Genomic DNA, 65,045 nt, shown 5'->3' on the forward strand with positions numbered 1-65,045 from the left:
GCCTCATGAAGAGGAATGATGTGGACTTAAAAATCATGCCAGATATTGTCGCAGCTTGCTGCATTCTGCACAATATATGTGAGCTGCAAAAGGAAAACTTTCTTCCTGAGTGGAATGTGCTGGACCAGGAGTTGTTGGGAAACGTACATGATGCAGCAGGCTATGAGGGGGTGCATAGCGTTGCCGCAGAGCGGATAAGAGCCACAATAACTCAAAACCTTACATCAATGTTGCAGTAAGGGACACAGAGAAATATTGCTGGTTGAACAGTTTGTGTTTATTCATTTTTTGTATACTTGAAGTATAATTATAAAACATGTCAAAAAACTTTCTTGTATGTTTTCAAAACTTGACATACAGGTACAAAATGGCTTGGTAAACATTTATGAGTGCAAAAATCTAAGTGCAAAGAGAACACAAGAGGGAGGAAGATGTATGACGCAGTGATGGGGGGGGGGAAAGAAGTCATAAATTGGCAATCCTATCAGCTCCAAACTGTCCCTTCAGAAACCCTTCATACACTTAACAGTTTGGAGCTGATAGGAGGGCCTAAAGCACTATCACTGCTCCATACATCTTCCCCTCTGCTATGGCCATTCCAGTTATCACGTGGACCTAATTATTTCAGGCCTAAGAACGTTCATCCTTGAGGTAGGAAAATGTATATCTAGATATACTATATATTTAAAACAAAAAAAAAATGAGCACCCTAGTACTGCGACCTTTACTTGCAGGTACAAAATGGCTTGGTAAACATTTATGAGTGCAAAAATATAAGTGCAAAGAGAACACAAGAGGGAGGAAGATGTATGATGCAGTGATGGGGGGGGGTGAAAGAAGTCATAAATTGGCAATCCTATCAGCTCCAAACTGTCCCTTCAGAAACCCTTCATACACTTAACAGTTTGGAGCTGATAGGAGGGCCTAAAGCACTATCACTGATCCATACATCTTCCCCTCTGCTATGGCCATTCTATAGTTATCACGTGGACCTAATTATTTCAGGCCTAAGAACGTACATCCTTGAGGTAGGAAAATGTATATCTAGATATACTATATATTTAAAAAAAAAAAAAAAAGAGCACCCTAGTACTGCGACCTTTACTTGCCCTTCTATGTATATAAATAATTATATATAAAAAATGTGTACCAACTGGCCCAACTTTGGCTTCTCAACCTACATTGTGCAGAAACCTAACAACCTGAAAAGATACATACAAACATTGCTGTAGCAACAACAGGCCTAACTCAATTGCCTATAAACCCGATATTGTTCGGGTTGTGGGGTTGATGTGTTAGGATACTGAGCATGGTCATAGTTGTACTGGCCATATGCCACTTGTGTGTGGTCTTTTTGTGGTGCTTGGGTATTGGGAGGGATACGGCTAAACATACGCTCAAACAATGTCATCTGCCTCTCATGCATATCCGCTATTTGTGACATAAAAGAATCATGCATTTCTTTTTCAGATGCTAAAAAACGGGCAATTCTTGCATCTTCATGAGCATTCAAATCGCTATCCGCCTCACGTAGATGTTCCAGAATAATCGTTGTCATTGCTCTCACAGATTGTTCTGTTCTGTTTGGTTTCGGCTTCCTTTTGGGAACGTTATAGACTGTGTAGGGATAAAAAATGATTTGTTACACACTGATGATATATAAACTTTGCATAGTTTATCCAACACATGTTTGCGGCCTTCCGGCACATACACACTACCTATCCATTGCCCATTATGTTTTCAATCCTTTTTCAAAGATAGTTTAAAGGTATTGCGGTGTAATATTGTTCGAGGTTGCCATTCAAGTATCCACATATCCCACCATGTGTTAACATAAGTTTTGGTCTTACGTATGGACTACTGCAGCAACTATGACACAGCATGCTAGGATGTGTAGTACCAAAGGAGCTTGAAGTATGATAGTTTTGACACCACTACATAATGTTTGTGTATGTGCTTGTCTCTGCAAATTTAATACTTACTATTGGAGCGCAAAGTTGTGGGCTTGGGTGCCTGGGAAATCTCCGTCGACTTGGGTGCCTGTGAAGTCTCCGGCTGAGAAGCCTCTACCTCCTCATTTATGACAGCGCTGACGGAATCATCCTTCATGCTTGACTCTTCCAAACTGCAGTCTGATACGAGCAGTGGGGATGATGGTCCACATTGTGAGCTGGGGAGGCTGTGCTGTGTTTCGGCATGGTCCTCCTCTACTGACATCTGACTATTGGCACAGCTGGATGATGATAGTGCGATGGGATTAGTTAGGGCACTTTTGCCAAAGACACTGTAGCATAGCTCATAATATGGCCAATCAATACGTCCTACGCCACTTTTCTTACGATTATGGTCGTGTGTTTTCATAAATTGCTTTCGTAGTGCCTTTAATTTGTTCACCACTTGCTGCTGTGTTTTTTTTATGCCTCTGTCGGCCAGTATAAGGGATATGTTCTTGTAGACAAAGGTATCCTTTACTGTACCCGTCATCTGTCTTCTTATTTCTTCCTCTCCCCTAATATTAAGCAGCTCTCTTATCTCACTGTCTGTCCAACTATGGCTAGACATGGTTTGCTGTCCAAATACCTGCTGTGCCCAGCGTTGTAGGTAATGCTGTGATGGCTGCTTGGGCCCAGCGTCGCAGGGATTGTGGCTGTGATGGCTGCTTGTGCCCAGCGTAGGTAGGAGGCAATGTGCTGCAATGGCTACTTGTGCCCAGCGTGGCCAATGTGCTGCGATGGCTGCTTGTGCCCAGCGTGGCCAATGTGCTGCGATGGCTGCTTGTGCCCAGCGTAGGCAATGTGCTGCGATGGCTGCTTGTGGCCAGCGCCGGAGGAGCTGCTGCTGGGAAGCCTCCTCGTGGTCAGCGTCTCCCAGCGTCTTCCGGCGCGTCTCCAGCAGATGACATCATCTTCTGGTGCCCCTGAAGAACCAATTACCGGCCTCAGCGTGTTACCCGGATCTAAAACACGGGTAATGTGCATTTACACTGCGCACAGACCCGTGTCATTGCCGTGTTTTACCCTGGTAGATACCAGGGTAGAATTCCCTGGTCTCTCTACCCGTGTTTTGTGTAAAGGACACGTTCACACTGACAAAAAACCCGTGTCGGTGCGCGTCCTCGAGCAAAAACCCGGGTAGAATTTGCTAGTGGAAAAGGGGTATGATATACCTAAAAATAGTTTTCTCCCTTTACCCACTGACTGGGCCATTTTCTCTTCAGCCTGTGCTTTTGCACATCTGATTACCTTCTTAGCCTCCTTCTGTCTAACAAGATACACCTCTTTGTCCTCATTCTTCTGCGTCTGCTTAAATTTCTTAAAGGCCAACTTTTTTGCTTTCACAATACTTGCTACTTCTTTTGCAAACCACAATGGCTTTCTTTTTCTTGTGTTTTTCCTAACTCTTTTGACACAAAGTTCTGTTGCTTTTAGAATTGCCCTTTTTATTTTTTCCCACTTATCCTGCACTCCTTCCAAGTTCTTCCACTCTGCCAAAGAATCCCTTACAGAGTTTCCCATCTCTACAAAATCAGCCTTCCTAAAATCTAACACCTTTGTTTTTGTGTGCGATGAGTCAGTCTCTGTCTTTATTTTGAACTATACTGCTTGATGGTCACTGGATCCCAGATTTTCACCCACATTTATGTCAGATATTCTGTCACCATTTGTAAGTATTAAGTCTAATATTGCGTCCTTACGAGTGGGCTCCCTCACCAATTGCTGGAGGGATGCTCCTTGCAAGGAATTCAGCATGTCCCTACTTCTGGTGGAACTTGCAACAGGCAGCTCCCAGTTTACATCAGGTAGATTAAAGTCTCCCATGATTATAACCTCTCCTTTTAATGCCATTTTATTGATGTCCTGCAATAGGCTCTTGTCTAGTTCCTCTTCCTGACCTGGCGGTCTGTAGATCACCCCTATACGAAGAATCGCATTCTCCCCTGTTTCTATGGTCACCCAAAGGGCCTCCGTTTTTTCTTCAATACTTTGTATTAAGGTAGTCTTTATATATTTTTTTCACATATATTGCAACCCCTCCTCCAATTTTTCCCATTCTGTCCTTCCTAAATAAAGTATATCCTGGTATAGCTATGTCCCAGTCATGATTTTCATTGCACCATGTCTCTGTAATAGCCACAATATCCAGTTCATCCCTTGTCATTATTGCAATTAGTTCTGGGATTTTATTTCCTAAGCTCCTAGCATTTGCACACATAGCTCTTAAAGTTGTGTTTGTGCTTCTCCTGCTGCTAGCTATGTTCATCTTTCTGCCTATATCTATTCGGTTTTGATCGGCATCGATGACCTGCAATTCCCTTGTCTCCCACGTTTAGATAGCCATTTTCATTTCTCCATTTGATTATCGCCTGTCACTTAGGGGCCCATTTATCATTGTATTTACAATGCGAATATTTCTGCCCAGGATCACATTGTAAACTCGATCCTAACGGTGGGATGTATTTTTCCCCGCTCACAGGGATAGGTCTCCAAAAGGAGCCCATCCCTGCGATGTGTTCAGCCAGAAGCCGGGGGGTCTGCGCATGTGCGGTTAGGGCTGCCCCCCGGCCGACCCCACTGACCGCAATCAGGAGCCCATAGGCTACAATGGGCTATCGCTATCTCAGGATGGCGATAGTCCAGGGATGCGAATCCGGGCTGCCAGATGATACATCGGGCAACTTCACATCCCCCATAGAAACCTATGGGGGAGGCGGCCGGCGGTACAGGAGGATCGCAGCAGGGATTAGATTCTCTCCTACATTCATTCGGTGGATACTTAATATTTGCGGCTAAGATTTATATAGCATGATAAATGGGCCCCTGTTATAGTCTTAAAATTATTTTTTCCCCTTTATCTACTGACTGGGCCATTGTCTATTTAGCTTGTGCCTTTGCACATCTGATTGCCTGGCTGTATCTTGCCAGGGCATCTCCCTTAGGTCGAGATACACCCCTGTTATTTTGGGCAGCTTAGATTTCCTAAAGGCTGTATTTTTTGCTTTCACGTGAGTTGCTACCTCTTTTTGTGACCACGCCGACTTCCCTTTCCTGTTGTTTTTCCGAAAACATTTGATACAAGGTCCGTTGCCTTGAGTATTGCACTTCTTAATTATTCCAAATTAGGTTGGAAAGAACATTAGTACATGTCAATGTTTAAAGTGACAGTACCTGGTCTTAAATGTTCAATGTTTGCTCAGCTCCGGGGAAATGTCATTGCTCGATCTATAGGGGACTTGATTCTAATGGAATCTCGTCAAATTAGCTCCACCCTCTCCTCGATTGACCTGCAAATCATGGCAAATTGACACGACAGGGCGGAGCTCCGTAATATTATGCATGCTTTCTCTCTTCTGTGGGGAGAGGGTGTTCTGGGTACTCAGAAACCCTCCCTGTGTGCACCAGTGCTACTCTTTGATTAACTGTTATTGAAAAAAAAAAAAAAAGTAATTTTAACTTCATATATTTCCACCTTGGCTGACTTCCCCTAAACTGAACGCAAAACAATAGTACTGTAGGTCTGATTAATAAATGCTACAGCCAGCCAAAATGATCAGCCAATCAAAGGAGTTATAGTTCCTTGTGTCCACTGAACTGGCTAGGGGTGCCGGATGACCTCATGCATACACACACACAGAGACACACGTACACACACACATACACATACACAATGGCGATAGCGCCATTTTAGCCACACCCCCGGTGTGCAATGACGGTTTTAATGGTGGGCGGGGCTAAAACGTTGTTCGCGTCATTTGACCCGCAAACCCCCATTGCCGAAGGGGGGTCGCGGGAACCAGGCAGTTTTGTGGGAGGGCTGCCCCTCTTTCCGGGGGGCCAGGAGGGGGACCCAATTTCCGGGACCCTTCGGCCATTCTGGGAGGGTAGGCAAACCTGACATACACACACAGAGACACACACACAGAAACATACACACATATAAACACACACAGAGACACAGACACACATAGAGTGACACACATACACACACACACACATAGAACTACACACACAGACACACATAGAACGACACACAGACACATACACACACATACACACATATAAACACACACAGAGACACAGACACACATAGAGTGACACACATACACACACACACATAGAACTACACACACAGACACACATAGAACGACACACAGACACATACACACACATACACACATATAAACACACACAGAGACACAGACACACATAGAGTGACACACATACACATAGAATGACACACACAGACACACATATACATATACACACACACACACACATAGAACGACACACAGACACATACACAGATACACACACATATAGACACACAGACACACACACACAGACACATATAGAGCGACACACACACACACACACATATACACACACAGAGACACATAGAGACACACATATATACACACACAGACACACACACACACAGACACCCATAGAGCGACACACAGACACCCATAGAGCGACACACACACACACACAGACACCCATAGAGCGACACACACACAGACACACATAGAGCGACACACATATACACACACAGACACACATATACACACACAGACACACATATACACACACAGACACACACACACACACAGAATGAGGCGGGGGCACTACTCCTACACTACATTACTAATTAGACAATATATAGACGGGGTTATGGGGTTCCCACCACGTCTGGGTGACATCATTATCTAGTACTTCCCTAACATTCTAAGGGGTACATTTACTGAAGAGAGTTCTACTGAAGATGGGATGTTTCCCATAGCAACCAATCAGATTCTACTTGTTATTTATTCAGCACCTTCTAGAAGATAAAAGATGGAATTTGCTTGGTTGCCAATAGCAACATACCATCTTCAATAGAGCTCTCCTCCTCAGGCTTCAGGTCTATGCCTAGAGACACCCCAAAATCCAGCACCCCAAGTTATCACACTAGTGCAGTGGTTCCCCTACTTGTTGAATCACGGCACCCTAAAGTATCAGAATATTTTTCACGGCGCCCATAGGCCAAAAGTTGGTTACTAATTTCAGGAAAAATATAAAAAAAAGTGATTGAAATGTTCTCCTTAGGTCCAGTTGTGTGGTGAGGAACACGAGTCACTTCTGTTTCCCCCATATTCTTACCTGGAATCCAGTTGTGTGGTGAGGAACACGAGTCACTTCTGTTTCCCCCATATTCTTACCTGGAATCCAGTTGTGTGGTGAGGAACACGAGTCACTTCTGTTTCCCCCATATTCTTACCTGGAATCCAGTTGTGTGGTGAGGAACACGAGTCACTTCTGTTTCCCCCATATTCTTACCTGGAATCCAGTTGTGTGGTGAGGAACACGAGTCACTTCTGTTTCCCCCATATTCTTACCTGGAATCCAGTTGTGTGGTGAGGAACACGAGTCACTTCTGTTTCCCCCATATTCTTACCTGGAATCCAGTTGTGTGGTGAGGAACACGAGTCACTTCTGTTTCCCCATATTCTTACCTGGAAGCCCCGGCACTGATTTTGCCTATTTCATTGGCCATAAATAACTTGAATTGATTCTGGACCACCAATCTGAGGCACCCCTGCAAGTGCTCCGAGGCACCCAAGGGAGCCTAGGCGCACAGTTTGGGAACCACTGCACTAGTGGAACAAGTGTTATAGGGTGTACACACGGTCCCATGTGTCAAATCAAATCAAATGGAAAAACAACTCATTCGATTTGATCCCAATGTGTGGTCCGCGGCATCTAAACTGAATGTGTGCACCCCAATGTGTGATTCGATCCTGCTTCAGTCGGGATGGAAAAGTAAGGAAATCGCATCATGTGTACACTAATTTAGATAGAGAAGAGCAGCTACTGCAGCTGTTAGATATATAGGAGCAGCTACTGCAGGTGTTAGATATATAGGAGCAGCTACTGCAGCTGTTGGATGTATAGGAGCAGCTACTGCAGGTGTTAGATATATAGGAGCAGCTACTGCAGCTGTTAGATATATAGGAGCAGCTACTGCAGGTGTTAGATGTATAGGAGCGGCTACTGCAGGTGTTAGATGTATAGGAGCGGCTACTGCAGCTGTTAGATGTATAGGAGCGGCTACTGCAGGTGTTAGATGTATAGGAGCAGCTACTGCAGGTGTTAGATGTATAGGAGCGGCTACTGCAGGTGTTAGATGTATAGGAGCGGCTACTGCAGGTGTTAGATATATAGGAGCGGCTACTGCAGGTGTTAGATGTATAGGAGCGGCTACTGCAGGTGTTAGATGTATAGGAGCAGCTACTGCAGGTGTTAGATGTATAGGAGCAGCTACTGCAGGTGTTAGATGTATAGGAGCAGCTACTGCAGGTGTTAGATGTATAGGAGCAGCTACTGCAGGTGTTAGATGTATAGGAGCGGCTACTGCAGGTGTTAGATGTATAGGAGCGGCTACTGCAGGTGTTAGATGTATAGGAGCGGCTACTGCAGGTGTTAGATGTATAGGAGCGGCTACTGCAGGTGTTAGATGTATAGGAGCGGCTACTGCAGCTGTTAGATATATAGGAGCGGCTACTGCAGCTGTTAGATATACAGGAGCGGCTACTGCAGGTGTTAGATATATAGGAGCGGCTACTGCAGGTGTTAGATATATAGGAGCAGCTACTGCAGGTGTTAGATGTATAGGAGCGGCTACTGCAGGTGTTAGATGTATAGGAGCGGCTACTGCAGGTGTTAGATGTATAGGAGCGGCTACTGCAGCTGTTAGATATATAGGAGCGGCTACTGCAGCTGTTAGATATACAGGAGCGGCTACTGCAGCTGTTAGATATACAGGAGCGGCTACTGCAGGTGTTAGATGTATAGGAGCAGCTACTGCAGCTGTTAGATATATAGGAGCAGCTACTGCAGCTGTTAGATATATAGGAGCAGCTACTGCAGGTGTTAGATGTATAGGAGCGGCTACTGCAGGTGTTAGATGTATAGGAGCGGCTACTGCAGCTGTTAGATGTATAGGAGCGGCTACTGCAGGTGTTAGATGTATAGGAGCGGCTACTGCAGGTGTTAGATGTATAGGAGCGGCTACTGCAGGTGTTAGATGTATAGGAGCGGCTACTGCAGGTGTTAGATGTATAGGAGCGGCTACTGCAGGTGTTAGATGTATAGGAGCGGCTACTGCAGGTGTTAGATGTATAGGAGCGGCTACTGCAGGTGTTAGATGTATAGGAGCGGCTACTGCAGGTGTTAGATGTATAGGAGCGGCTACTGCAGCTGTTAGATGTATAGGAGCGGCTACTGCAGGTGTTAGATGTATAGGAGCGGCTACTGCAGCTGTTAGATGTATAGGAGCGGCTACTGCAGGTGTTAGATGTATAGGAGCGGCTACTGCAGGTGTTAGATGTATAGGAGCGGCTACTGCAGGTGTTAGATGTATAGGAGCGGCTACTGCAGGTGTTAGATGTATAGGAGCGGCTACTGCAGGTGTTAGATGTATAGGAGCGGCTACTGCAGGTGTTAGATGTATAGGAGCGGCTACTGCAGGTGTTAGATGTATAGGAGCGGCTACTGCAGGTGTTAGATGTATAGGAGCAGCTACTGCAGGTGTTAGATGTATAGGAGCAGCTACTGCAGGTGTTAGATGTATAGGAGCAGCTACTGCAGCTGTTAGATGTATAGGAGCGGCTACTGCAGGTGTTAGATGTATAGGAGCGGCTACTGCAGGTGTTAGATGTATAGGAGCGGCTACTGCAGCTGTTAGATGTATAGGAGCGGCTACTGCAGGTGTTAGATGTATAGGAGCGGCTACTGCAGGTGTTAGATGTATAGGAGCGGCTACTGCAGGTGTTAGATGTATAGGAGCGGCTACTGCAGGTGTTAGATGTATAGGAGCGGCTACTGCAGGTGTTAGATGTATAGGAGCGGCTACTGCAGGTGTTAGATGTATAGGAGCGGCTACTGCAGGTGTTAGATGTATAGGAGCGGCTACTGCAGGTGTTAGATGTATAGGAGCGGCTACTGCAGGTGTTAGATGTATAGGAGCGGCTACTGCAGGTGTTAGATGTATAGGAGCGGCTACTGCAGGTGTTAGATGTATAGGAGCGGCTACTGCAGGTGTTAGATGTATAGGAGCGGCTACTGCAGGTGTTAGATGTATAGGAGCGGCTACTGCAGCTGTTAGATGTATAGGAGCGGCTACTGCAGCTGTTAGATATATAGGAGCGGCTACTGCAGCTGTTAGATATACAGGAGCGGCTACTGCAGGTGTTAGATATACAGGAGCGGCTACTGCAGGTGTTAGATGTATAGGAGCAGCTACTGCAGGTGTTAGATGTATAGGAGCAGCTACTGCAGGTGTTAGATGTATAGGAGCGGCTACTGCAGGTGTTAGATGTATAGGAGCGGCTACTGCAGGTGTTAGATGTATAGGAGCGGCTACTGCAGCTGTTAGATATATAGGAGCGGCTACTGCAGCTGTTAGATATACAGGAGCGGCTACTGCAGCTGTTAGATATACAGGAGCGGCTACTGCAGGTGTTAGATATATAGGAGCGGCTACTGCAGCTGTTAGATATACAGGAGCGGCTACTGCAGCTGTTAGATATACAGGAGCGGCTACTGCAGCTGTTAGATGTATAGGAGCAGCTACTGCAGCTGTTAGATGTATAGGAGCAGCTACTGCAGCTGTTAGATGTATAGGAGCAGCTACTGCAGCTGTTAGACGTATAGGAGCAGCTACTGCAGCTGTTAGACGTATAGGAGCAGCTACTGCAGGTGTTAGACATATAGGAGCAGCTACTACAGGTGTTAGCGATATAGGAGCAGCTACTGCCGCTGTTAGATATATAGGAGCAGTTACTGCCGCTGTTAGATATATAGGAGCAGCTACTACCAGTGGCGTAACTACCGTGGGTGCAGGGGGTTTAGCTGCTATGGGGCCCGGCGGCTGGGGGGGCCCGGGCCCCATGGACAGCAAGCAAGGACCCCCTGCACCGTGACCGCTAATAATATTGCCAGATCAGAGCCGCCGCGTCCGCCATTAAAAGGGGCTTGGGCTAGCTGTGTAGTAAGTCAATGCATGTGTGCTGGGCTGGCCGGGGAGACGCCTGGCGGGGGAGGACGCAGCTGACCTGTACTTTGACCCGCGAGATGTAGCGGCATCATCTCACGGGTCTGCAGCAGCTGCTGGTATTGGCCCCCGGGCCCGGCCGCTTGTCCGGCTTGTAAAGGGAGAGACAGAGTCCGTGCACTTTGTGCTGTGCTGCTGCTTGCTCTGCTATTAGCCCAGCCCCCGGGCGCTGATGTTTCCGGCGCTGATGTGCTGTGGAGCCGGTGGTGTGCTGTGGAGCCGGTGCGGTGGACGGTGCGGAGACCTGGCAAAGTGAATACTCTGTGGAGAGGACACACACCATGCTGCCAGAGGTAGCGTCATCTGTCCTGGGGGGGGTGGGGGGGTTAGCGGCACCTTTACTGGGTATGGGGGGGGGTTAATTAAAAGGTACACAGTGGTTCCTATAAGTAATGGGGGTAAAGAAGCAGTTACATAATGCCATCTATAGGGGGGGTGCCTGTCCTGCTCTCTATCCTGTACTCTCTCTCCCCTCTTTCTTCCCTGCTCTCTTTCCTCCCGCACATCTTTCTCTCAGCCCAAACACACTCTCTCTCCCTCTCCCCCTCTCTCCCTCTCCCCCCTCCACCTGGCACTGTTTCTCTCCCGACACCCTCTCTCACTGTTTCTTCTGGCTCCCCTCCCCCATGGGCATTGTAGTGACAATGTGGGGGGGGGGGGGGGGCCTGTCCAAGATTTTGCTATGGGGCCCACATCATTCTAGTTACGCCTCTGGCTACTACAGGTGTTGGCGATATAGGAGCAGCTACTGCAGGTGTTAGATAGAGAAGAGCAGCTACTGCCACTGTTAGATATATAGGAGCAGCTACTGCAGGTGTTAGATATATAGGAGCAGCTACTGCAGGTGTTAGATATATAGGAGCATCTACTGCAGGTGTTAGATATATAGGCAGGGCCAGCCTTAGGCATAGGTAAACTAGGCAATTGCCTAGGGCATTTGGAATGCCTAGGGGCACCAGCAGCTTCTGCTGACTAAAATGATATGCAGCATGCCTATATTCTGTGTGTGAGTGAGGCTGTATCTGCATATGAAATAGTGTATTCATGGAAATCACTGTAACATAGCATTCTGTATGCAGGTACAGCCACAGTCGCACACAGAATATATTCATGCCACATATAATTTTAATCATCGGAAGCTCCTTGTGTGTGCTGGTCATAACAATGCAAATAAGACGAATTTTCAGCAAAAAAGGCCCCCAACGTTATCAGAACTGGCCAGGAGCTGCATGGCCTATTGAGACAAGATGTATGAGGAAACATCTGTATCCAAGCAGAGGCAGAGGTCACAGTGTTAGCGGCTGTGCGAGTGCTGTCTGCGGGTGGGTTGGTTGTGCAATAGTGTTCGGCATATGTGTAAGTGGCATTATGTGTGTCATGTATAAATGCATTAATAATGTGTGTCGTGTATAAGGTCATTAATAATGTGTGACATACAGTATGTGTAACAGGCATTATGTGTGTCATAGAAACATAGAATTTGACGGCAGATAAGAACCACTTGGCCCATCTAGTCTGCCCCTTTTTTAAACATGTTACCTCAAACCATATTTGATCCTTATTTTTTTGTAAGGATATCAATATGCCTATCCCAAGCATGTGTGTCATGTGTATAAGGGCATTAATAATGTGCAACATACTGTATGTGTAAGGGGCATTATGTGTGTCATTATGTGTATGAAGGGCATTAATAAAGGTTGGCATAATGTGTAAGGGGCATTATGGTTATAAGGACATTAATCATGTGTGTTATGTGTAAGGGGCATTACTGTGTGGCATTATCAGGGGTGCCGAGAGAAAGGGGTAGGGGGTACAAATTACCCAGACCAAAGTCTGATGGGAGGGCCCAGTGGGGACCCTGGGCCCCCTCCCCTTAAGTGACAGCAGAAGCTGCAGCTCTTCTCCTATGCCCAGCACACTCTGCTTTGTGCTGGGTTGCAGTGTGGCCATGGAGGTGCTTAAAATACAATATTTTCTCAGGATTTTTTTTCTAAGGGTATAATGTGAGGAGTAATGTATATAAGGTAAAGTGGTACTACTGTGTGATGTAATGTGAATAAGGGACACCATTGCATGATATAATGTGAATAAAGTTGCACTACTGTGTGGCATAATGTGAATTGGGGGTACTATTGTGTGGCCATGCCCCTTTCCAGCAAGACACACCCCTGTTTGGGCTGCGCACCAAATGTGTGCACTGTTTCTATTCAAAATATTGTGGGTAGGAGCACGAAAATGATGACTGCTATGATGAGGGTTGATGGTGCTGGGAAAGGGGAGCAGAGTCAGAGGCGGAACTAGTGGTGGTGCTAGGGGGCACCAGCCAAAATCTTGCCTAGGGCGTCATTTAGGCTAGGGCCGGCTCTTTATATAGGAGCAGCTACTGCAGCTGGTAGATGTATAGGAGCAGCTACTGCAGGTGTTGGATGTATAGGAGCGGCTACTGCAGCTGGTAGATGTATAGGAGCGGCTACTGCAGCTGGTAGATGTATAGGAGCAGCTACTGCAGGTGTTAGATGTATAGGAGCAGCTACTGCAGCTGTTAGATGTATAGGAGCGGCTACTGCAGCTGGTAGATGTATAGGAGCAGCTACTGCAGCTGGTAGATGTATAGGAGCAGCTACTGCAGCTGTTAGATGTATAGGAGCAGCTACTGCAGCTGGTAGATGTATAGGAGCAGCTACTGCAGGTGTTAGATGTATAGGAGCAGCTACTGCAGCTGGTAGATATGGGAATTACACCCACTTAAAACTGTTGCATGATGACTCTTTAAGATCAGCATAAAATAGAATGGATGGCATGGGAGTTGTCAATCAATCAGGCTCAAACAGTTTGGAAACCGTATTCTGCATATATTTTTTCTAATACAGTCTTTATATCTTTAATTTGCTCATCTCTCTATAAAATGTATTATACAGATCGGGAACTGTTTGCAAGAGGAAACAAAAAACCACAGATTAATCCAGCTCAATTCCTTACCATAAATCATCCATACACGAATACTTCTATCAATGATACGCCAGAGGTTTCCAACAAACATAATCCATACTCCCACTACACAATGACAAGTGGGGGGTTTGCAGTGCCAGTGGTGATTTCAAAAAAGCACAACTTACTTAAACTCGTTCGTGACGCCAGTGCCGGTTGCCCTGAGGAAGAACTGCGAAGCGTACACTGGCCACCATAGCCGTGCGGTCGCTCCCTTAGCCTTCCACATCATATGTTGTTTATTAGTCCTTCTAAGGACTCTAACAGAACACACATTGACATTATAAATACATTAATGTGCTATCCCTGTTCCCCGTCAGCGTACTGCAGATCTATCTCTGCTGAATCCAGACTTTGAAAGCTATTCAAATACGAACTATATGTCCCAGCGTGCTGACTAGAGGTGACTGCATTAGGAGCTGAGCACCTCATTAACTCTGCAGCTAACACTGTTATCCAACACTATATGCGTGGTCCTATGTTTGATATTGTCCTATGTCTGATACACATATAATCACCTGTTTAAACCTGCACGCATTGGACAATATTGGCGTATAAACCTTGTTTTATATTCAGCAGTCCTCAATAGGACCCCAATGTCTATTTGTGATATATAGCTTATTTAAACTATATGGATATGTCTCTATAGATCCACACCACTGCCTATTCTATATGTTATCCTTCAGAGACAATATGAAATACAGTCTCCATTAACGATATCATTCAACTCCGCACACACTGGGCGATATCTGCTCGCCGACATTGAAATTGCTCCTGCCCATATTGGAAGAGGAAACCACTGTAACTTATAAGCTTACCATAAATGGTGTATCTATATCACCGCGACATGCACACACAGTGATGAGCCATGGAACTACAGCTCTTGGTGTATGTATATCACCGCGACATGCACACACAGTGATGAGCCATGGAACTACAGCTCTAAACATACTGAAACATTTGTATCAATTGTTGAACATAACGATATAGTATGTGATACACGACATTCTAGCCGATATGTGGATGTGTACAGCTTACAGATAATAAAGAAGCAGCCTGACCAGTGGGGATGATTGGGGCATTTAGCAGCAGCACCTCGAACTGACTTGACTGGGAATCACATTATTTAAAGGCTGACCTGAAGATTTATTGGTATTCGCGTACAATCGATGAAGAGACCAGAATTAATTTCCCATAATACTTAGGAGCCATAAGGGCCAAGTATTATAACGGACAGACACCCTATTACTATCAAATGAAGGAATAAGTGCCCAGGGACACCGCACGTGTCTATGTTTTATGTACTTTGTTATATTTTTTAATATATAACCCTATTAAAAGGTACATTTTAAGTCTCCAAATTATTTCTTTTTGGTGCACCACATATGTGACAGACTTTCCCTACCCCTCCTCTTTCAAATGTATTCTGTCCGTGGTAGCACACCCAGCATAAAGACTCCACACTAATGATGTGATACAAGCAAGCAGAGGCCTCCCTATATGTACATCACAGTAAATTGCTGTGGTCTTGTACGTACGTATTCTGACCGTCAGTCACTCCTATGTGTCCCCTGTGTACGGACCCCAGTGTCGGTATTCTGACCGTCATCACTCCTATGTGTCCCCTCTGTACGGACCCTAGTGTCGGTATCTGACCGTCATCACTCCTATGTATCCCCTCTGTACGGGACCCCAGTGTCGGTATTCTAACCGTCATCACTCCTATGTGTCCCCTCTGTACGGACCCCAGTGTCGGTATTCTGACCGTCATCACTCCTATGTGTCCCCTCTGTACGGGACCCCAGTGTCGGTATTCTGACCGTCATCACCCCTATGTATCCCCTCTGTATGGACCCCAGTGTCGGTATTCTGACCGTCGTCACTCCTATGTGTCCCCTCTGTACGGACCCCAGTGTCGGGATTCTGACCGTCGTCACTACTATGTGTCCCCTCTGTACGGACCCCAGTGTCGGGATTCTGACCGTCGTCACTCCTATGTGTCCCCTCTGTACGGGACCCCAGTGTCGGTATTCTGACCGTCAGTCACTCCTATGTGTCCCCTCTGTACGGACCCCAGTGTCGGTATTCTGACCGTCAGTCACCCCTATGTATCCCCTCTGTACGGACCCCAGTGTCGGTATTCTGACCGTCAGTCACCCCTATGTATCCCCTCTGTACGGACCCCAGTGTCGGTATTCTGACCGTCAGTCACTCCTATGTATCCCCTCTGTACGGGACCCCAGTGTCTGTATTCTGACCGTCATCACTCCTATGTGTCCCCTCTGTACGGGACCCCAGTGTCGGTATTCTGACCGTCATCACTCCTGTGTGTCCCCTCTGTACGGACCCCAGTGTCGGTATTCTGACCGTCATCACTCCTATGTGTCCCCTCTGTACGGACCCCAGTGTCGGTATTCTGACCGTCATCACTCCTATGTGTCCCCTCTGTACGGGACCCCAGTGTCGGTATTCTGACCGTCATCACTCCTATGTGTCCCTTCTGTACTGGACCCCAGTGTCGGTATTCTGACCGTCATCACTCCTATGTATCCCCTCTGTACGGGACCCCAGTGTCGGTATTCTGACCGTCATCACTCCTATGTGTCCCCTCTGTACGGGACCCCAGTGTCGGTATTCTGACCGTCATCACTCCTATGTATCCCCTCTGTACGGACCCCAGTGTCGGTATTCTGACCGTCAGTCACTCCTATGTGTCCCCTGTGTACGGACCCCAGTGTCGGTATTCTGACCGTCGTCACTACTATGTGTCCCCTGTGTACGGACCCCAGTGTCGGTATTCTGACCGTCAGTCACTCCTATGTGTCCCCTCTGTATGGACCCCAGTGTCGGTATTCTGACCGTCGTCACTACTATGTGTCCCATCTGTACGGACCCCAGTGTCGGTATTCTGACCGTCGTCACTACTATGTGTCCCCTCTGTACGGGACCCCAGTGTCGGTATTCTGACCGTCGTCACTCCTATGTGTCCCCTCTGTACGGGACCCCAGTGTCGGTATTCTGACCGTCAGTCACTCCTATGTGTCCCCTCTGTACGGACACCAGTGTCGGTATTCTGACCGTCATCACTCCTATGTATCCCCTCTGTACGGACCCCAGTGTCGGTATTCTGACCGTCAGTCACTCCTATGTGTCCCCTGTGTACGGACCCCAGTGTCGGTATTCTGACCGTCGTCACTACTATGTGTCCCCTGTGTACGGACCCCAGTGTCGGTATTCTGACCGTCAGTCACTCCTATGTGTCCCCTCTGTATGGACCCCAGTGTCGGTATTCTGACCGTCGTCACTACTATGTGTCCCCTCTGTACGGACCCCAGTGTCGGTATTCTGACCGTCGTCACTACTATGTGTCCCCTCTGTACGGGACCCCAGTGTCGGTATTCTGACCTTCGTCACTCCTATGTGTCCCCTCTGTACGGGACCCCAGTGTCGGTATTCTGACCGTCAGTCACTCCTATGTGTCCCCTCTGTACGGACACCAGTGTCGGTATTCTGACCGTCATCACTCCTATGTGTCCCCTCTGTACGGACCCCAGTGTCGGTATTCTGACCGTCAGTCACTCCTATGTGTCCCCTCTGTACGGACCCCAGTGTCGGTATTCTGACCGTCAGTCACTCCTATGTGTCCCCTCTGTACGGACCCCAGTGTCGATATTCTGACCGTCATCACTCCTATGTATTCCCTCTGTACAGACCCCAGTGTCGGTATTCTGACCGTCATCACTCCTATGTGTCCCCTCTGTACGGACCCTAGTGTCGGTATCTGACCGTCATCACTCCTATGTATCCCCTCTGTACGGGACCCCAGTGTCGGTATTCTAACCGTCATCACTCCTATGTGTCCCCTCTGTACGGACCCCAGTGTCGGTATTCTGACCGTCATCACTCCTATGTGTCCCCTCTGTACGGGACCCCAGTGTCGGTATTCTGACCGTCGTCACTCCTATGTGTCCCCTCTGTACGGACCCTAGTGTCGGTATCTGACCGTCATCACTCCTATGTATCCCCTCTGTACGGGACCCCAGTGTCGGTATTCTAACCGTCATCACTCCTATGTGTCCCCTCTGTACGGACCCCAGTGTCGGTATTCTGACCGTCATCACTCCTATGTGTCCCCTCTGTACGGGACCCCAGTGTCGGTATTCTGACCGTCGTCACTCCTATGTGTCCCCTCTGTACGGACCCCAGTGTCGGGATTCTGACCGTCGTCACTACTATGTGTCCCCTCTGTACGGACCCCAGTGTCGGGATTCTGACCGTCGTCACTCCTATGTGTCCCCTCTGTACGGGACCCCAGTGTCGGTATTCTGACCGTCAGTCACTCCTATGTGTCCCCTCTGTACGGACCCCAGTGTCGGTATTCTGACCGTCAGTCACCCCTATGTATCCCCTCTGTACGGACCCCAGTGTCGGTATTCTGACCGTCAGTCACCCCTATGTATCCCCTCTGTACGGACCCCAGTGTCGGTATTCTGACCGTCAGTCACTCCTATGTATCCCCTCTGTACGGGACCCCAGTGTCTGTATTCTGACCGTCATCACTCCTATGTGTCCCCTCTGTACGGGACCCCAGTGTCGGTATTCTGACCGTCATCACTCCTGTGTGTCCCCTCTGTACGGACCCCAGTGTCGGTATTCTGACCGTCATCACTCCTATGTGTCCCCTCTGTACGGACCCCAGTGTCGGTATTCTGACCGTCATCACTCCTATGTGTCCCCTCTGTACGGGACCCCAGTGTCGGTATTCTGACCGTCATCACTCCTATGTGTCCCTTCTGTACTGGACCCCAGTGTCGGTATTCTGACCGTCATCACTCCTATGTATCCCCTCTGTACGGGACCCCAGTGTCGGTATTCTGACCGTCATCACTCCTATGCATCCCCTCTGTACGGACCCCAGTGTCGGTATTCTGACCGTCAGTCACTCCTATGTGTCCCCTGTGTACGGACCCCAGTGTCGGTATTCTGACCGTCGTCACTACTATGTGTCCCCTGTGTACGGACCCCAGTGTCGGTATTCTGACCGTCAGTCACTCCTATGTGTCCCCTCTGTATGGACCCCAGTGTCGGTATTCTGACCGTCGTCACTACTATGTGTCCCCTCTGTACGGACCCCAGTGTCGGTATTCTGACCGTCGTCACTACTATGTGTCCCCTCTGTACGGGACCCCAGTGTCGGTATTCTGACCGTCGTCACTCCTATGTGTCCCCTCTGTACGGGACCCCAGTGTCGGTATTCTGACCGTCAGTCACTCCTATGTGTCCCCTCTGTACGGACACCAGTGTCGGTATTCTGACCGTCATCACTCCTATGTGTCCCCTCTGTACGGACCCCAGTGTCGGTATTCTGACCGTCAGTCACTCCTATGTGTCCCCTCTGTACGGACCCCAGTGTCGGTATTCTGACCGTCAGTCACTCCTATGTGTCCCCTCTGTACGGACCCCAGTGTCGGTATTCTGACCGTCATCACTCCTATGTGTCCCCTGTGTACGGACCCCAGTGTCGGTATTCTGACCGTCATCACTCCTATGTGTCCCCTGTGTACGGACCCCAGTGTCGGTATTCTGAACGTCATTACTCCTATGTGTCCCCTCTGTACGGACCCCAGTGTCGGTATTCTGACCGTCATTACTCCTATGTGTCCCCTCTGTACGGACCCCAGTGGCGGTATTCTGACCGTCAGTCACTCCTATGTATCCCCTCTGTACGGGACCCCAGTGTCGGTATTCTGACAGTCATCACTCCTATGTGTCCCCTGTGTACGGACCCCAGTGTCGGTATTCTGACCGTCGTCACTCCTATGTGTCCCCTGTGTACGGACCCCAGTGTCGGTATTCTGACAGTCATCACTCCTATGTATCCCCTCTGTACGGACCCCAGTGTCGGTATTCTGACCATCAGTCACTCCTATGTGTCCCCTCTGTTCGGACCCCAGTGTCGGTATTCTGACCGTCAGTCACCCCTATGTGTCCCCTCTGTACGGGACCCCAGTGTCGGTATTCTGACCGTCATCACTCCTGTGTGTCCCCTCTGTACGGACCCCAGTGTCGGTATTCTGACCGTCATCACTCCTATGTGTCCCCTCTGTACGGACCCCAGTGTCGGTATTCTGACCGTCATCACTCCTATGTGTCCCCTCTGTACGGGACCCCAGTGTCGGTATTCTGACCGTCATCACTCCTATGTGTCCCTTCTGTACTGGACCCCAGTGTCGGTATTCTGACCGTCATCACTCCTATGTATCCCCTCTGTACGGGACCCCAGTGTCGGTATTCTGACCGTCATCACTCCTATGTATCCCCTCTGTACGGACCCCAGTGTCGGTATTCTGACCGTCAGTCACTCCTATGTGTCCCCTGTGTACGGACCCCAGTGTCGGTATTCTGACCGTCGTCACTACTATGTGTCCCCTGTGTACGGACCCCAGTGTCGGTATTCTGACCGTCAGTCACTCCTATGTGTCCCCTCTGTATGGACCCCAGTGTCGGTATTCTGACCGTCGTCACTACTATGTGTCCCCTCTGTACGGACCCCAGTGTCGGTATTCTGACCGTCGTCACTACTATGTGTCCCCTCTGTACGGGACCCCAGTGTCGGTATTCTGACCGTCGTCACTCCTATGTGTCCCCTCTGTACGGGACCCCAGTGTCGGTATTCTGACCGTCAGTCACTCCTATGTGTCCCCTCTGTACGGACACCAGTGTCGGTATTCTGACCGTCATCACTCCTATGTGTCCCCTCTGTACGGACCCCAGTGTCGGTATTCTGACCGTCAGTCACTCCTATGTGTCCCCTCTGTACGGACCCCAGTGTCGGTATTCTGACCGTCAGTCACTCCTATGTGTCCCCTCTGTACGGACCCCAGTGTCGGTATTCTGACCGTCATCACTCCTATGTGTCCCCTGTGTACGGACCCCAGTGTCGGTATTCTGTCCGTCATCACTCCTATGTGTCCCCTGTGTACGGACCCCAGTGTCGGTATTCTGAACGTCATTACTCCTATGTGTCCCCTCTGTACGGACCCCAGTGTCGGTATTCTGACCGTCATTACTCCTATGTGTCCCCTCTGTACGGACCCCAGTGGCGGTATTCTGACCGTCAGTCACTCCTATGTATCCCCTCTGTACGGGACCCCAGTGTCGGTATTCTGACAGTCATCACTCCTATGTGTCCCCTGTGTACGGACCCCAGTGTCGGTATTCTGACCGTCGTCACTCCTATGTGTCCCCTGTGTACGGACCCCAGTGTCGGTATTCTGACAGTCATCACTCCTATGTATCCCCTCTGTACGGACCCCAGTGTCGGTATTCTGACCATCAGTCACTCCTATGTGTCCCCTCTGTTCGGACCCCAGTGTCGGTATTCTGACCGTCAGTCACTCCTATGTGTCCCCTCTGTACGGACCCCAGTGTCGGTATTCTGACCGTCAGTCACTCCTATGTGTCCCCTCTGTACGGACCCCAGTGTCGGTATTCTGACCGTCAGTCACTCCTATGTGTCCCCTCTGTTCGGACCCCAGTGTCGGTATTCTGACCGTCAGTCACTCCTATGTATCCCCTCTGTACGGACCCCAGTGTCGGTATTCTGACCGTCGTCACTACTATGTGTCCCCTCTGTACGGGACCCCAGTGTCGGTATTCTGACCGTCGTCACTCCTATGTGTCCCCTCTGTACGGGACCCCAGTGTCGGTATTCTGACCGTCAGTCACTCCTATGTGTCCCCTCTGTACGGACCCCAGTGTCGGTATTCTGACCGTCATCACTCCTATGTGTCCCCTCTGTACGAGACCCCAGTGTCGGTATTCTGACCGTCATCACTCCTATGTGTCCCCTCTGTACGGACCCTATTGTCGGTATTCTGACCGTCAGTCACTCCTATGTGTCCCCTCTGTACAGACCCCAGTGTCGATATTCTGACCGTCATCACTCCTATGTGTCCCCTCTGTACAGACCCCAGTGTCGGTATTCTGACCGTCATCACTCCTATGTATTCCCTCTGTACGGACCCCAGTGTCGGTATTCTGACCGTCAGTCACTCCTATGTGTCCCCTCTGTACGGACCCCAGTGTCGGTATTCTGACCGTCAGTCACTCCTATGTATCCCCTCTGTACGGACCCCAGTGTCGGTATTCTGACCGTCAGTCACTCCTATGTATCCCCTCTGTACGGACCCCAGTGTCGGTATTCTGACCGTCGGTCACTCCTATGTATCCCCTCTGTACGGACCCCAGTGTCGGTATTCTGACCGTCAGTCACTCCCTGCAGGTATTCCAGCCCAGGTGTCTCTGCTCCCAGGTGCGTCCTTGGGAATAAGCAGGACAACACAGGTGAAGCAAACAGTCCTGTCACCAGTGCAGACCCCCCTCCCCCCAGCCCCTTTATAATTACTAATACGGATGTGCTGCAACTGCGGCCGAGATACCGAGAAACCTCTTAAGGTTAATATGGCAGATTTATGGCACACAGAAGTCTGTACATGTAATGGGAGCTGCCATGTGATGCGTGTTATAGGGGCCCATATACAATGGACCTCATTCTGGTTGTCACGCAGCATTGCAAAGTTACATTTTGAAGCCTGCTCACCACTTGCATTGCCGCCCCCTCCCTTTGCGAAATCACCCGCACGGCTGCGATTGGATGTTTTGCATAAACACCCATTTGCCGCCTAGGGGGCGCGGACCATCGAGTGATGTGAACACGCAAAACTAAGACACTCTTGTGTGTGTCCTGTAGGAGGACAGGGCGGGCTGCTGGCATCCGGCATATCAACCAGAATCCTGCCCACTGAGTATTGTCACTTGCCGATATATAGATATATAGATATATATAGATATATATAGATATAGTGCAGGGGAATATGCTGCGTATATCCTGGTAAGAATGTTAATGGCTTCGCAGCGGCCGGCTGACAGAAGACAGGCGCAGGGCGCGGGGATAACTCATCCCCATATCATAGCTGTTTACAGAACAGATTTTTGTGCAGAAATAGAGAGACAGGGGAAGCAGGGGGGGGGGGGGGGGACAGAGGATTGAGGGAAGCAGGAGATGGAGGAGGGGGAACAAAGGAAGCATAAGATGGGGGGGAAGCAGAGGATGGGGGGGAACAGAGGATGGGGGGAACAGAGGATGGGGGGAGCAGAGGATGTGGGGTGACAGAGGACGAGAGCAGCAGAGGAGAGGGGGGAAGCAGAGGACAGGAGGAGCAGAGGGCAGGGGGGGGGGGAGCAGAGGATGTGGGGGGGGCAGAGGACGAGGACAGGGGGGAAGCAGAGGACGATTGGAGCAGAGGACTGGGGGGAAGCAGAGGACGTGGGGAGCAGAGGTTGGGGGGGGAACAGAGGACGAAGGCAGCAGAGGACTGGGGGGAAGCAATGGATGTGGGGAGCAGAGGATGGGGGGAAGCAGAGGTTGTGGGGGGGGCAGAGGACAGGAGAAGCAGAGGGCGGGGGGGAGCAGAGGACGTGGGGAGCAGAGGACGTGGGGAGCAGAGGATGGGGGGAGCAGAGGACGAAGGCAGCAGAAGACGAGGGGGAGGCAGAGGACGTGGGGGAGGCAGAGGACGTGGGGGAGGCAGAGGACGTGGGGGAGGCAGAGGACGTGGGGGAGGCAGAGGACGTGGGGAGCAGAGGACGAGGGGAGCAGAGGATTGGGGGAGGCAGAGGACGAAGGCAGCAGAGGACTGGGGGGGAAGCAATGGACGTGGGGAGCAGAGGATGGGGGGAGCAGAGGATGGGGGGGAGCAGAGGATGGGGGGAGCAGAGGATGTGAGGAAGGCACAAGGACGAAGGCAGCAGAGGACTGGGGGGAAGCAATGGATGTGGGGAGCAGAGGATGGGGGGAGCAGAGGATGGGGGAAGCAGAGGATGTGAGGAAGGCACAAGGACGAAGGCAGCAGAGGACTGGGGGGAAGCAATGGATGTGGGGAGCAGAGGATGGGGGGAAGCAGAGGTTGTGGGGGGGGGGGGACAGAGGACGAGGGCAGAGGGCTACACTAGATTTTACCGTACCTAGAGCTATAGCACTGTACACTGGAGAAGTATGTTGGGACTTTCTGTAATAGGTCAGGAATTGATTCTATTCTAGAGATTCCGTTATCACACAGTAATTCTAATGATCTCCATTTCCTGTCTCACTTTCATCCTGAGCATCTTACAGGGAGACAGGAATGAGGATAAATTAACTTATTATACTTATTATACGCAACAGGACAAACTGGGTCTTTATTCCCTGCATTAATGCTGGGGGGGGGAGTAATAAGGCTAGGCTGTGGGTAGAAGGGAAAGGCTAGGCAGCAGGGTTAAAGCTAGGATGTGGGTGGGAAGGTTCAGCTGCAGGGGAGACTAGGGTTAGGGATAGGCTGCAGGGGGAGACTAGGGTTAGGGATAGGCTGCAGGGGGAGACTAGGGCTAGGGATAGGCTGCAGGGGGAGACTAGGACTAGGGATAGGCTGCAGGGGGAGACTAGGGTTAGGGATAGGCTGCAGGGGGAGACTAGGACTAGGGATAGGCTGCAGGGTGAGACTAGGGTTAGGGATAGGCTGCAGGGGGAGACTAGGGTTAGGGATAGGCTGCAGGGGGAGACTAGGGATAGGCTGCAGGGGGAGACTAGGGCTAGGGATAGGCTGCAGGGGGAGACTAGGGCTAGGGATAGGCTGCAGGGGGAGACTAGGGCTAGGGATAGGCTGCAGGGGGAGACTAGGGTTAGGGATAGGCTGCAGGGGGAGACTAGGGTTAGGCTGCAGGGGGAGACTAGGGTTAGGCTGCAGGGGGAGACTAGGGATAGGGATAGGCTGCAGGGGGAGACTAGGGTTAGGGATAGGCTGCAGGGGGAGACTAGGGTTAGGGATAGGCTGCAGGGGGAGACTAGGGTTAGGGATAGGCTGCAGGGGGAGACTAGGGTTAGGGATAGGCTGCAGGGGGAGACTAGGGATAGGCTGCAGGGGGAGACTAGGGTTAGGGATAGGCTGCAGGGGGAGACTAGGGTTAGGGATAGGCTGCAGGGGGAGACTAGGGTTAGGGATAGGCTGCAGGGGGAGACTAGGGTTAGGGATAGGCTGCAGGGGGAGACTAGGGTTAGGGATAGGCTGCAGGGGGAGACTAGGGATAGGCTGCAGGGGGAGACTAGGGTTAGGGATAGGCTGCAGGGGGAGACTAGGGTTAGGGATAGGCTGCAGGGGGAGACTAGGGCTAGGGATAGGCTGCAGGGGGAGACTAGGGCTAGGGATAGGCTGCAGGGGGAGACTAGGGTTAGGGATAGGCTGCAGGGGGAGACTAGGGTTAGGGATAGGCTGCAGGGGGAGACTAGGGTTAGGGATAGGCTGCAGGGGGAGACTAGGGTTAGGGATAGGCTGCAGGGGGAGACTAGGGTTAGGGATAGGCTGCAGGGGGAGACTAGGGTTAGGGATAGGCTGCAGGGGGAGACTAGGGTTAGGGATAGGCTGCAGGGGGAGACTAGGGCTAGGGATAGGCTGCAGGGGGAGACTAGGGTTAGGGATAGGCTTCAGGGGGAGACTAGGGTTAGGGATAGGCTGCAGGGGGAGACTAGGGCTAGGGATAGGCTGCAGGGGGAGACTAGGGCTAGGGATAGGCTGCAGGGGGAGACTAGGGCTAGGGCTAGGCTGCAGGGGGAGACTAGGGCTAGGCTGCAGGGGGAGACTAGGGATAGGCTGCAGGGGAGACTAGGGTTAGGGATAGGCTGCAGGGGGAGACTAGGGCTAGGGATAGGCTGCAGGGGGAGACTAGGGTTAGGGATAGGCTGCAGGGGGAGACTAGGGTTAGGGATAGGCTGCAGGGGGAGACTAGGGTTAGAGAAAGGCTGCAGGGGGAGACTAGGGTTAGGCTGCAGGGGGAGACTAGGGTTAGGGATAGGCTGCAGGGGCAGACTAGGGTTAGGGATAGGCTGCAGGGGCAGACTAGGGTTAGGGATAAGCTGCAGGGGCAGACTAGGGTTAGGGATAGGCTGCAGGGGCAGACTAGGGCTAGGGATAGGCTGCAGGGGCAGACTAGGGCTAGGGATAGGCTGCAGGGGCAGACTAGGGATAGGCTGCAGGGGGAGACTAGGGTTAGGGATAGGCTGCAGGGGGAGACTAGGGTTAGGGATAGGCTGCAGGGGGAGACTAGGGTTAGGGATAGGCTGCAGGGGGAGACTAGGGTTAGGGATAGGCTGCAGGGGGAGACTAGGGTTAGGGATAGGCTGCAGGGGGAGACTAGGGTTAGGGATAGGCTGCAGGGGGAGACTAGGGTTAGGGATAGGCTGCAGGGGGAGACTAGGGTTAGGGATAGGCTGCAGGGGGAGACTAGGGTTAGGGATAGGCTGCAGGGGGAGACTATGGTTAGGGATAGGTTTCAGGGGGAGACTAGGGTTAGGGATAGGCTCCAGGGGGAGACTAGGGTTAGGGATAGGCTCCAGGGGGAGACTAGGGTTAGGGATAGGCTGCAGGGGGAGACTAGGGTTAGGGATAGGCTGCGTATATAGCGATATAATGATGCATCTTTCAGTATATAATAAGTATGGTAACAGGTTCAGATAGGACACGACGGGCATTTTTCAGTATTTATTCTCATACAAGCCACAAATCCACTTACAGCAAATAAGGTTAGATACACTAGCAGTATTTGTGATTTCTGCCCATTTGTCAGAGAATATGAATGATAACTCACAAACTTTTCTGTCACTCATGGTTAGTGGTTGGGTGACGCCATTATTGTCACACAACTGTGTTTACTCTTTTTAACTCATAATGACAACAGAAACTTCCCAAATGATCAAATGTTTTCATACCCTGGAGATTTTGGCCTGATAAGTAACATGCACACAAGATAACACAAACAGGTTTGAATGGCTACTAAAGGTAACCATCCTCACCTGTGATCTGATTGCTTGTAATCAGTGTGTGTGTATAAAAGGTCAGTGAGTTTCTGGTCTCCTGAAAGACCCTTGCATCTTTCATCCAGTGCATGTCTGGATTCTGAGTCATGGGGAAAGCAAAAAAATTGTCAAAGGATCTGCGGGAAAAGGTAATTGAACTGTATAAAACAGGAAAGGGATATAAAAAGATATCCAAGCAATTGAGAATGCCAATCAGCAGTGTTCAAACTCTAATTAAGAAGTGGAAAATGAGGGATCCTGTGGAAACCAAATCACGGTCAGGTAGACCAACAAACATTGCAGCCACAACTGCCAGGAAAATTGTTCAGGATGCAAAGCAAAATCCACAAATAACTTCAGCTAAAATACAGGAATCTCTGAAAAAAGTGTTGTGGTTGTGTCAAGATGCACAATAAGGAGGCATTTGAAGAAAAATTTGCTGCATGGTGCAGTCACCAGAAGAAAGCCATTACTACGCAAATGCCACAAAGCATCCCGCTTACAATAACCCAAACAGCATCATGTTATCAGAAAATACTGATCAGCCCGGAAGCTGCGCATGGGACGTACTTGGACGTTCCAACATGACAATGATCCAAAACACAAGGCCACCTGTCATTGGCTACAGTAGAATAAAGTGAAGGTTCCGGAGTGGCCATCTCGGTCTCCTGACCTTAGTATCATTGAGCCTCTCTGGGGAGATACCAAACGTGCAGTTCATGCAACAGCCCAAGAACTTACAGGAACTGTTTTTGCCAAGAAGAACGGGCAGCTTTACCATCTGAGAAAATAAAGAGCCTCATCCACAACTACCACAAAATACTCCAAGCTGTCATTGATGTTAAAGGGGGCATATACTATCACACACAGACACTAGTAGCACACACACTCTCACACACAGACACTAGTAGCACACACACTCTCACACACAGACACTAGTAGCACCCACACTCTCACACACAGACACTAGTAGCACCCACACTCTCACACACAGACACTAGTAGCACACACAATCTCACACACAGATACTAGTAGCACACACACTCACACTAGTAGCACACACAGACACGAGTAGCACACACACTCTCACACACAGACACTAGTAGCACACACACTCTCACACACAGACACTAGTAGCACCCACACTCTCACACACAGACACTAGTAGCACACACACTCTCACACACAGACACTAGTAGCACACACACACAGACACGAGTAGCACACACAGACACGAGTAGCACACACTCACACACAGACACGAGTAGCACACACTCACACACAGACACTAGTAGCACACACACACAGACACGAGTAGCACACACACTCACACTAGTAGCACACACACTCTCACACACAGACACTAGTAGCACACACTCTCACACACAGACACTAGTAGCACACACACTCACACTAGTAGCACACAGACACTTGTAGCACACACAGACTCGAGTAGCACACACACTCACACTAGTAGCGCACACACACTCTCACACACAGACACTAGTAGCACACACTCACACTAGTAACACACACTCTCACACACAAACACTAGTAGCACACACACTCACACTAGTAGCGCACACACACACTATTACACACAGACACTAGTAGCACACACACTCACACACAAACACTAGTAGCACACACACTCACACTAGTAGCGCACACACACTCACACACTCAGACACTAGTAGCACACACACTCACACACAGACACTAGTAGCACACACACTCTCACACACAGACACTAGTAGCACACACACAGAGACACTAGTAGCGCACACTCTCACACAGACACTAGTAGCACACACACACACAGACACTAGTAGCGCACTCTCACACACAGACACTAGTAGCACACACACTCTCACACACAGACACTAGTAGCACACACCCTCACACACAGACACTAGTAGCACACACACTCACTAATAGCAGACAAAATCTCACACACACAGACATTAGTGGCACACACTCACACACAGACACTAGTAGCATACGCTATCACACACAGACACTAGTAGCACACACACTCTCACACACAGACACTAGTAGCGCACACACACATACACTAGTAGCACACACTCACACTAGTAGCACACAAACTCACACACAGACACTAGTAGCACACACTCACACTAGTAGCACACACAGACACTAGTATCAGACACTAGAAGCATACACACTCACACTAGTAGCACACACACTCACACAGACACTAGTTGCACACACACTCACACACAGACACTAGTAGCACACACACTCACACTAGTAGCACACACACTCACACTAGTAGCACACACACTCACACTAGTAGCACACACACTCACACAGACACTAGTAGCACACACACTCACACAGACACTAGTTGCACACACACTCACACACAGACACTAGTAGCACACACACTCACACTAGTAGCTCACACACTCACAGACACTAGTAACACACACACTCACACACAGACACTAGTAGCACACACACTCACACTAGTAGCGCACACACACTCACACTAGTAGCACACACACTCACACACAGACACCAGTAGCACACACACTCACACACAGACACCAGTAGCACACACACACACACACACACTAGTGGCACACACACTCTCACACACAGACACTGGTAGCACACACACTCACACAGACACTGGTAGCACACACACTCACACAGACACTAGTAGCACACACAATCTCACACACAGACACTAGCACACACACTCACACACAGACACTAGTAGCGCACACACTCACACTAGTAGCACACACACTCTCACAGACACTAGTAGCACACACACTCACACTAGTAGCTCACACACTCTCACAGACACTAGTAACACACACACACTCACACACAGACACTAGTAGCACACACACACACTAGTAGCACACACACTCTCACAGACACTAGTAGCACACACACACTCACATACAGACACTAGTAGCACACACACTCACACTAGTAGCGCACACACACAGACACTAGTAGCACACACACAGACACTACTTGCATAAACACTCACACAAAGACACTAGTAGCACACACAATTACACACACAGACACTAGTAGCACACACACTCTCAAACAGACACTAGTAGCACACACACTCTCACACACAGACACTGGTAGCGCACACACACAGACACTAGTAGCACACACACTATAACACACAGACACTAGTAGCACACACTCACACTAGTAGCACACACACTCACACAGACACTAGTAGCACACACACTCACACGTAGCACACACAGACACTAGTAGCATGCACACTCACACACAGACACTAGTAGTGCACACACACTCACACTAGTAGCACATACACTCACACAGACACTAGTAGCACACACACTCACACTAGTAGCACACACACTCACACTAGTAGCACACACACTCACACATAGACACTTGTAGCACACACACTATCACACACAGACACTAGTAGCATACACACTCTCACACACGGACACTAGAAGCACACACACTATCACACACAGACACTGGAAGCACACACAATTGTACACAGACAGTAGAAGCATACACACAAGAAGCACACACTATCACACTGACACTATTACACACAGACACTAGAAGCACGCACACATACATACAAGTAGCACACACTATCACACACAGACACTATCACACACAGACACTATCACACACAGACACTATCACACACAGACACTAGTAGCACACAGACACTATTATACACAGACACTATTATACACAGACACTAGTGGCACACACACTCGTAGCACGCACACAATTGCACATAGACAATAGAAGCACACACGCACTATCACACACACACTAGTAGCACACACTATCACACACAGACACACAGAATCACAATCCGACACTAGAAACACACACACTATTACACACCGACACTATCACACACACTATCACACACCAACACTATCACACACACACTAGTAGCACACACCATCACACACCGACACTATCACACACACACACTACAAGCACACACTATCACATACACACACTAAAAGCACACACACAAGTAGCACACACTATCACACTCATACACTATCACACACAGACACTAGAAGCACACACTATCACACACAGACACTAGAAGCACACACTATCACACACAGACACTAGAAGCACACACTATCACACACAGACACTAGAAGCACACACTATTACACACAGACACTATCACACACAGACACTAGAAGCACACACTATCACACATAGACACACACTATAAACACACTGAGTGATGAGTGTGTCCGGTGTGCTGCGCTCTCTGTAAACAGACTGCGTCTCTGGTCCCCATCTTGCTGCGCTGTGTACGTCACCTTCCCGGGATCTGCAGAATGTGTGACACGTCACTGCGCTCTCTCCCACACTGAGGCCATGAACCATCACCCTCAGGGCCGCAGTAATTCTACCATCCTGTGCCCACCACATAGCTGCCCATGTATCGCCCGTACCCGTGTATGCCCACTGTCACAGCACATGCAGGGTGATTTCATGCTGGATACTCTCCTCATGCCACCCTTAGTTCAAGCAAATACGCACCGGGCTATAACCACACTACTAAAGCAGCTATGCCACGCTCCTGCTCTACAGCGTATGCTGGTGCCATAAAAGTGATTTATTATAACACTGATAATATAATATACAAGTGGTATATATACTATTTATCTTATGGTCGCGCCTATTCTCACGCGCTCTCCTCTTCTTCTCAGTGCCTGTCTCCTGCTCTCTCATCTTGTTCTCAGTGTCTGTCTCCTGCGCTCTCCTCTTCTTAGCGTCTGTCTCCTGCGCTCTCCTCTTGTTCTCAGTGTCTCTCTCCTGCGCTCTCTTCTTGTTCTCAGTGCCTGTCTCCTGCGCGCTCCTCTTGTTCTCAGTGTCTGTGTCCTGCGCTCTCCTCTTGTTCTCAGTGTCTGTCTCCTGCGCTTTCCTCTTCTTCTCAGTGTCTGTTACCTGCGCTCTCCTCTTATTCTCAGTGCCTGTCTCCTGCGCTCTCCTCTTGTTCTCAGTGCCTGTCTCCTGCTCTCTCCTCTTGTTCTCAGTGTCTGTGTCCTGCGCTCTCCTCTTGTTCTCAGTGTCTGTCTCCTGCGATCTCCTCTTCTTCTCAGTGCCTGTCTCCTGCGATCTCCTCTTGTTCTCAGTGCCTGTCTCCTGCGATCTCCTCTTGTTCTCAGTGCCTGTCTCCTGCGATCTCCTCTTGTTCTCAGTGCCTGTCTCCTGCGATCTCCTCTTGTTCTCAGTGCCTGTCTCCTGCTCTCTCCTCTTGTTCTCAGTGCCTGTCTCCTGCGCTCTTCTCTTGTTCTCAGTGCCTGTCTCCTGCTCTCTCCTCTTGTTCTCAGTGCCTGTCTCCTGCTCTCTCCTCTTGTTCTCAGTGCCTGTCTCCTGCTCTCTCCTCTTGTTCTCAGTGTCTGTTTCCTGCTCTCTCTTCTTGTTCTCAGTGTCTGTCACGTGCTCTCTCCTCTTGTTTTCAGTGTCTGTCACGTGCTCTCTCCTCTTGTTTTCAGTGTCTGTCTCCTGCTCTCTCCTCTTGTTCTCAGTGCCTGTCTCCTGCGCTCTCCTCTTGTTCTCAGCGTCTGTCTCCTGCGCTCTCTTCTTGTTCTCAGCGTCTGTCTCCTGCGCTCTCTTCTTGTTCTCAGCGTCTGTCTCCTGTGCTCTCTTCTTGTTCTCAGCGTCTGTCTCCTGCTCTCTCCTCTTGTTCTCAGTGCCTGTCTCCTGCGCTCTCCTCTTGTTCTCAGTGCCTGTCTCCTGCTCTCTCTTCTTGTTCTCAGTGCCTGTCTCGTGCGCTCTCCTCTTGTTCTCAGTGCCTGTCTCCTGCGCTCTCCTCTTGTTCTCAGTGCCTGTCTCGTGTGCTCTCCTCTTGTTCTCAGTGTCTGTCTCCTGCGCTCTCCTCTTGTTCTCAGTGCCTGTCTACTGTGCTCTCCTCTTGTTCTCAGTGTCTGTCTCCTGCGCTCTCCTCTTGTTCACAGTGTCTGTCTCCTGCACTCTCCTCCTGTTCTCAGTGTCTGTCTCCTGCACTCTCCTCCCCCTCCCTCCTCCTAGGTCTGATCAGACAGAACACAGCATGAGTCAAGTGTATGAGGGAACAGAGTAATCACACTCAGGGAAGGAGAGCAAGTGACCGGCAGAGGAACCACAATGCAGGAGACAGGCACTTACTGTACAACTTTATATGACACCCATGGGAGAGGAAGAGGAACTGAGACACAGGACATTTATCAAGCTTAACAGTGGAGGACAGAGAGTGAGAGGCAGGTGGGTGATCGTGAGGGGCAGGGGAGATAGTGCAGGGCAGAGAGAGGGGCAGGTGGGAGATAGTTAGGGGACGGGGGGAGATAGTGAGGGGCAGGGAGAGAGGCAGGAGGGTGATTGTGAGCGGCAGAGAGAGAGGCAGGTGGGTGATAGGGGGGGCAGGTAGGAGATAGTGAGGGGCAGAGAGATAGGGGCAGGTGGGAGATAGTGAGGGGCAGGGGGAGATAGTGAGGGGCAGAGAGAGAGGCAGGTGGGAGATAGTGAGGGGCAGGGGGGGAGATTGTGAGGGGCAGAGAGAGAGAGGCCAATGGGAGATAGTGAGGGGCAGAGAGAGAGAGGCAGGTGGGAGATAGTGAGGGGCAGGGGGAGATAGTGAGGGGCAAAGAGATAGATCAATGGGATTTAGTGAGGGGCAGGGGGATTTAGTGAGGGGCAGAGGGAGATAGTGAGGGGCAGGGGGAGAGAGAGAGAGAGGCAGGTGGTGATATTGAGGGGCAGAGAGAGGGGAAGGTGGGAAAGAGACAGATGAGCAGAGACTGAGAAGGTAAAGAGGGAGAGCAGAGAGACAGAGGGGGGCAGAGAGACAGAGGGGGGCAGAGAGACAGTTTGGGCAGAGCGTCTGGAGTCTGGCTGCCACAGAGTGAGAACATGAGATGCTGGGGACTCCTATGACCATGCTGTCTCCCTCTGTCCACCCCACCATGCAGCAACACTTCTGTGAGAATTCCACACATGTGCACGCTGATGGGAACCCTGCCACCAGTACCCTGATGTTTGCCATGGGCGTGTTGGGAAACCTCCTGGCACTGGGCATCTTAGGGGTGCACCGGCGAGAGAGGAGAGCACGTGCTTCACCGTTCTGTGTCCTGGTGACCGGTCTCGCCGTCACAGACCTGCTGGGCACCTGTGTCCTGAGTCCGGTGGTCTTCGTCTCCTACGCTCAGCGGGCATCTCTCCTGGCACTGGGGTCTCAGCCATTGTGCAAATTCTTTGCCTTCGCCATGACTTTTTTCAACCTGTCTTCCATGATGATCCTGTTTTTCATGGCCTTCGAACGATGCCTAGCGCTCAGCCACCCATATGTGTATGCCCAGCATGGCTGGGGGCACCGGTTGGCAAGGGCAGCCATACCTTCTTCCTACATATTTCCTGCCCTGCTCTGTGCATTGCCACTGGCAGGAGTTGGCGAACATAAACAGTACTGTCCTGGCACTTGGTGCTTCATCAGGATGGCAGTGGCACCCAGCACTGGGAACGGGAGCGCCCTGGCATTTTCCCTGCTCTATGCCAGTCTGACTGGGCTTCTGATCCTGGCCATCTTGCTGTGCAATGCCTCTGTGACCGCCAGTCTCTGCCGCATGAGGAAGGGTCAGCGGGCCAGGAGGGGTTCACTCCGCAGGGGGGGTGCCCGCGTCTGGTTCCTGGGGGCTGGAGAAGAGGAGCTGGAACATCTTATCCTCCTGGTGCTGATGACCACAATCTTCATGGTGTGCTCGGTGCCAATGACGGTAAGTGCACCCTTGGAGCTGGCACACTGTGTATTTGCCAGGTCTCTCAGTCACAGCACAGGCGGATTACGGAGCTGGCACCCAGTGTGAGACCTTGCACCCAGTGTAGATATGCCAGGAGAATGTGATACCATCACATAAGGGAAGCAGGATCTCTGTATTCTGTGACAGGACATGGTACAGCGGGTTCATCTTGCCACAGTACGCTGGTCATTTTGCTATAATTGTATGAACTGAATTTACACTACAGTGAAACTGGCAGTAAGTCTCTGGAGGGGGAGGCCGGCAGGGGGTAAGTCTCTGGAGGGGGAGGCTGGCAGGGGGTAAGTCTCTGGAGGGGGAGGCCGGCAGGGGGTAAGTCTCTGGAGGGGGAGGCTGGCAGGGGGTAAGTCTCTGGAGGGGGAGGCCGGCAGGGGGTAAGTCTCTGGAAGGGGAGGCCAGCAGGGGGTAAGTCTCTGCAGGGGAAGGCCGGCAGGGGGTAAGTCTCTGGAGGGGGAGGCCGGCAGGGGGTAAGTCTGTGGAGGGGGAGGCCGGCAGGGGGTAAGTCTCTGGAGGGGGAGGCCGGCAGGGTGTAAGTCTCTGCAGGGGGAGGCTGGCAGGGTGTAAGTCTCTGGAGGGGAAGGCTGGCAGGGTGTAAGTCTCTGGAGGGGAAGGCTGGCAGGGGGAAGTCTGTGGAGGGGGAGGCCGGCAGGGGGTAAGTCTCTGGAGGGGGAGGCCGGCAGGGTGTAAATCTCTGCAGGGGGAGGCTGGCAGGGTGTAAGTCTCTGCAGGGGAAGGCTGGCAGGGTGTAAGTCTCTGGAGGGGAAGGCTGGCAGGGGGAAGTCTCTGGAGGGGGATGCCGGCAGGGGGTAAGTCTCTGCAGGGGAAGGCTGGCAGGGTGTAAGTCTCTGGAGGGGGGGGCTGGCAGGGGTAAGTCTCTGGAGGGGGAGGCTGGCAGGGGGTAAGTCTCTGGAGGGGAGGCTGGCAGGGGGTAAGTCTGTGGAGGGGGAGGCTGGCAGGGGGTAAGTCTGTGGAGGGGGAGGCTGGCAGGGGATAAGTCTCTGGAGGGGGAGGTTGGCAGGGCGTAAGTCTCTGGAGGGGGGGGGCTGGCAGGGGGAAGGCTCTGGAGGGGAGGTTGCCAGGGGGTAAGTCTGTGGAGGGGGAGGCTGACAGGGGGTAAGTCTGTGGAGGGGGAGGCTGGCAGGGGATAAGACAGTGGAGGGGGAGGCTGGCAGGGCATAAGTCTCTAAAGGGGGAGGCTGGCAGGGGGTAAGTCTCTGGAGGAATGATGGCTAGGCTGGCAGTGCTATATCTGGACAAAGTAAGGTGAGGTTGGTAGAGAGTATATTTGAATGAATGAGGGGTAGCCTAGTAGGGGGTATTTTTGGAATTATGAGGGTGAGACTGGCAGAAGGTAAATCTCTGGAATGAGGGCAAGGCTGGCATGGGGTAAATCTGTGGAAAGAAGGGAGCGAGGCTGGAAGGGGGTAAATCTGTGTAAAGGGTTAGGCTGGCAGGGGGTAAATATCTGCAAAGAGGGGGGTGAGGCTGGCAAGGGGTAAATCTCTGGAATGAGGGTGAGGCTGGCAGGGGGTAAATCTCTGGAATGAATGCGAGGCTGGCAGAGGGTAAATCTCTGGAATGAGGGTGAGGCTGGCAGGCGGTAAATCTCTGGAATGAGGGCGAGGCTGGCAGGGGAGAATGCTGCGGCCCATGGGATGTATACTGTGGCGCCCACCAGCTACTATGCAGCACATGGTGGATATTGGCCACACCACCCATATGGCTGCAGCCGATGGTTGCAGTGGTGGAACTATAAATGTTTCCCCATCCTGCATTGAAAGGTGCACCCCATAGATTTTTACTTACATGCTCATTGCCACTCGATTCTTGCTTGTTGCCAGGGGTTTCAGGTTTGTTGTCAGGAGCTTTTTGCGTGTTTCCAGGCATAACAAGCTCGTTGCCAGGGGACTCTTGCTCACTCCCAGGGGTTTCATGTTTGTTGTCAGGAGCTTTTGGTGTGTTGCCAGGGGTAACATGCTCATCCCAATGGGGTTCTTGCTTGGTGACAGGGGTTCCATGGGTTATATGTCCTTTGCCACTATATTCTTGCTGGTACTTGTGCAGTATCATGGCTCCCACGATGGGCATCACACAGGAAAAAATCGCATCGCATGCCACTACATATGGCATGCGATGCCATGAGATGGGAGCCGTAATACTCCACAAGTACCTTCTTGCTTGTTGCCAGTGTTTTCTTGCTGATGTGACTGATGCACTCTCTGTAATGTGTGTACATGTGATAGGGAATACAGAGTGTAAGCACCACTGGGGCAGGGACTGATGTGACTGGTACGCTCTCTGTAATGTATATGTGCATGTGATAGGGAATATACAGTGTAAGCACCACTGGGGCAGGGGCTGATGTGACCGATACGCTCTCTGTAATGTGTGTACATGTGATAGGGAATATAGAGTGTAAGCAGCACTGGGGCAGGGACTGAGGTGACTGATACACTCTCTGTAATGTGTGTGTACATGTGATAGGGAATATACAGTGTAAGCAGCACTGGGGCAGGGGCTGATGTGACCGATACGCTCTCTGTAATGTGTGTACATGTGATAGGGAATATACAGTGTAAGCAGCACTGGGGCAGGGACTGATGTGACTGATACGCTCTCTGTAATGTGTGTGTACATGCGATAGGGAATATACAGTGTAAGCACCACTGGGGCAGGGGCTGATGTGACTGATACGCTCTCTGTAATGTGTGTGTACATGTGATAGGGAATATAGAGTGTAAGCAGCACTGGGGCAGGGGCTGATGTGACCGATACGCTCTCTGTAATGTGTGTACATGTGATAGGGAATATACAGTGTAAGCAGCACTGGGGCAGGGACTGATGTGACTGATACGCTCTCTGTAATGTGTGTGTACATGTGATAGGGAATATAGAGTGTAAGCAGCACTGGGGCAGGGGCTGATGTGACTGATACGCTCTCTGTAATGTGTGTGTACATGTGACAGGGAATATAGAGTGTAAGCACCACTGGGGCAGGGGCTGATGTGACCGATACGCTCTCTGTAATGTGTGTACATGTGATAGGGAATATACAGTGTAAGCACCACTGGGGCAGGGGCTGATGTGACTGATACGCTCTCTGTAATGTGTGTGTACATGTGATAGGGAATATAGAGTGTAAGCACCACTGGGGCAGGGGCTGATGTGACTGATAGGCTCTCTGTAAGGTGTGTACATGTGATAGGGAATATAGAGTGTAAGCACCACTGGGGCAGGGGCTGATGTGACTGATACGCTCTCTGTAATGTGTGTGTACATGTGATAGGGAATATAGAGTGTAAGCAGCACTGGGGCATGGACTGATGTGACTGATACGCTCTCTGTAATGTGTGTGTACATGTGATAGGGAATATAGAGTGTAAGCACCACTGGGGCAGGGGCTGATGTGACTGATACGCTCTCTGTAATGTGTGTACATGTGATAGGGAATATAGAGTGTAAGCAGCACTGGAGCAGGGGCTGATGTGACTGATACGCTCTCTGTAATGTGTGTATACATGTGACAGGGAATATAGAGTGTAAGCAGCACTGGGTCAGGGGCTGATGTGAATGATACGCTCTATGTAATGTGTGTATATGTGATAGGGAATATAGAGTGTAAGCAGCACTGGGGCAGGGGCTGATGTGGCTGATACGCTCTCTGTAATGTGTGTATATGTGATAGGGAATATAGAGTGTAAGCACCACTGGGACAGGGGCTGATGTGACTGATACGCTCTCTGTAATGTGTGTGTACATGTGATAGGGAATATAGAGTGTAAGCTGCACTGGGTCAGGGGCTGATGTGAATGATACGCTCTATGTAATGTGTGTATATGTGATAGGGAATATAGAGTGTAAGCAGAACTGGGGCAGGGGCTGATGTGGCTGATACGCTCTCTGTAATGTGTGTATATGTGATAGGGAATATAGAGTGTAAGCACCACTGGGACAGGGGCTGATGTGACTGATACGCTCTCTGTAATTTGTGTACATGTGATAGGGAATATTCAGTGTAAGCACTACCGGGGCAGGGGCTGATGTGACTGATACGCTCTCTGTAATGTGTGTACATGTGATAGGGAATATACAGTGTAAGCAGCACTGGGGCAGGGACTGATGTGACTGATACGCTCTCTGTAATGTGTGTACATGTGATAGGGAATATAGAGTATAAGCACCACTGGGGCAGGGGCTGATGTGACTGATACGCTCTCTGTAATGTGTGTACATGTGATAGGGAATATAGAGTGTAAGCAGCACTGGGGCAGGGGCTGATGTGACTGATACGCTCTCTGTAATGTACATGTGATAGGGAATATAGAGTGTATGCAGCACTGGGGCAGGGGCTGATGTGACTGATACGCTCTCTGTAATGTGTGTGTACATGTGATAGGGAATATAGAGTGTAAGCAGCACTGGGGCAGGGGCTGATGTGACTGATACGCTCTCTGTAATGTGTGTGTACATGTGATAGGGAATATAGAGTGTAAGCAGCACTGGGGCAGGGGCTGATGTGACTGATACGCTCTCTGTAATGTGTGTGTACATGTGATAAGGAATATAGAGTGTATGCAGCACTGGGGCAGGGGCTGATGTGACTGATTTGCTCTCTGTAATGTGTGTACATGTGATAGAGAATATAGAGTGTAAGCAGCACTGGGGCAGGGGCTGATGTGACTGATACGCTCTCTGTAATGTGTGTACATGTGATAGGGAATATACAGTGTAAGCACTACTGGGTCAGGGGCTGATGTGAATGATACGCTCTCTGTAATGTGTGTATATGTGATAGGGAATATAGAGTGTAAGCAGCACTGGGGCAGGGGCTAATGTGACCGATACGCTCTCTGTAATGTGTGTGTACATGTGATAGGGAATATAGAGTGTAAGCACCACTGGGGCAGGGGCTGATGTGACTGATACGCTCTCTGTAATGTACATGTGATAGGGAATATAGAGTGTAAGCAGCACTGGGGCAGGGGCTGATGTGACTGATACGCTCTCTGTAATGTGTGTGTACATGTGATAGGGAATATAGAGTGTATGCAGCACTAGGGCAGGGGCTGATGTGACTGATTTGCTCTCTGTAATGTGTGTACATGTGATAGAGAATATAGAGTGTATGCAGCTCTGGGGCAGGGGCTGATGTGACTGATACGCTCTCTGTAATGTGTGTGTACATGTGATAGGGAATATAGAGTGTAAGCAGCACTGGGGCAGGGGCTGATGTGACTGATACGCTCTCTGTAATGTGTGTGTGTACATGTGATAGGGAATATAGAGTGTATGCAGCACTGGGGCAGGGGCTGATGTGACTGATTTGCTCTCTGTAATGTGTGTACATGTGATAGAGAATATAGAGTGTAAGCAGCACTGGGGCAGGGGCTGATGTGACTGATACGCTCTCTGTAATGTGTGTACATGTGATAGGGAATATACAGTGTAAGCAGCACTGGGGCAGGGGCTGATGTGACTAATACGCTCTCTGTAATGTGTGTACATGTGACAGGGAATATACAGTGTAAGCAGCACTGGGGCAGGGGCTGATGTGACTGATACGCTCTCTGTAATGTGTGTGTACATGTGATAGGGAATATAGAGTGTAAGCACCACTGGGGCAGGGACTGATGTGACTGATACGCTCTCTGTAATGTGTGTACATGTGATAGGGAATATAGAGTGTAAGCAGCACTGGGGCAGGGGCTGATGGGACTGATATACTCTCTGTAATGTGTGTGTGTGTGTGTACATGTGATAGGGAATATAGAGTGTAAGCACCACTGGGGCAGGGGCTGATGTGACTGATACGCTCTCTGTAATGTGTGTGTACATGTGATAGGGAATATAGAGTGTAAGCACCACCGGGGCAGGGGCTGATGTGACTGATACGCTCTCTGTAATGTGTGTATACATGTGATAGGGAATATAGAGTATAAGCACCACTGGGGCAGGGGCTGATGTGACTGATACGCTCTCTGTATTGTGTGTACATGTGATAGGGAATATAGAGTGTAAGCAGCACTGGGGCATGGGCTGATGTGACCGATACGTTCTCTGTAATGTGTGTGTACATGTGATAGGGAATATAGAGTGTAAGCAGCACTGGGGCAGGGGCTGATGTGACTGATACGCTCTCTGTAATGTGTGTGTACATGTGATAGGGAATATAGAGTGTAAGCAGCACTGGGGCAGGGGCTGATGTGACTGATATGCTCTCTGTAATGTGTGTGTACATGTTATAGGGAATATAGAGTGTAAGCACCACTGGGGCAGGAGCTGATGTGACTGATACGCTCTCTGTAATGTGTGTACATGTGATAGGGAATATATAGTGTAAGCAGCACTGGGGCAGGGACTGATGTGACTGATACGCTCTCTGTAATGTGTGTGTACATGTTCTAGGGAATATAGAGTGTAAGCACCACTGGGGCAGGGGCTGATGTGATTGATACGCTCTCTGTAATGTGTACACATGTGATAGGGAATATACAGTGTAAGCACCACTGGGGCAGGGGCTGATGTGACTGATATGCTCTCTGTAATGTGTGTACATGTGACAGGGAATATAGAGTGTAAGCAGCACTGGGGCAGGGGCTCATGTGACTGATACGCTCTCTGTAATGTGTGTGTACATGTTATAGGGAATATAGAGTGTAAGCACCACTGGGGCAGGGGCTGATGTGACTGATACGCTCTCTGTTATGTGTGTGTACATGTGATAGGGAATATACAGTGTAAGCAGCACCGGGGCAGGGGCTGATGTGACTGATACGCTCTGTGTAATGTGTACACATGTGATAGGGAATATAGAGTGTAAGCACCACTGGGGCAGGGGCTGATGTGACTGATACGCTCTCTGTAATGTGTGTACATTTGATAGGGAATATAGAGTGTAAGCACCACTGGGGCAGGGGCTGATGTGACTGATACGCTCTATGTAATGTGTGTGTACATGTGATAGGGAATATAGAGTGTAAGCAGCACTTGGGCAGGGGCTGATGTGACTGATACGCTCTGTGTAATGTGTACACATGTGATAGGGAATATAGAGTGTAAGCACCACTGGGGCAGGGGCTGATGTAAATGATACGCTCTCTGTAATGTGTGTACATGTGATAGGGAATATACAGTATAAGCACCACTGGGGCAGGGGCTGATGTGACTGATACGCTCTCTGTAATGTATGTACATGTGATAGGGAATATAGAGTGTAAGCAACACTGGGGCAGGGGCTGATGTGACTGATTTGCTCTCTGTAATGTGTGTACATGAGACAGGGAATATAGAGTGTAAGCAGCACTGGGGCAGGGGCTGATGTGACTGATACGCTCTCTGTAATGTGTGTGTACATGTGATAGGGAATATAGAGTGTAAGCAGCACTGGGGCAGGGGATGATGTGACTGATACGCTCTCTGTTATGTGTGTGTACATGTGATAGGGAATATACAGTGTAAGCAGCACCGGGGCAGGGGCTGATGTGACTGATACGCTCTCTGTAATGTGTGTACATGTGATGGGGAATATAGAGTGTAAGCAGCACTGGGGCAGGGGCTGATGTGACGGATACGCTCTCTGTAATGTGTGTACATGTGATAGGGAATATAGAGTGTAAGCACCACTGGGGCAGGGGCTGATGTGACTGATACGCTCTCTGTAATGTGTGTGTACATGTGATAGGGAATATACAGTGTAAGCACCACTGGGGCAGGGGCTGATGTGACTGATACGCTCTCTGTAATGTGTGTACATGTCATAAGGAATATAGAGTGTAAGCACCACTGGGGCAGGGGCTGATTTGACTGATACGCTCTCTGTAATGTGTGTACATGTGATAGAGAATATAGAGTGTAAGCAGCACTGGGGCAGGGGCTGATGTGACTGATACGCTCTCTGTAATGTGTGTACATGTGATAGGGAATATAGAGTGTAAGCAGCACTGGAGCAGGGGCTGATGTGACTGATACGCTCTCTGTAATGTGTGTGTGCATGTGATAGGGAATATAGAGTGTAAGCAGCACTGGGGCAGGGGCTGATGTGACTGAGAGGCTCTCTGTAATGTGTGTACATGTGATAGGGAATATACAGTGTAAGCAGCACTGGGGCAGGGGCTGATGTGACTGGTACGCTCTCTGTAATGTGTGTGTACATGTGATAGGGAATATAGAGTGTAAGCACCGCTGGGGCAGGGGCTGATGTGACTGATACGCTCTATGTAATGTGTGTGTACATGTGATAGGGAATATAGAGTGTAAGCACCACTGGGGCAGGGGCTGATGTGACAGATACGCTCTCTGTAATGTGTGTACATGTGATAGGGAATATAGAGTGTAAGCACCACTGGGGCAGGGGCTGATGGGACTGATACGCTCTCTGTAATGTGTGTACATGTGACAGGGAATATAGAGTGTAAGCAGCACTGGGGCAGGGGCTGATGTGACTGATACGCTCTCTGTAATGTGTGTACATGTGATAGGGAATATAGAGTGTAAGCACCACTGGGGCAGGGGCTGATGTGACTGATACGCCCTCTGTAATGTGTGTACATGTGATAGGGAATATACAGTGTAAGCACTACTGGGTCAGGGGCTGATGTGAATGATACGCTCTCTGTAATGTGTGTATATGTGATAGGGAATATAGAGTGTAAGCAGCACTGGGGCAGGGGCTGATGTGACCGATACGCTCTCTGTAATGTGTGTGTACATGTGATAGGGAATATAGAGTGTAAGCACCACTGGGGCAGGGGCTGATGTGACTGATACGCTCTCTGTAATGTACATGTGATAGGGAATATAGAGTGTAAGCAGCACTGGGGCAGGGGCTGATGTGACTGATACGCTCTCTGTAATGTGTGTGTACATGTGATAGGGAATATAGAGTGTATGCAGCACTAGGGCAGGGGCTGATGTGACTGATTTGCTCTCTGTAATGTGTGTACATGTGATAGAGAATATAGAGTGTATGCAGCTCTGGGGCAGGGGCTGATGTGACTGATACGCTCTCTGTAATGTGTGTGTACATGTGATAGGGAATATAGAGTGTAAGCAGCACTGGGGCAGGGGCTGATGTGACTGATACGCTCTCTGTAATGTGTGTGTGTACATGTGATAGGGAATATAGAGTGTATGCAGCACTGGGGCAGGGGCTGATGTGACTGATTTGCTCTCTGTAATGTGTGTACATGTGATAGAGAATATAGAGTGTAAGCAGCACTGGGGCAGGGGCTGATGTGACTGATACGCTCTCTGTAATGTGTGTGTACATGTGATAGGGAATATAGAGTGTAAGCACCACTGGGGCAGGGACTGATGTGACTGATACGCTCTCTGTAATGTGTGTACATGTGATAGGGAATATAGAGTGTAAGCAGCACTGGGGCAGGGGCTGATGGGACTGATATACTCTCTGTAATGTGTGTGTGTGTGTGTACATGTGATAGGGAATATAGAGTGTAAGCACCACTGGGGCAGGGGCTGATGTGACTGATACGCTCTCTGTAATGTGTGTGTACATGTGATAGGGAATATAGAGTGTAAGCACCACCGGGGCAGGGGCTGATGTGACTGATACGCTCTCTGTAATGTGTGTATACATGTGATAGGGAATATAGAGTATAAGCACCACTGGGGCAGGGGCTGATGTGACTGATACGCTCTCTGTATTGTGTGTACATGTGATAGGGAATATAGAGTGTAAGCAGCACTGGGGCATGGGCTGATGTGACCGATACGTTCTCTGTAATGTGTGTGTACATGTGATAGGGAATATAGAGTGTAAGCAGCACTGGGGCAGGGGCTGATGTGACTGATACGCTCTCTGTAATGTGTGTGTACATGTGATAGGGAATATAGAGTGTAAGCAGCACTGGGGCAGGGGCTGATGTGACTGATATGCTCTCTGTAATGTGTGTGTACATGTTATAGGGAATATAGAGTGTAAGCACCACTGGGGCAGGAGCTGATGTGACTGATACGCTCTCTGTAATGTGTGTACATGTGATAGGGAATATATAGTGTAAGCAGCACTGGGGCAGGGACTGATGTGACTGATACGCTCTCTGTAATGTGTGTGTACATGTTCTAGGGAATATAGAGTGTAAGCACCACTGGGGCAGGGGCTGATGTGATTGATACGCTCTCTGTAATGTGTACACATGTGATAGGGAATATACAGTGTAAGCACCACTGGGGCAGGGGCTGATGTGACTGATATGCTCTCTGTAATGTGTGTACATGTGACAGGGAATATAGAGTGTAAGCAGCACTGGGGCAGGGGCTCATGTGACTGATACGCTCTCTGTAATGTGTGTGTACATGTTATAGGGAATATAGAGTGTAAGCACCACTGGGGCAGGGGCTGATGTGACTGATACGCTCTCTGTTATGTGTGTGTACATGTGATAGGGAATATACAGTGTAAGCAGCACCGGGGCAGGGGCTGATGTGACTGATACGCTCTGTGTAATGTGTACACATGTGATAGGGAATATAGAGTGTAAGCACCACTGGGGCAGGGGCTGATGTGACTGATACGCTCTCTGTAATGTGTGTACATTTGATAGGGAATATAGAGTGTAAGCACCACTGGGGCAGGGGCTGATGTGACTGATACGCTCTATGTAATGTGTGTGTACATGTGATAGGGAATATAGAGTGTAAGCAGCACTTGGGCAGGGGCTGATGTGACTGATACGCTCTGTGTAATGTGTACACATGTGATAGGGAATATAGAGTGTAAGCACCACTGGGGCAGGGGCTGATGTGACTGATACGCTCTCTGTAATGTGTGTACATGTGATAGGGAATATACAGTATAAGCACCACTGGGGCAGGGGCTGATGTGACTGATACGCTCTCTGTAATGTATGTACATGTGATAGGGAATATAGAGTGTAAGCAACACTGGGGCAGGGGCTGATGTGACTGATTTGCTCTCTGTAATGTGTGTACATGAGACAGGGAATATAGAGTGTAAGCAGCACTGGGGCAGGGGCTGATGTGACTGATACGCTCTCTGTAATGTGTGTGTACATGTGATAGGGAATATAGAGTGTAAGCAGCACTGGGGCAGGGGATGATGTGACTGATACGCTCTCTGTTATGTGTGTGTACATGTGATAGGGAATATACAGTGTAAGCAGCACCGGGGCAGGGGCTGATGTGACTGATACGCTCTCTGTAATGTGTGTACATGTGATGGGGAATATAGAGTGTAAGCAGCACTGGGGCAGGGGCTGATGTGACGGATACGCTCTCTGTAATGTGTGTACATGTGATAGGGAATATAGCCCCTGGGGCAGGGGCTGATGTGACTGATACGCTCTCTGTAATGTGTGTGTACATGTGATAGGGAATATACAGTGTAAGCACCACTGGGGCAGGGGCTGATGTGACTGATACGCTCTCTGTAATGTGTGTACATGTCATAAGGAATATAGAGTGTAAGCACCACTGGGGCAGGGGCTGATTTGACTGATACGCTCTCTGTAATGTGTGTACATGTGATAGAGAATATAGAGTGTAAGCAGCACTGGGGCAGGGGCTGATGTGACTGATACGCTCTCTGTAATGTGTGTACATGTGATAGGGAATATAGAGTGTAAGCAGCACTGGAGCAGGGGCTGATGTGACTGATACGCTCTCTGTAATGTGTGTGTGCATGTGATAGGGAATATAGAGTGTAAGCAGCACTGGGGCAGGGGATGATGTGACTGATACGCTCTCTGTTATGTGTGTGTACATGTGATAGGGAATATACAGTGTAAGCAGCACCGGGGCAGGGGCTGATGTGACTGATACGCTCTCTGTAATGTGTGTACATGTGATGGGGAATATAGAGTGTAAGCAGCACTGGGGCAGGGGCTGATGTGACGGATACGCTCTCTGTAATGTGTGTACATGTGATAGGGAATATAGAGTGTAAGCACCACTGGGGCAGGGGCTGATGTGACTGATACGCTCTCTGTAATGTGTGTGTACATGTGATAGGGAATATACAGTGTAAGCACCACTGGGGCAGGGGCTGATGTGACTGATACGCTCTCTGTAATGTGTGTACATGTCATAAGGAATATAGAGTGTAAGCACCACTGGGGCAGGGGCTGATTTGACTGATACGCTCTCTGTAATGTGTGTACATGTGATAGAGAATATAGAGTGTAAGCAGCACTGGGGCAGGGGCTGATGTGACTGATACGCTCTCTGTAATGTGTGTACATGTGATAGGGAATATAGAGTGTAAGCAGCACTGGAGCAGGGGCTGATGTGACTGATACGCTCTCTGTAATGTGTGTGTGCATGTGATAGGGAATATAGAGTGTAAGCAGCACTGGGGCAGGGGCTGATGTGACTGAGAGGCTCTCTGTAATGTGTGTACATGTGATAGGGAATATACAGTGTAAGCAGCACTGGGGCAGGGGCTGATGTGACTGGTACGCTCTCTGTAATGTGTGTGTACATGTGATAGGGAATATAGAGTGTAAGCACCGCTGGGGCAGGGGCTGATGTGACTGATACGCTCTATGTAATGTGTGTGTACATGTGATAGGGAATATAGAGTGTAAGCACCACTGGGGCAGGGGCTGATGTGACAGATACGCTCTCTGTAATGTGTGTACATGTGATAGGGAATATAGAGTGTAAGCACCACTGGGGCAGGGGCTGATGGGACTGATACGCTCTCTGTAATGTGTGTACATGTGACAGGGAATATAGAGTGTAAGCAGCACTGGGGCAGGGGCTGATGTGACTGATACGCTCTCTGTAATGTGTGTACATGTGATAGGGAATATAGAGTGTAAGCACCACTGGGGCAGGGGCTGATGTGACTGATACGCCCTCTGTAATGTGTGTACATGTGACAGGGAATATAGAGTGTAAGCACCACTGGGGCAGCGGCTGATGGGACTGATACGCTGTCTGTAATGTGTGTACATGAGATAAGGAATATAGAGTGTAAGCACCACTGGGGCAGGGGCTGATGTGATTGATACGCTCTCTGTAATGTGTGTGTACGTGTGATGGGGAATATAGAGTGTAAGCAGCACTGGGGCAGGGGCTGATGTGACTGATACGCTCTCTGTAATGTGTGTACATGTGATAGGGTATATAGAGTGTAAGCAGCACTGGGGCAGGGACTGATGTGACTGGTACGCTCTCTGTAATGTGTGTACATGTGATAGGGTATATAGAGTGTAAGCAGCACTGGGGCAGGGGCTGATGTGACTGATACGCTCTCTGTAATGTGTGTACATGTGATAGGGAATATAGAGTGTATGCAGCACTGGGGCAGGGGCTGATGTGACGGATACGCTCTCTGTAATGTGTGTGTACATGTGATAGGGAATATAGAGTGTAAGCAGCACTGGGGCAGGGACTGATGTGACTGGTACGCTCTCTGTAATGTGTGTACATGTGAAAGGGAATATAGAGTGTAAGCACCACTGGGGCAGGGGCTGATGTGACCGATATGCTCTCTGTAATGTGTGTACATGTGATAGGGAATATAGAGTGTAAGCAACACTGGGGCAGGGGCTGATGTGACTGATACGCTCTCTGTAATGTGCGTGTACATGTGATAGGGAATATAGAGTGTAAGCACCACTGGGGCAGGGGCTGATGTGAATGATATGCTCTCTGTAATGTGTGTGTACATGTGATAGGGAATATAGAGTGTAAGCAGCACTGGGGCAGGGGCTGATGGGACTGATACGCTCTCTGTAATGTATGTACATGTGATAGGGAATATAGAGTGTAAGCAGCACTGGGGCAGGGGCTGATGTGACTGAGACGCTCTCTGTAATGTATGTACATGTGATAGGGAATATAGAGTGTAAGCAGCACTGGGGCAGGGGCTGATGTGACTGATACGCTCTCTGTAATGTGTGTGTACATGTGGTAGGGAATATAGAGTGTAAGCAGCACTGGGGCAGGGACTGATGTGACTGATATGCTCTCTGTAATGTGTGTACATGTGATAGGGAATATAGAGTGTAAGCAGCAATGGGGCAGGGACTGATGTGACTGATACGCTCTCTGTAATGTGTGTACATGTGATAGGGAATATAGAGTGTAAGCAGCACTGGGGAAGGGACTGATGTGACTGATACGCTCTCTGTAATGTGTGTACATGTGATAGTGAATATAGAGTGTAAGCAGCACTGGGGCAGGGGCTGATGTGACTGATACGCTCTCTGTAATGTGTGTACATGTGATAGGGAATATAGAGTGTATGCAGCACTGGGGCAGGGGCTGATGTGACGGATACGCTCTCTGTAATGTGTGTACATGTGATAGGAAATATAGAGTGTATGCAGCACTGGGGCAGGGGCTGATGTGACTGGTACGCTCTCTGTAATGTGTGTACATGTGACAGGGAATATAGAGTGTAAGCACCACTGGGGCAGGGGCTGATGTGACTGATACGCACCACTCGGGGAGGGACTGATGTGACTGGTACGCTCTCTGTAATGTGTGTACATGTGATAGGGAATATAGAGTGTAAGCAGCACTGGGGCAGGGACTGATGTGACTGATACGCTCTCTGTAATGTGTGTACATGTGATAGGAAATATAGAGTGTATGCAGCACTGGGGCAGGGGCTGATGTGACGGATACGCTCTCTGTAATGTGTGTACATGTGGTAGGGAATATAGATTGTAAGCACCACTGGGGCAGGGGCTGATGTGACTGATACACTCTCTGTAATGTGTGTACATGTGACAGGGAATATAGAGTGTAAGCAGCACTGGGGCAGGGATACGCTCTATGTAATGTGTGTACATGTGACAGGGAATATAGAGTGTAAGCACCACTGGGGCAGGGGCTGATGTGAATGATATGCTCTCTGTAATGTGTGTGTACATGTGATAGGGAATATAGAGTGTAAGCAGCACTGGGGCAGGGGCTGATGGGACTGTTACGCTCTCTGTAATGTATGTACATGTGATAGGGAATATAGAGTGTAAGCACCACTGGGGCAGGGGCTGATGTGACTGAGACGCTCTCTGTAATGTGTGTACATGTGACAGGGAATATAGAGTGTATGCAGCACTGGGGCAGGGGCTGATGTGACGGATACGCTCTCTGTAATGTATGTACATGTGATAGGGAATATAGATTGTAAGCACCACTGGGGCAGGGGCTGATGTGACTGAGACGCTCTCTGTAATGTGTGTACATGTGACAGGGAATATAGAGTGTAAGCAGCACTGGGGCAGGGATACGCTCTATGTAATGTGTGTACATGTGACAGGGAATATAGAGTGTAAGCAGCACTGGGGCAGGGGCTGATGTGACTGATACGCTCTATGTAATGTATGTACATGTGACAGGGAATATAGAGTGTAAGCAGCACTGGGGCAGGAGCTGATGTGACTGATACGCTCTCTGTAATGTGTGTGTACATGTGATAGGGAATATACAGTGTAAGCAGCACTGGGGCAGGGGGTGATGTGACTGATACACTCTCTGTAATGTGTGTACATGTGACAGGGAATATAGAGTGTAAGCAGCACTGGGGCAGGGGCTGATGTGACTGATACGCTCTCTGTAATGTGTATGTACATGTGATAGGGAATATAGAGTGTAAGCACCACTGGGGCAGGGGCTGATGTGACTGATCCACTCTCTGTAATGTGTGTACATGTGATAGGGAACATAGAGTGTAAGCAGCACTGGGGCAGGGGCTGATGTGACTGATACGCTCTCTGTAATGTGTGTGTACATGTGATAGGGAATATAGAGTGTAAGCACCGCTGGGGCAGGGGCTGATGTGACGGATACGCTCTCTGTAATGTGTGTACATGTGATAGGGAATATAGAGTGTAAGCACCACTGGGGCAGGGGCTGATGTGACAGATACGCTCTCTGTAATGTGTGTACATGTGATAGGGAATATAGAGTGTAAGCACCACTGGGGCAGGGACTGATGTGACTGATACGCTCTCTGTAATGTGTGTACATGTGATAGGGAATATACAGTATAAGCACCACTGGGACAGGGGTTGATGTGACTGATACGCTCTCTGTAATGTGTGTACATGTGATAGGGAATATACAGTGTAAGCAGCACTGGGGCAGGGGCTGATGTGACTGATACGCACCACTCGGGGAGGGACTGATGTGACTGCTACGCTCTCTGTAAGGTGTGTCCATGTGATAGGGAATATAGAGTGTAAGCAGCACTGGGGCAGGGGCTGATGTGACTGATACGCACCACTCGGGGAGGGACTGATGTGACTGATACGCTCTCTGTAATGTGTGTACATGTGATAGGGAATATACAGTGTAAGCAGCACTGGGGCAGGGGCTGATGTGACTGATACGCACCACTCGGGGAGGGACTGATGTGACTGCTACGCTCTCTGTAAGGTGTGTCCATGTGATAGGGAATATAGAGTGTAAGCAGCACTGGGGCAGGGGCTGATGTGACTGATACGCTCTGTGTAATGTGTATGTACATGTGATAGTGAATATAGAGTGTAAGCAGCACTGGGGCAGGGGCTGATGGGACTGATACGCTCTCTGTAATGTGTGTGTACATGTGATAGGAAATATAGAGTGTAAGCACCACTGGGGCAGGGGCTGATGTGACTGATACGCTCTCTGTAATGTGTGTGTACATGTTATAGGGAATATAGAGTGTAAGCAGCACTGGGGCAGGGGCTGGTGTGACTGATACGCTCTCTGTAATGTATGTGTACATGTGATAGGGAATATAGAGTGTAAGCAGCACTGGGGCAGGGGCTGATGTGACTGATACGCTCTCTGTAATGTGTGTACATGTGATAGGGAATATAGAGTGTAAGCAGCACTGGGGCAGGGGCTGATGTGACTGATACGCTCTCTGTAATGTGTGTACATGTGATAGGGAATATAGAGTGTATGCAGCACTGGGGCAGGGGCTGATGTGACTGATACGCTCTCTGTAATGTGTGTACATGTGATAGGGAATATACAGTGTAAGCAGCACTGGGGCAGGGGCTGATGTGACTGATACGCTATCTGTAATGTGTGTACATGTTATAGGGAATATACAGTATAAGAATCACTGGGGCAGGGGCTGATGTGACTGATACGCTCTCTCTAATGTGTGTGTACATGTGATAGGGAATATAGAGTGTAAGCACCACTGGGGCAGGGGCTGATGTGACTGATACGCACCACTCGGGGAGGGACTGATGTGACTGCTACGCTCTCTGTAAGGTGTGTACATGTGATAGGGAATATAGAGTGTAAGCACCACTGAGGCAGGGGCTGATATCACTGATACGCTCTCTGTAATGTGTGTACATTTGATAGGGAATATACATGGTAAGCACCACTGGGGCAGGGGCTGATGTGACTGATACGCTCTCTGTAATGTGTGTACATGTGATAGGGAATATAGAGTGTAAGCAGCACTGGGGCAGGGGCTGATGTGACTGATACGCTCTCTGTAATGTATGTGTACATGTGATAGGGAATATACAGTGTAAGCAGCACTGGGGCAGGGGCTGATGTGACTGATACGCTCTCTGTAATGTATGTGTACATGTGATAGGGAATATAGAGTGTAAGCAGCACTGGGGTGGGGCTGATATGACTGATACGCTGTCTGTAATGTATGTGTACATGTGATAGGGAATATAGAGTGTAAGCAGCACTGGGGCAGGGGCTGATGTAACTGATACGCTCTCTGCAATGTGTGTACATGTGATAGGGAATATAGAGTGTAAGCAGCACTGGGGCAGGGGCTGATGTGACTGATACGCTCTCTGTAATGTGTGTACATGTTATAGGGAATATAGAGTGTAAGCAGCACTGGGGCAGGGGCTGATGTAACTGATACGCTCTCTGTAATGTGTGTACATGTGATAGGGAATATAGAGTGTAAGCAGCACTGGGGCAGGGGCTGATGTGACCTGTACACTCTCTGTAATGTGTGTACATGTGATAGGGAATATAGAGTGTAAGCACCACTGGGGCAGGGACTGATGTGACTGATACGCTCTCTGTAATGTGTGTACATGTGATAGGGAATATAGAGTGTAAGCAGCACTGGGGCAGGGGCTGATGTGACTGATACGCTCTCTGTAATGTGTGTACATGTGATAGGGAATATAGAGTGTAAGCAGCACTGGGGCAGGGGCTGATGTGACTGATACGCTTTCTGTAATGTATGTGTACATGTGATAGGGAATATACAGTGTAAGCACCACTGGGGCAGGGGCTGATGTGACTGATACGCTCTCTGTAATGTGTGTACATGTGATAGGGAATATAGAGTGTAAGCAGCACTGGGGCAGGGGCTGATGTGACCGATACGCTCTCTGTAATGTGTGTACATGTGATAGGGAATATAGAGTGTAAGCAGCACTGGGGCAGGGGCTGATGTGACTGATACGCTCTCTGTAATGTGTGTACATGTGATAGGGAATATAGAGTGTAAGCAGCACTGGGGCAGGGGCTGGTGTGACTGATACGCTCTCTGTAATGTGTGTGTACATGTGATAGGGAATATAGAGTGTAAGCAGCACTGGGGCAGGGGCTGATGTAACTGATACGCTCTCTGTAATGTGTGTACATGTGATAGGGAATATAGAGTGTAAGCAGCACTGGGGCAGGGGATGATGTGACTGATAAGCTCTCTGTAATGTGTGTGTACATGTGATAGGGAATATAGAGTGTAAGCAGCACTGGGGCAGGGACTGATGTGACTGATACGCTCTCTGTAATGTGTGTACATGTGATAGGGAATATAGAGTGTAAGCAGCACTGGGGCAGGGGCTGATGTAACTGATACGCTCTCTGTAATGTGTGTGTACATGTGACAGGGAATATAGAGTGTAAGCACCACTGGGGCAGGGGAGATGTGACTGATACGCTCTCTGTAATGTGTGTACATGTGATAGGGAATATAGAGTGTAAGCAGCACTGGGGCAGGGGCTGATGTAACTGATACGCTCTCTGTAATGTGTGTGTACATGTGACAGGGAATATAGAGTGTAAGCACCACTGGGGCAGGGACTGATGTGACTGATACGCTCTCTGTAATGTGTGTGTGTGTGTGTGTACATGTGATAGGGAATAAAGAGTGTAAGCAGCACTGGGGCAGGGGCTGATGTGACCGATACGCTCTCTATAATGTGTGTACATGTGATAGGGAATATAGAGTGTAAGCACCACTGGGGCAGGGGCTGATGTGACTGATACGCTCTCTGTAATGTGTGTACATGTGATAGGGAATATAGAGTGTAAGCAGCACTGGGGCAGGGACTGATGTGACCGATACGCTCTCTGTAATGTGTGTACATGTGATAGGGAATATAGAGTGTAAGCAGCACTGGGGCAGGGACTGATGTGACTGATACGCTCTCTGTAATGTGTGTGTACATGTGATAGGGAATATAGAGCAGGGTTGCCGACCCTCCCGAAATTTCCGGGAGTCTCCCGAAAATCGGGGCTCCCTCCCGGCCCCCCGGAAGGGTGGGCAACCCTCCCGGATTCAGGGGGGACCCCCGCTGTCCCCCGGATCGCGGCATTAAAATGCCGCGATCATCGGGTCTCAGAGGAGGGGGCGGAGCTAAAATGACACAATCGCGTCATTTTAGCCCCGCCCCCTCCACGGAGATCACCAGCATGTGGACGGGGCTTAGTGATGTCACGCTTAAGCCCCGCCCCCTGAGCGGCTACTGAATCTCTCCTCTCCGGGCTTCTCCCGGAGAGGAGAATGAGAAAGTCGGCAACCCTGATATAGAGTGTAAGCACCACTGGGGCAGGGACTGATGTGACTGATACGCTCTCTGTAATGTGTGTACATGTGATAGGGAATATAGAGTGTAAGCAGCACTGGGGCAGGGGCTGATGTGACTGGTACGCTCTCTGTAATGTGTGTACATGTGATAGGGAATATAGAGTGTAAGCAGCACTGGGGCAGGGGCTGATGTGACCGATACGCTCTCTGTAATGTGTGTACATGTGATAGGGAATATAGAGTGTAAGCAGCACTGGGGCAGGGGCTGATGTAACTGATACGCTCTCTGTAATGTGTGTACATGTGATAGGGAATATACAGTGTAAGCAGCACTGGGGCAGGGGCTGATGTGACTGATACGCTCTCTGTAATGTGTGTACATGTGATAGGGAATATACAGTGTAAGCAGCACTGGGGCAGGGGCTGATGTGACTGGTACGCTATCTGTAATGTGTGTGTACATGTGATAGGGAATATAGAGTGTAAGCAGCACTGGGGCAGGGGCTGATGTGACTGATACGCTCTCTGTAATGTGTGTGTGTACATGTGATAGGGAATATACAGTGTAAGCAGCACTGGGGCAGGGGCTGATGTGACTGGTACGCTATCTGTAATGTGTGTGTACATGTGATAGGGAATATAGAGTGTAAGCAGCACTGGGGCAGGGGCTGATGTAACTGATACGTTCTCTGTAAGGTGTGTACATGTGATAGGGAATATAGAGTGTAAGCAGCACTGGGGAAGGGGCTGATGTGACTGATACGCTCTCTGTAATGTGTGTACATGTGATAGGGAATATAGAGTGTAAGCACCACTGGGGCAGGGGCTGATGTGACTGATACGCTCTCTGTAATGTGTGTACATGTGACAGGGAATATAGAGTGTAAGCACCACTGGGGCAGGGGCTGATGTGACTGATACGCTCTCTGTAATGTGTGTACATGTGATAGGGAATATACAGTGTAAGTACCACTGGGGCAGGGGCTGATGTGACTGATACGCTCTCTGTAATGTGTGTACATGTGATAGGGAATATAGAGTGTAAGCAGCACTGGGGCAGGGGCTGATGTGACTGATACGCTCTCTGTAATGTGTGTACATGTGATAGGGAATATAGGTAAATGTATCAATTAATTGACTATAAATTGAAATGTGAAGAGCAAGGGAGGGTGGGTGAGGCTGAAGGAACTTCTGGAAAAGAAAGTATTTCCTGTAAAGACCTGCCTATATACCCTCTGGTAACCTCACGCCCCCCCTACTACCCCCCAAGCTCACCCACAGGCTAACCACAAAACTGAAACTAACTTTAGATAACTACACGTCATTAACTCCTTCCTGCCAGCTCAGAAATGTCAGCCTCTAAGTACATGTGATAGGGAATATAGGGGGTGATACAGGTTGTTTTACAAAAGCAAACGCCTTCTTTAATATACAAAACCATGTGCACATGGTACATCTGCCCCACCTGCAGTGCAGCATGATTTTTTCTATTAAAGGAGATTGGTTTTGCAAACCAACCTGAATTAGGCCCATAGACAGTGAGGCACCACCGAGGCACCGCTGATGAGAATGACAGACTTACTGGTTGTACAGTGCTGTGGAATGTGTGCGCGCGCGGTCACAGAGAGGCAGAAGAGCTGACAGGCGATGCCCCTCAGTGGTGGTGCGTACAGGGACAGGAGATGGAACAAGCTGTCAGTAGAGAGTACATGGTCCCGTCTGGTGGTCTGGAACACATGACATGAAGGATGACGTTATAGGGAAAGGATCTGCGGATATCGCCTTATCCATCACCCTGCACCTCATAAACCACAGGAACATGATATCCACAATAACGTTCTGCAGATCACTCAAGCACTTTGCAGGGATTAGGTTCCTGGCAGAGACCCCCCCCCCCCCCCACACACTCTGTAATACATCATCCCCAGCACAGCCCTGCACCCCGCCAGTCCCCTCACAGCCCTGCACCCCTCAGCTCCGCAGAGTCCCACGCCCCACAGCTCCTGCACAGTCGTGCACCGCCACAACCCGCACCCCTCAGCTCCCACACGACCCTGTACCTGTGGTCTTATGCAGAGCCCCGCACACATTAGTTTCCGCACCCCTCAGCTCCCACACAGCTCCGCACCCCTCATCTTCTGCAGAGCCCCGTACACCCGCACCCCTCAGCTCCTGCACAGCCCTGCACCCCTCATCTTCTGCAGAGTCCCGTACACCCGCACCCCTCAGCTCCCGCACAGCTCCGCACCTCTCAGCTCCCACACTGCCCTGCACCCCTCAGCTCCTGCACAGCCATGCACCCCTCAGTTCCCGCACTGCCCTGCACCCCTCATCTTCTGCAGAGCCCCGTACACCCGCACCCCTCAGCTCCCGCACTGCCCTGCACCCCTCAGTTCCCTCAGCTCCCGCACAGCCATGCAACCCTCAGTTCCCGCACTGCCCTGCACCCCTCATCTTCTGCAGAGCCCCGTACACCTGCACCCCTCAGCTCCCGCACAGCCATGCACCCCTAATCTTCTGCAGAGCCCCGTACACCTGCACCCCTCAGCTCCCGCATTGCCCCCCCTCAGTTCCCGCACCCCTCAGCTCCCGCACTGCCCTGCACCCCTCATCTTCTGCAGAGCCCCGTACACCCGCACCCCTCAGCTCCCGCACAGCCATGCACCCCTCATCTTCTGCAGAGCCCCGTACACCCGCACCCCTCAGCTCCCGCACTGCCCTGCACCCCTCAGTTCCCTCAGCTCCCGCACAGCCATGCACCCCTCAGTTCCCGCACCACCCTGCACCCCTCATCTTCTGCAGAGCCCCGTACACCCGCACCCCTCAGCTCCCGCACAGCCATGCACCCCTCATCTTCTGCAGAGCCCCGTACACCCGCACCCCTCAGCTCTCGCACTGCCCTGCACCCCTCAGTTCCCTCAGCTCCCGCACAGCCATGCACCCCTCAGTTCCCGCACTGCCCTGCACTCCTCAGCTCCCGCACAGCCATGCACCCCTCATCTTCTGCAGAGCCCCGTACACCCGCACCCCTCAGCTCCCGCACCACCCTGCACCCCTCATCTTCTGCAGAGCCCCATACACCCGCACCCCTCCGTTCCCGCACTGCCCTGCACCCCTCAGCTCCCGCACAGCCATGCACCCCTCATCTTCTGCAGAGCCCCGTACACCTGCACCCCTCAGCTCCCGCACAGCCATGCACCCCTCATCTTCTGCAGAGCCCCGTACACCCGCACCCCTCAGCTCCCGCACTGCCCTGCACCCCTCAGTTCTCAGTTCCCTCAGCTCCCGCACAGCCATGCACCCCTCAGTTCCCGCACTGCCCTGCACTCCTCAGCTCCCGCACAGCCATGCACCCCTCATCTTCTGCAGAGCCCCGTACACCCGCACCCCTCAGCTCCCGCACTGCCCTGCACCCCTCAGCTCCCGCACTGCCCTGCACCCCTCAGCACCCGCACCCCTCAGCTCCCGCACTGCCCTGCACCCTTCAGCTCCCGCACTGCCATGCACCCCTCATCTTCTGCAGAGCCCCGTACACCCGCACCCCTCAGCTCCCGCACTGCCCTGCACCCCTCAGTTCCCTCAGCTCCCGCACAGCCATGCACCCCTCAGTTCCCGCACTGCCCTGCACTCCTCAGCTCCCGCACAGCCATGCACCCCTCATCTTCTGCAGAGCCCTGTACACCCGCACCCCTCAGCTCCCGCACCACCCTGCACCCCTCATCTTCTGCAGAGCCACGTACACCCGCACCCCTCAGTTCCCGCACTGCCCTGCACCCCTCAGCTCCCGCAGCCATGCACCCCTCATCTTCTGCAGAGCCCCGTACACCTGCACCCCTCAGCTCCCGCACAGCCATGCACCCCTCAGTTCCCTCAGCTCCCGCACAGCCATGCACCCCTCAGTTACCGCACTGCCCTGCACTCCTCAGCTCCCGCACAGCCATGCACCCCTCATCTTCTGCAGAGCCCCGTACACCCGCACCCCTCAGCTCCCGCACTGCTCTGCACCCCTCAGCTCCCGCACTGCCATGCACCCCTCAGCTCCCGCACAGCCATGCACCCCTCATCTTCTGCAGAGCCCCGTACACCCGCACCCCTCAGTTCCCGCACTGCCCTGCACCCCTCAGCTCCCGCAGCCATGCACCCCTCATCTTCTGCAGAGCCCCGTACACCTGCACCCCTCAGCTCCCGCACAGCCATGCACCCCTCAGTTCCATCAGCTCCCGCACAGCCATGCACCCCTCAGTTACCGCACTGCCCTGCACTCCTCAGCTCCCGCACAGCCATGCACCCCTCATCTTCTGCAGAGCCCCGTACACCCGCACCCCTCAGCTCCCGCACTGCCCTGCACCCCTCAGCTCCCGCACTGCCATGCACCCCTCAGCTCCCGCACAGCCATGCACCCCTCATCTTCTGCAGAGACCCGCACCCCTCAGCTCCCGCAATGCTTATGATGCTGGGTAAGAGGGGTGTCTGACCTCTCCTCTGTTCTGTCACACAGCTTCGGGCTTTCCTGGGTGCCTTATACAACAACAATGAGACCATGGATGAATCCGGTGACCTTCTGGCCTTCAGGTTCAGCGCGCTCAACCCCATCTTGGACCCCTGGATCTTCATCATCTTCCGAGGCTCCATCTTCAGGAAACTCCACTCTCTGCTGTGCACGGCCTGGGGCAAACCCACCAAACCCCTCACAGTGTCTGCGTCTATAGAGCCTGGTGCTATCCGTCCAATGACCTCCATCTCCAGTCCCTAAGTGACCGCCGCAGACCATGGACACAACACTAAAGTGACAGGAGACAATTCCCATAGACTGAGACACCGAAGTTCTTACATGGGGGCTCCCGGATACAGAGAGGTGGGCTGCAGAGTGTTGGGTTACTCCACATCTCCTTACACAACTATACATCAGTGCGGAGAGGGGGTCTCACCCCCACTATAACTAAGACAGGCCCTGAGCAGGAACCATGGTCTCCAGGGGAGACTGTAACATAACATGTAACAGCGTGGAGGACATACAATGGTCACGTCATTTTTGAGAATTCACTGCCAGAAATGAGGCCTTAAATCTGGGAACTTTCTGGTTAGGAGAGTGGAGACAGACGGTGCCGGCTCGCGGTATATGGAATGTGGCTAGTACGTAAATCATGAGAACCGCCCCGTACTGCGCACTACCGGGACATCCACAGCCAGGAGGACACACCCCCACCCTGCGAGAGGCAGCGCTAGATGTACACAGAACAGGTGTTGGAGACAGAGGATATAAGGGCAGCATACAGGGATAGGTGTATGCGGTCATGTCCACACTGCTCGCCTTATATCTGATTACCCACATACACACCACAGGAATAATCAATCCTGCGCAGTGACATGCGGAGATGTAGAGACAGAATATGAGGCACAGAGGTCACTGCAAGGACTGGGCAGCGAGCACAGGGACCACCACTGACATTTACTGAACGTGGGAAAGCCCCAATTACCAGAGGAGAGAAGACTGTGCGCAATTCTGCCGAAACACTGATACGCTACATAGCTACATGTAGCAACAGAAAGTCGCGGCATATCTGACGCTGACAAGGACAAGATACTAGTGATAATAATCTACAGAGAGTAATAGTCCCAGATGCCGTGTTATGTTCTGTGTAATAAAGGCCCCAAGTGCAGCGTGTGTCTATAATATGATTTATATATTAAACATCCTAGCCTCTGATGTGTGACCTTGTGCATGTATACAGTTCCACATTTCAACACTTACTTATATAAACCTGAAATAAAGGGATTTTTATAAGAACTTACCGTTCGAATCCCTTTCTCTGATATGGTCCTGGTGACACAGCTCAACATTGGGATGTAGGAGGGTCCGTAGGAGCCAGGCACCTATCCTAAAGCTTTAGAGGGTAGGCTCCTCCCCTACTGCATCCCTGGACTCTTCAGTTCATCTTTCAAAGCCACTGGAATACATTAACTCAGTACAAACGCCTGCACATATTATATGCACATTTTATAACAGAAAACTGTTAACTCTTAACCATTTTAACATGAACATCATGAAATTCTGGCATACTTACTGAGCGTAAGGGAGGGATCGCTGTGTCACCAGGACCATATCAGAGAAAGGGATTCGAACGGTAAGTTCTTACAAAAATCCCTTTTTCTCTTTCAATGGTCCTGGTGACACAGCTCAACACTGGGACGTTCCAGAGCCGGTCCTTTGGGAGGGTACGCTCAGGTCTGCAGCTCTCATCACTGCTCGCCCGAATGATGCGTCCTCCAACGCGAACTCATGGAATCTATAGAATTTAGCAAAGGTATGAACAGATGACCAAGTGGCAGCTCTGCAAACCTGCTCAGCTGTGGCCCCATGTCGAACCGCCCAAGAGGTGGCAACTGACCTGGTGGTATGCGCATTTATTTTGGCCGGTACTGGTCTACCCACTTTGGTGTATGCAAAGGCTATCACAGACCGCAACCACCTAGCAATAGTCTGCTTAGATGCAGGCCAACCAATCTTGTGTACGTCATACAATACCAACAATGTGTCAGTCTTCCTAACACTCTTCACTCTGTCCACATATATGCGTAAGGCACGCACAACATCCAAAGTCTTCAACTTGTCCCTTTTCTTAGAACCCTCTGGGGGTTGAAACACAGGTAGAACTATCTCCTGATTTAAATGGAAGGTAGATACCACCTTCGGTAAAAACTGAGGCACTGTTCTTAAAACAGCCCTGTCATCATGAAAAATTAAGAAGGGAGATTTACATGACAAAGCTCCCAATTCTGAAACTCTTTCAGCAGATGCTACTGCTAACAAAAACACTAGCTTCCACGTGAGAAACTTAAAGTCAGCCGACCTTAAAGGTTCAAATGGTGCCTTTTGAAGGCATTCCAAAACCAGTGATAGATCCCAAGGTGCTACTGGTTGCTTGTATGGAGGTTTCAACCTGGATACTCCTTGTAAAAAGGTTTGAATTTCCGGCAAAATGGCTATCTTTTTCTGGAAATAGATGGACAAGGCCGAAATCTGCACCTTCAGTGACTGAAGGCTTAGCCCCGATGAAAAACCATCTTGTAAGAATTCCATCATTCTTGATAGCTTAAAATGAGATGTATGAGCCTTTCTTCTCTCACACCATCGAATGTAAGTCTTCCAGACTCTATAATAATTTGCCGAAGATACAGCTTTTCTGGCTTTTATCATCGTCTGTACTACTGCCTCAGAAAACCCTTTTCTTTTCAAAATGGTGGTTTCAATAGCCAGGCCGTCAAAATCAATCGATCTGAATCCAGGTGATTGAATGGGCCTTGTCTTAGAAGGTCTGGTCTCAGAGGTAGACGCCATGAGTCCACAGACAACCTCTGAAGCCTCGAGTACCAGGACCTCCTTGGCCAATCTGGGGCCACTAAGATCACCGGAACCTTCTGCCCCTGTATTTTCTTCAGAAGTCTCCGTAACATTGGTACTGGTGGGAATGCATAAAGGAGATCTCCCTGCCAGTGAATAGTCATGGCATCCACTGCCTCCGCTAGTGGATCCCTTGTTCTGGCATAGAACCTGGGCACTTGACAGTTGACCCTGGATGCCATCAGGTCCACATCCGGAGTTCCCCACATCGAAGTGATTTGGTGAAACACCTGAGGGTGTAAGCTCCATTCCCCTTCCTTGAGCTCCTCCCTGCTCAGGAAGTCGGCTTCTATATTCTCTATTCCTGGAATGAATATAGCCGATACAGCTGGAACATTCTGTTCCGCCCATAGGAAGATTCTGGACACCTCCCACATGGCCAATCTGCTGCGTGTACCTCCCTGGTGATTCAGATACGCCACAGCTGTGGCATTGTCGGTCTGAATCCTCAAAGGGAGGTTCTGTAACCTGTCTCCCGCCAAGGAAATCACTTTCCAGACAGCTCTCAACTCCAAGATGTTGATTGGTAACGCTGATTCCTCTGCCGTCCACAGGCCCTGAAGCCTGAGATCCAGGACTATTGCCCCCCAGCCCCTGAGACTGGCGTCGGTAGTTACTATCAACCAGTCCCAGGTCTGTAATGACCGACCCCACTGAAGGGAATCTACTTCTGTCCACCATTTCAAGGATTCTCGAGTGTCCGAAGACAGCACTATCATCTCGGATTTCATGGTCAAAGTGTTTCCTGACCAGGCTGACAAAATGTTCCATTGGAACCTCCGAGAGTGGAACCTGGCAAATTGAAGCGTCTCGAATGACGCCACCATCTTCCCCAGGAGCTTGAGGCACCTCCATACTGAAATGCTCTGAGCCCTGAGAATCTCCTGGACTAGGGTGACCAGATCCCTGGCCTTTACCTCCGGGAGGAATACCCGATGAAGATGGGTGTCCAGTATGACTCCCAAGAATTGGAGCCTTTGTGACGGTACCAACTGAGATTTTTGCAAATTTAAAATCCAGCCGTGAGCCTGCAAAAAACTGATGGCCTCTGCCAAGTGACTCTGCAGCATGGCTGCTGACTCTGCTTTGAACAGGAGATCGTCCAAATAGGGTATTACTGTGATTCCCCTGAGCCTCAGCACCGCCGCCATCACTGACATTATCTTTGTGAATACCCTTGGCGCGGTTGCTAGCCCAAAGGGTAACGCCCGGAATTGTAAATGCAGGTCTCCTATGGCAAACCTCAACAGGGTCTGATGCTCCGGGTGTATAGGGACGTGCAAATATGCGTCCTGGACATCCATGGACGCCAAAAATTCTCCCTGGTCCAGACTCAGGAGTACTGACCGTAGGGACTCCATTTTGAAATGGTCTACCCATAAATGAACATTTAGGGATTTCAAATTTAGTATTGGTCTGAAAGACCCGTCTGGTTTGGGCACCAGGAACAGCGTGGAGTAAAAGCCTTTCTTCCACTCTGCCCTGGGGACTGGTGTAACCACCCCTTTTTCCAAAAGGGAGTGAGCTGCTCTCACAAGAGCTGTACGAAGCCGTGCCTCCTTTGGTAAGGATGTGGGGATGAACCTCTTCGGAGGCGGTCCTCTGCAAGGGATTTTGTAACCTTGTGTTATAATATCTAACACCCAGGCATCCTGGCCTAGAGAAGCCCAAGCGTCCCTGAAGAGTGTGAGACGCCCCCCCACTTTTGTCACTGTCGGGCGAAGCCCCTGACAGTCATGCAGAGGGTTTATCCTCTCCTTTTGTGGCAGGCTTCTTGTGAAAAGAGCCAAATTTTGACTTTTGTGTCTTGCCTCTAGAGGACTGAAACCTTCCCCTGAAAGACTGTCCTCGAAAGGACGCACCACCTCTAGGGGAGGGCCGAAAGGACGGCTTAAAAGCAGAAAATCTGGACGTCTGCTTTGCTGAGGAGGCCGGCAGGAATGTACTTTTGCCGCCCGTGGCCTGCTTTATAATCTCCTCTAATTCGGTACCAAAAAGTACCTTTCCTTTGAAGGCTAATGTTTCCAGAGCCTTCTTGGACTCATTGTCTGCTTCCCAGGCTTTAAGCCAAAGCACTCTCCTGGCATTAATGGAGACTGTGGACACTCTGGTTGCCATTTTAATAGCTTCCTCTTCTGCTTCCACTGCATATTCTGCAGCTGCCTTAATCTTTTCTGCAAGCAGTAACGCACCAGGGTCAGCTTGCAGCATGGTGCATAATTCACCAGCCCACTCTATCATGGCCTTAGAGACCCAGGCTGAAGCAATAAGGGGCCGTAAGGTAAACCCCACCCCTTCAAAGATAGCCTTGAGGTTACCCTCCAGCTTTTTATCCACAGAATCTTTGAAAGCTGCACCGCCCTGTACTGGTAATACAGTAGCCTTGGACAAACGTGCCACTGAAGCGTCCACAACTGGGACCTTTTCCCAGAGCTCCGCATGAGACTCTGGCATGGGGTACAGACTAAGGAATCGCTTAGGCATCTGTAGCCTCTTATCAGGAGTTTTCCAAGCCCCTTCTAACAATTCCTGTAACCCCTCATCTGAAGGAAAAGTAACAGCCTCCTTCCGCTGTCGCTTAAAAACACCTTTAACAGGAGTCTTATCCTCCACAGACAGCTTTAAAGCCTGCTTCACAGCTACAATGAGATCCTCTATACCAGCAGCAGAGTTCTCTTCCACATCATCACCCTGATCCCAGGGGATGTCAGTATACTCTCCTTCCTCCTCATCTACCACAGTAGTCAAAGCATAAGACCTTCTAGGGGTCCCTGCCACATCATCCATTTTGTCCAGCATTTCACTGAACCTGTTGATCCCTTTTGCAGTATCCTGCATCACCTGAATCAGCGCAGGATCTGCCTGGGTAAGAGGCAAGGAGCCAGACGACTGCTGAGATGATGGCATAGGTCTCTGTGATTCTACCAGCCCATCACTCTGCCTGTCCAAAAGCTGCACCAAAGCGTTAACTGACCTGCCTAGGGCCCTGGCCCACGCAGGTTCCATCTGCTCTGCCCTATGGGGTTCACTGCCCATGGGTCTCACATCAGCGCAAGTAATACATAAGCCCCCCTTGGCCATCTGCTCAGGGACAAACTTTTGTGTGCAAACATTGCACGCGCT

The 65,045-nt window shown here is 50.3% G+C and overlaps 1 protein-coding gene across 1 annotated transcript; it reads left to right on the forward strand.

Annotated features, from left to right (window-relative positions):
- Positions 1 to 33,741: 33,741 nt before the first annotated feature.
- On the forward strand, positions 33,742 to 60,215 carry PTGIR (prostaglandin I2 receptor). Its single transcript, XM_083160401.1, has 2 exons — positions 33,742 to 34,740; positions 59,019 to 60,215. Exons 1-2 carry the CDS (start codon positions 33,886 to 33,888, stop codon positions 59,271 to 59,273), a joined length of 1,110 nt encoding a protein of 369 aa, XP_083016527.1. The 5' UTR covers positions 33,742 to 33,885; the 3' UTR covers positions 59,274 to 60,215.
- Positions 60,216 to 65,045: the final 4,830 nt, after the last annotated feature.

Source organism: Crinia signifera, chromosome 9 (assembly GCF_055691185.1).
Source record: "Crinia signifera chromosome 9, ASM5569118v1, whole genome shotgun sequence".
Taxonomy (NCBI): Eukaryota; Metazoa; Chordata; class Amphibia; order Anura; family Myobatrachidae; genus Crinia; species Crinia signifera.

What these genes read in the sequence shown, in the direction of transcription:
- PTGIR (XM_083160401.1), top strand. Translation starts at nt 33,886, where the DNA reads ATGCTGGGGACTCCTATGACCATGCTGTCTCCCTCTGTCCACCCCACC. An exon ending in TGTGCTCGGTGCCAATGACG is followed by an intron (nt 34,741 to 59,018) that starts GTAAGTGCACCC and finishes TCTGTCACACAG; the next exon opens with CTTCGGGCTTTCCTGGGTGC.